Source organism: Strongylocentrotus purpuratus, unplaced genomic scaffold (assembly GCF_000002235.5).
Source record: "Strongylocentrotus purpuratus isolate Spur 01 unplaced genomic scaffold, Spur_5.0 spur5_scaffold_8, whole genome shotgun sequence".
In the NCBI taxonomy this organism is placed as follows: Eukaryota; Metazoa; Echinodermata; class Echinoidea; order Camarodonta; family Strongylocentrotidae; genus Strongylocentrotus; species Strongylocentrotus purpuratus.
The window spans coordinates 16,989,909-17,053,957 of NW_022145614.1; the positions used below are offsets into that span (position 1 = coordinate 16,989,909).

A 64,049-nucleotide genomic window follows, 5' to 3' on the forward strand; every position below is an offset into this window, starting at 1 on the left:
AGACATCTCCCTTCCGTGAGTGGCTTTCTCAGGTTTGTTGGAGCATCTCTCTTTCTCTCTGCCATGGGAGGGGCCCTATGGATGACGAAGGACACACTTCAAAGAATCATCAACTAATAGTAAAGTAATGTTTACGAAAATGGCTCCACTAATTGCAAGAGAAAGTATTTCAACTGTTTTTAGTATCATAACATGCACTTCATACCATGTAAATACATTGTCAGGAAGCCAAGTGGCCAAAAGTGTCGGAAAAAATATTGTTTTTAAATCAAGGCTATTTATCAACAGAGCCGCTTATATACACAGAAACAGACAACTTTATATACCTCACTTAAGTAATCCAGCCATCTGATTGGTCGAATTGCATTCATAAACTTCAACTGTTCCTGTAAAATTCCCGGTAACCATGCATAAAACATTTCAATATTTTTAATAACCATGGTTATTAAAAAAATAGGTCAGTCTCCATGGTTACCCCATAGGTTTACATGTTAAAAAATGGTTTGAGCGATGGAGGATACCGTATGTGTGCGAATAATTGGTCGGTAATTTCAATACAATTGAATCTCGATCGATCTTACCGACAATTTTATCTTGCATTGTTGACATGAAGACGAAAATAAACTTCCAAAAACAAAAAAACAACATCTGCCGATAGATCTTGAGGCGCTAGTGTAGCAAGGTATCCAAAATATAGCCTACTAAAACAGACCCCAAATTTCAGACCCCTAACCCTAACTCTAACCCTAACCCTAACCCTAACCCTAACCCTAACCCTAACCCTAACCCTAACCCTAACCCTAACCCTAACCCTAACCCTAACCCTAGAGATAATGATAAACACGGTTAGGGTTAGGGGTCTGAAATTTGAGGTCTGTTTTAGTAGGCTATATTTTGGATACCTTGCTACACTAGCGCCGATCTTGATCTAAGTTCGTGCCAATATGCATTGCAAAAGTAAAAGAAGAGTCCGTATATGGAGCTTTTGCGAAGCATTCATCACACGCAAAGCCGGTTTCAATCCATTTTAATGTATATATAGTACAAAACTGCCAAGCATGTTAATAACGCGCGATGGCCGAGAGGTCTGAGGCGCTGACTTTAGTTACATCGCCTTTTGTACGCAAGAGTTCGAATCTCATCTTGGACCAAAAAAAGAGTATTTTTTATTTTTTATTTTTTAGTCTATTTTTTTTCGGCATATAAAAGTATTAATGACTGCTTTAATATTCGAGAAATAGTTGTTTTTATACGCTCTCGGGAAGGTTACAATTGGGCTATTCCCCTCGGCACGCCTCGGGTAATAGCACAATTCTAACCTTCCCTTGAGCGTATAAAAACAACTATTTCTCTCAAAGCAGTCATTAATACTATACTATTTAAGTTGCGTGCTAGCCTAAAAAAGAATCATGTGCCGTAGTCCAAGTTGTCCAACTTATTACACAGTTTATGTTATACTACTTTGACGGCTCTGAGCAATAACTTCAGGGGGGCTCAACTCCGCTTCTGCATCCGTCTAGCCATGGGGAGATTTTGGAGGGTCAAAAGTGCACGCTGCTTCCACTTATCGTGTATTAGCATATGAAAACGACAAATGTTTAGTGCACCAGTGAAATGGGGATTTTGGACTGCGCGCAGCGCGTAAAATATGTAAATCAAAATTTGGAATATTCATGAGCTCATGTCCACTTATTAGCATATTATCGTAATGAAAAAAAAAGACAACGCGCATGCGTTACTTTCGACAGAATCCTTGGGCCGATTAAATGTAGAACAAAGGTCAGAGTCGGGGAGGTGGGGGGGGGGGGGGGGGGGGGGGGGAAATAAACTTTCTAATGGTTGCGACTTAGTTAAGGCTACAAACTTCACTGTCACCAGGATGGAAAGTACTTTGACAAAAATTAAGTTCAGTTAAAAAGCAAAATAATGACCCCATTTTACCGTGGTACCTCAATTCATTTTTTACCTCTTTTTTGTGTGTTTTATTTTGTTCGTTTATTTACTTAAGTGATATTTTCATATTTCTAGTGTCCAAATAATGAATCATTCTCGACTCGCCTTCAATGATCTTTCATATTGTGCCCCATCCCCAATGAAATTTCAATTTTGCCTCGTTCTTTTCATTCTTGCATTCGTCGCCACTGATTTTTTTAAAATAATTTGCCCCCCCCCCCCCCGACAGTAACATTTTCAATACAGGACCCCATCCAATATTGACATTTCACTAGGCTCTATTACCCTCCCTCCTCCATCCCCACCACAATTACCTGTGCTGTCATTTTGGCATTGACTTATTCTTTATTTAACCCCCCCCCCACCTCTATTCTAAACCATTTTTTATATTGCATTTATACTTAAGTCTTGCCCACTCTCGTTACATTTCCGCTTTTTCTCTCATTAGGAAAGATGGTTAAATCTATCTCACTGATGCCAGATCTATACAAAAAATCAAAAGGTCGAACACCATACTCAATTCTAAACAAGACTGCATCAGCCCCCATCTCACCTCAGTCATACAGCATTATCATTACAGAGTGCCTACATCATCATAATCACCAGCATCATCACATATATTTCACAAAATACTGACGTTTCCATAGGACCTTCTACCCTCTCTCCTCCATACACCCCCCTCCCCCCCCCCCCCCCCCCCCATCACCACCACCATGATCATACATGGTGTCATTTTGGCACTGAGTTATTATTCATTTAACTTCCCCCTTCACCCTCCCCCCTTCTCTATTGTAAACCATTTTTTAATACTGCATTTATACTTTAACCTTGCCCACTCTGTTATTACATTCCCCCTTCTCTCTCATTAGAAAAGATGATTATAATCACCAGCATCATCACATAACTTCTAAAAAATAAGAAAATGAAAAGAAAAGAATTAAGCAGTATTAACTAATTTTATTAACATTTGTGAACATAAATTTTTCTATAATGATCTTTTAAAATACAACCTGAACTAAAGAAAGGTAACAAATGAATGGGGGAGGGGTGGCTGTCGTCTCTTGAACTTAAAATTGTTCGGATGTATAATTCTACTATAGATTTAGAAAATTAGATATATTAAAATAAAATCCATATGATTTATTCAATTATCAACATGTAAAGCATGGGTATACATAGTCAAACCTGCTTTAGTGACCACCTGTCTACAAAGACCACATTTGTTTTGTTTTCCTTGAAAATGGTTTCTCATTGAAACATGTACTAAAGGAGCCTGTCTACATAGACCACTTTTTGTGTTTCCCTTGGGCGGTTGCTATGAGTACTTTTTCTTTTACATTGGACATTTTTGTTCATTGTCATCATAATTACTATCATTATTGTTATCCTCTAATTATCACTAATACTATTACAGTACTACTATTGTACTATTCCTACATCATTTCATTTTCCCCACCTTGAATTTAGTATCCAGTTCAGCATCCCTAATAAATTGGTCAGAATTTGAATTCAGATTAAATATCAAAAAGCTACCTGTATCTTACATGTACACACATTAAAAGAACAAATACTTTTATGATCCTCGGTATACCTCTTCTTCTTCTTCTTCTGGTAATATTCAAAGGGCTATACAGCTTATCACGAAGTGTTGGATACCGGAGTGTTGGCTCAGTCAATAGAGCGTCCGCCACACAACCGGGAGGTCGTGGGTTCGAACCCCGGCCGCGTCATACCAAAAGACGTTAAAGATGGGAGTTGTTGCTACCTTGTTTGGCGTTCAACAATAAGGGATAGAGCAACGTCGATCTGGCGCTACTCAGTGGCTGCCGGGCTCACGATCAATTGGGCAAAAAGAATTTCCGTTTCGGTTTAATAAAATTTGGAGTGGACTATTAGGCTATTATTATTATTATTATATTATTAGATGAACTAGTGAAGGGGTGTGAGGAAGACAGATGATATTTTTTTAATGGCATGAGGGCATTAGATGCCTCAGGAGTAGTCCATTGCAGTTCGACCTGGCAGGACTGTCGGCATACATTTGCTGGAAGCCAGTTCCATTATTAAACTTTGGGACGGAGCGTTGGGCAAATTCAAACGGATCTATGTCGCTTCTGGCTTGGTTCTCCCATGTTTGTGATATGCGAAGGAAAATAGGGCTTTCAAGGGAAAGGCAGAGAGACCACTGACTAATTGTGCACAATTTCCAGTCTACATGCAGAGTGCCTTGTAGATAAGGTATGCCACTAAAATGTGCTGATCATCTCAGTCACACTGCTGGCTCTCTTGTATTTCCCATTGTGATGTAGCGTGCAGATGTAGAGATCTCAAGAGTTCTCAAGATGAGAGTGGATAGAAAGAAGCCTGGGTATCAAACCTTCTGCATGGGACAACCTGCATAATACAAACAAAAAGAGAGAAAGCAAATGAGATTAAAACTAGCTGCACTACATTAGATTTTTTTTTTTAATAGTACCTTCCCACTTTTAGGTCTTACATTTTGGTTTTATTACAAAATGATAGATTTATGTCTATCTGATAGGGCCTTTTTTGAAGAATAGAGTAAAGGTTTATATTCATTTCCAATTATTGAACAAGGAACTTTAAAATTGTTTTTCTTATATTATTATTTGTGAAACATTTGCTACATACAACAGGCAGTACATGTAGAGGTAGAAGTCTATTGAATAATTTTAAGTTGTTTATAAACATAGGAGTATCTACTGTTCAGTTGTCTGATTTTGTGAGAAAATTTTTGATAGATACGGTATGTAATATTAAAGAAAAAAAAACAACCTTTGAGTACGTATTGTAATATCATGCTGAGGGAATAAAGTGATTTGTTTATTAAGCAACACCGTAGTTTGTCACCTAAATAAAGCTAGAGAATAAATGAGAATTACAAGATATAATGCAACATTATAATTAAGATGGTAATTGGTGATTAGTCCAAGATGAGTGCGATGTTGGCATGGGCTTAGCCTTAGATTATACAGCCTGAATATTTTCGAACTTTATACAAACATACCTTGCCAGAGTTCAACTTACATGTAGGTGTCCTGTTCCTGAGATCTACACCATGACATATGATGATCAGGTACTGGTAGTCTCTGTTGCACATCTGTGGTCATTATCTGCTTTGGTTGCATATAGGATCTACAATTAAAAGAAAACAGAAACTTAGTAAGGTTCGTGCAATAGTATCAAATGCTTGCATTAGTTATCAGTTTATAACTTGGTTCATGTCCTTTAGACTAGAGTTGGAAATACCCATGCCATACCAAATAAAAAGGGGGTAGCAAATAGTCCTGAAACTTTACTGTAAACAAGGTAAATATTCGGACATTACTAATACGTAAATAATATAAACCTATTTTCTCTCTAGACCTAAACATGTAATTTTCCTCTAAATATTTCAAACAAGGCACAGTGCCATAACTTAGAAGTTAGAGCACAATCAAGAAAAAAGAGGGGTGGGGGTAAAATTAGGAAGCTGGGAAGGGACATCCTTTTTGTTTTGTTTTGTTGTTGTTGATATAGTCTATCTAGCCTACATCCGAACTAAGCTGGACCTGGATACATAATGCCACACTAGCAATAGCGTGACTAGATCTAGACTAGACCCTAGCCTAGGCCAGGGCCTATGCCTTGCCCTTAGCCCGAATGTTCTGTCTCTTTCGTTCGTTAGCCTCTGATTTGGGTAGGGTTGGCTAAAGAGAGGAGCCGACTCTACCCAAATCAGAGGCTAGCGAACGAAAGAGACAGAAAATTTAGGCTAGACTATGCTATGAATACTAGCCTAGGCTTTACAGTAACACTAAAGTGTAGCCTGTTAATATAGCCGCGCCAGCTCAGGAAACGCAGTCGCTTATTGGTGGAGTGTTACAGCCGGCTAGCACCGGCGAATTGAAAATCATAAACCGCTCCACGAAATCTCATCGGCTTGGACTAGCAATGAGCCATTTGCGCAGTCTACAATTAAGTCTACATCTACTACCGATTACTATCGGTAATCAAGCTATGAACTGAACTTAAAATTATGAGATGTGCTGTAATGAAATAACCTACGGTAAACTCCTGATTGTTTCTAAAAATATTACCGTCTACGACTTAAATTAGAGTTCATTCAATCAGTTAATATTCTTTGGTCAGAAAAAAGGATGGGGTAGGGGATTAACCGGGTAATACGTTGTGACAATGCGGATAACCCCTCACTGCAATGACGAACACATCACAATCATTTCAGATATCTTCACACAAAATTGATCTTTAGATCTACTTACTTTTTTGGTATCCGTATGGTATCACTTTGATGTCGATGTTCGCCTGAAGATTTTCTGCTCAACTGAGATGTATTTGACAAACTTTTATTATAATAGAAATTCACTTACAAGAAAAATGTTTCATTGTTCCTAATTGAAAAACTTCAAAGTCGCAGTTCATACAACCGCCATTTTTCGTCATTTTCTTGCTCAAATCGTAGGGAATTCTGGGAATGCAAAAAATGTTTTATGCATTACTTAATACATAAAACATTTTGTCGATGGCCAATCAACAAACAGTAGTTGGCGTATTTTTTTACGTCATTGCTCATGAATATTCATTGACCCTCCAAAACCGTCGTTCAAATCGGACAAAACCCCCATAATGCATCCAATGCAAAACCTATGAAATGTCAAAGGTCACGATTTTAGTTGGCCCTCTAGTCCTGTGTATGATCGAATCTCTTTGAATAACTTACTGAAGGACACCCTCTAATAAAAGCATGTAATTTGTGTATAGATTTGTCAACGTGGTGGTCTTTTAAAGGTAATATTATACAAATTTATTTATATTATGATATGATAATATTGCATTTTCACTTTTTTGAGAATATTTATATTATGTACATAGTTTGTAAATTACTTTTTTTATGTTGAAACATGCAGAAATCAAATCAAACAAACAAACAAAATTAATTGGGTGTATTATCATGGAAGTAACAGATTCACTTTTCATCACCTACAATCTCTCTGTTCATAGTACTTTTCGTGTTTCTCTTTTTTTTCTTCTGAATTATTTATGTATATTCGCCATTCGATGATGCCACGCGCTCCCTTAGCTATGCACGTTGTCATAATATGTTGTCATAATTGTCAATAACGATTACTTGCTTACGTTGGAAGTATTCGTTTTAATCATATCTAAAAGCATATAAATTTGTTTTCTGCTTCGTCACCATAATAGAGCCATATACCAGATCCGATTCATATATTAAGGGATTGGAAGATTTCTATCAAGTAGGTATATTATATTGAGATTATTTTAGAATATCATTACATAATTCATGGAAGAAAGATAAGGGTTTAATATAAGGAAACCATGATATAAGTGGATTTACATTGCCGTATTACATCTACATGGTGATTCTTCATCATAATTATTTGCAGGCAAGTCTTTGGTGAACAAAACCAGGTGGCGTACCATTAATCTTTAAAATGATCAGAAAAGAATTGCAATATTGATGATTTTTCTTCCAACTTATAATTAAGAGACCCCAGATTTCATGTTTAAATAGTATTTTTAAAGAGCTTGCCGATTCCTTGGGGTAAAATATGAAACCCCTTTAGTTTTCATGATGGGGCTGTATAGCCAATGCTGTTCTGAGATTTTGCAAAGAGTTAATCGATCCTGCGGATTTCAAGATATCTGATCGAAATTATCTTTAAAAACTGGTTAAGTGGAATGGGTATCAGTTTTTCTAGCACATGCCTAATGAACTATAAAGTCATTGCTAACTGTCACCACGTGTGTACTGAGTGTACAATGTACAGCTTTGAACATATCCAACTGCCGTACATCATTGCAGATGCCATTTAAAGGGATTTTTCAAATGCCACTTAAACTGCTGAATGAGAAAATACAAAGGTTTGAATTCCACCCGATTCTCAAAATCAAAGCATTTTTTTATTTTTTTATTACAGCGTATAATTTTTTTAATTTTTTTTATTGGAACCGTCAAAGGTATATTTGCCGATTAAAGTATTTGAGAAAAGACAAATGCACAATTTAACCAACCGCACAATCTTTTTTTTTTAGTTAAAGTGTTGAAATCATGAATTATGATTACAAAATCTTAAATACTTTAATTATTTACATATATTATGTATCAGTTTGTTCAATGAATGTTTCTCTTTTTTCTTGTGTTTTGTTGTTGTAGGTGTTTAATTGTTTTCTAATGATTTTGCAATTATTTATGTTCGTCATAACTCTTACCGTGACTTAGTATTCGTAACAGCTAAAAAAAAATTGTAAAGCTCAAAGTAAGCTACATTGGAATGCATTTGAAAATTATTTAGAATATTAAGTCTGTTTTTTACAATGTTTGTATACTTTGTGGGTATAATACAAATAAATTCATATATCAAGTTAGATTTGTATTTTATTTTATAGTTGATTGCATGAAAAGCTATTGTAGGATCAAACTATCTAGTGCCAAAGAGTTCATTTGCATGCTTTTAAAACCACTTATGCCTTTCAAAATTATTTAGGGGAAGTCCACCTTAGAGTTTATTTCTAAAATGTATATGATGAAAGGGCTATACTTGTGACAATCCATCCCTTGAAACTTTTTTTTAAATTGCATTGCTCCCATTGTGTGCTCTTTTCAAAGACCACAAAAAGCCCTCATATTGAACATTCCATCTCATGAAGTCGCTTAGAGAGAGAGAGAGAGGTTATTTCTAAAATAAAATAAAAGGGCTATCTGACTTTCAAGAGCCTTTCATTTCAGTTTAGAAATAACCTCTCTTTCTCTCTTCAAGACAATTTTCTCTCTTGGAAGTCAAATAGCCCTTTCATTTCATTTTAGCTTATTGCGTATGCAAAATTACAGGTTATATTGCCACATTAAAATTCATTCATACAGTTAAAATAAAATAAATGAAGTTATACTTTTTAGGAAATGGCAGTAATACGGACATTGTGAATAATGGATAAAAGTATCGCACTAAACCTTTCAATAAACAGACTTTGAACACGTATTATGTGAACTTGAATATTGGTATCTTACTGAAGAAGGTGAAAGATAAATTCAAGCAGACAAGGGAGGAGTCGAAAGTGGGAGAGTAAAGGAAAAGACAAGGGAGAGAACGAGAAAGAGAGGGTGAGGGAGGGAGGGAGGGGGGGGGGGGGGATAAGTAGAGTGACACGGTCGCGCGATTCCCAGGGCAAACGAACGCGTACGTACGTACGTACGTACGGTACGTAATACGCGCGCATGCATGCATCGGCATTCGAATCCATATCAGCTGATTCCTCCTCACCTACGCCCATCGCATCGGACCGAAGACTGGACTGGAGCTTTTATTTAGTAAGTTAATTTAGCTAGATCAATAGAACGTCATTTCTCATGAGTTGTTTTATTTTGTTTTCCATTCATTTCTTTAGATTCTTATGATATTTTTTCGTACGATATGTGTCGTAAACTTTGATAAATTTAGTTGTGAACACCTGTTTACACTTCAATCCAGCGACTCTGCATCTGCGTCGTTGACCGGGAATTTTTGCTGTCTCTCCCCCGAACCGCCTGCCTGCGTTTTAAGACTAAATGTGCTGCGGGCTAACTACATCATGACTAACTACGGGAAGCTCCGACGCCGATGCCTGCGGTGCAGGTGTTGGAGCTTCCCGGGTTACATCATTACATAACACCACACGTGTATCTCGCTTTTGTAAATGTCGTCAAAGTTATCAGCGCCATTGTTTGACGATTAGATATACCGGTAGAGACCATGCAGATAACAGTATCATTACACTTCCCCTGATGCACATACTTCATAGATCTAGATCACCAACAACATTCAACTTTTTTCAATTCAATAAATCAAGGTCAACACAACATTGCATGGCATGTGATGACTGGCATTAGACCGAAAATTTCTGTCTCTTTCGTTCGTTAGCCTCTTATTTGGGTAGGATCTGCTCCTCTCCTTAGTTAGAGACAGAAGCCGACCATAGTCTGCTCTGCAAATGTTGGTGGCATGTCACCAAACTTTGGACGGTCATTTTACTTTTTTAGCAGATTCAAATCCGATGCATTTCTTCTCGAAAATTAGGCCTTGGCTAATCGTCAGTTGTGTGTGAAGTGCGTTTTGCATGAAAAAGAATGCAATAGTTTCCAGTACTATCCAACAATTTCAGTGCATGTACATCATGCGCAGTAGTGTGTGTAGAGGTTAGAGCACTTGTGGGCCTAATCTTGCGCAGCACTATGCATATAGAGGTGTATTAAAGTGCGCTTATCTACAATGTATGTGTGCGCACTAAAAGCCTATTAAACTTGAGAATTATTTGTCAGCCATACTGTCACAAAACAATCTTGAATGAAATCTTTTTACATCAAATACCCTTATAATCTAAGAGTTTCGTAGTACATGTATAAAACAAATGATGCATGTTTTCATCCGTTCATTATACATGTACGATTTATCCGCCCTCGTTGAGGCTGTGTGTATCTATTGCATTCAGCCTAATGGCTTCGTGCAATAGATACCCAAAGCATCAACTTGAGTGCGAATAGATTGTATAATGAACTCATGCGCATGCAACATTTGTATTACACAATATTGCAGTCTTCAGTAGTATTACTACTACTAGGGTGATTATGTGCCACCATTTTGATAAAGGTTATGACAAAGAAAAACGATTTTCACCAAGACCCTTATTTGATTTATACCAGTTCAAGTACATGATACCTCATTTATACTGACTTTACTTTACTGTTCCTATTAAGTACCTTGGTTTCTCTGGTCGCCCTGTTGTTCATTAAGTATACAAATAATGCACTGCAGTGAGGGCATTAGTAAAAATTACCCACATGCAAGGTAGCTTTGGAACAGTCTAACACGCCCGAGGCGATAGCCGAGGAAGTTTGGACTGTTTCAAAGGTACCAAGTGTGGGTAATTTTACTAATGCCCGAACTAAATGTTGTGTATTATTTGTTTTATAAAATTATGATGAAGTGGATCCTTGTTATTTGATAAATCACCCTCATCTCAAAGTCTGTACATTATTAATTCTAGGTCTACATCTATGACTGATCTAGATCTAACTTAGATAACTAATGCATTTTAAATTCCACGGCAGCCATTTTCGCGAGTAAAAGTAAAACGATAAATCTCAATGGTTGTGATCACAAAACATGATCGCCAATGACCGGTCATTACCACAGGATAATGACCGGTAGTTATCCAAATTTCATGTTAGGCTAAATAAATGTATGGTCACGTGTACGCTTTTAACCAATCATTTGATTAAGATCTACATGTACGTCATAATTCTATATATTGTCTTAAAAATAATTACATCCATCATCAGGACAGATTTCTTAAATTATCTTTCAAGAGATAGAATATCAGTTTTCTGCGGTACAAGTTCAGTATGTAGCAAACAATGCAGGCTGTCAAATCAAAGAGAAAATGTGCTCTCATATTCACTTGTAAGACCTTATATCGGACAACTGTCTTGCATAAAGTAAAGTACATTGTAGATGCGCTTGTCAAAGGAAAGAAAGTTTTAGCAGACAATACAGGCTGTCAAATCAAAAAGAAGATGTCCTCTCACTAGATGAGCCTTATTTAATCATTCAACCATGACATGTAGATATACTGTATATATGCACTTTTCAAACAAAAAAATGTTAGATATTTAGCAGGCTGTCAAGCCAAAGAGAAAACTGTGCTTTTAGATTTATAGCCCTCTTTTCTTTAATAGATGTGTACAGTACTTTTGAAACGAAGGAATCAGGAATGCAAGATCTTTTACAAATTGTACAGGTTGTCAAATCTTGAGAATTCATGCAACCTAGCACGTAAGCCCCTTGTTTATTTAGCAAAATTGTATTTACCCTATCTGTCAAGTTCACCAGGTTCAAACCGTCATCGAAATGGGAGTGTCAGTCTGTAGAACTCTATTTAATATATCCCATTGCCTACTGGAACTGGGTGGCTCCTATATTAAGCCTATGTGAATGTGAGAATCCAGTTGTCTACGGGTTAAGGTACTCTTCTGACACACTGTCAAGTTACCAGGGCCCTAGTTATGTACAAGTTTCATTAAAGGTAATACAAAGTTTTGGTATGTGTTCATGAATTTGGTTCAAATGAACATGTTGGAAGCATATGCGATCCAACAATATTCAGTGATCGTTGTCGCGGTTGAAATCGAGTTTAAAGTTATGAAATTGTAAATAATAAACTCTTTATGTTGTATAGCTCCCTCTCAAGGTCAAGATGTTAATTAAGCTATAAAACAATGTTTCTTGACTAAGATCGACCGATTAGCTATTCCCGTTTGGAAATTATATATCACAACTACCGGTACATATTCTGAGATTTTCATGGTCGCAGCTGCCATTGTACGGCCGTATGTGCTTTTTGAAATTTTTCAAAATTTAACGGGAGCACCGGTAAATTCTTATATTCAATTTTTCTTGAAAGCAGAAATGTTTTAGGGGCTACATTTTCTAGTGCTTATAATACATCCACATGGGCATCCAAATATATCAAAATTGTAAAGAATCACTATCTACCCAATTTTCAAAATTTCCTAAAACTTTGTATTACCTTTATTAAAGCAGATATCCTAAGCAAATAAATGTCCCTTAATTTGGTACCTATGGCAAGCATATCTTATTTATAAGTTTTTCAATTACATAAGTATCACAGACAAAATCTGGCTACTCGAAATCCTTGATTGAAATGTCGAAAATATCCGCCTCTCTTTGCATAGAAAATCAGTCACGGCGCTGGTCTACTATATATGACATCACGTCCAGGAAAGAGTATATTCACGTACCCGGATGTTCCATAGAAAGCATGTGCAGAGAGATACGATTTTCTGCATATTTTATTTCAAAGGTTGAAAAGTCTAATAAATCATAATTCTATGTACAATTCTTTACCTTCCCCTAATATTTCATAGTATTAATATCAATTCCCCTTTTAAAAATTATGACATATACTGTACATGCCAATGATGTGCTATTAGTCGATATTTTCACCATGTAATTTTTGTTTTGGTGTTGAAATCGGCCCAGGCACGGAGTGAACAGTAGCTGTCTGGTAAGTGGACCCATGCACAGTTCATTACCATACAGCAATCTCCTGGTGGTTTCTTCTTCCTTTTTCCCATGTCTCGCGGATGAATATTGTTCGATCACTAGACCTTGTCAAAATAATATAGAGGAAGCGCACTTGCATGATCTCGTTCAAGTTTGATATTTTACAACATAAAATGTTTAACTGGGTACTGTATCCTTTTTTGAGGCAGTCACACACATCTATGATAAGTACTGTCATAGTTCTAGGCCTACATGTACCTATTCATTTTACAAAACTGCTCCTGTACCTTATCTGATGACAAGGTAATGCATCCGCCTATTCATACGTGCATGTAAACTTGTCTTAAATCTCTACCAAATAGGTGAATGAGGATATAAAAAGAAATTAGCGACTGGAAATGTTGCTTTGTTATTCTTCATTCAAATGAAAACAGAAAATCCATGAAATATACTCATTTACATGTACAACAACAAATCTAAGCTCTGACAAGATAGCATAAAGGGATATCACTGCCATTCACTCTCACTGAGCTCATGAGTCCTGTTCGTGACGTCACGGATAGAGGCCCGACTCTACATGCACTTCCGGGTTTCAGACTTTGATAGTTTGGTAGAGTTTACCCGCATAAATTCACTATTCTAAACTTGTTTTTGTCAGTTGGACACCATTTAGTGTTATTCTGGGGGTTAAAAGCTTTCTATTGATGTAATTATCTCAATATTTGGGATTGTCTTAGAATATCAACTTTAAGCATCACAAAATGTCTCTTCCTCATGGAAACTCTGAAGGGTTCCATCTTCGTCTAAGTTTGCCGAGCTCAGTGAGGTCATTGTTGCCTGATGTCACATTTGGTGAAAATTTCTTGTCAAATCTTCGTCGAGGATTTCCTTGATATCTTGATGAATAAGATTGTTGAGCAAAATTGGTATTTAAGAACACGAAATACCAAAATTATTACAAATTAGAATGTCATCACTTAATAATAGAGACATACATGTACACGTAGAACCATATCTCAAGGCTATTGAGCTGCTTGACAATGGGGCTTTGTAAATTTATGACCTAACTGTTACTTTTATAGGTATAATTCATGAATCATATAACTTTTATGAGAAGCTGCCACATGTACCTCTTTTGAACAAGTCATTTTGATCAATACCAAAATGAATGGGGGGGGGGGGGGGGGGGGGGGGGGGGGACTTGTAAAATGTATGAACTTATGAAGGAACATGTTTATGAGGGAAGTGCACCATTGTGTGTACATGCATGTGTAATTACTCAGATTTGTTTGTTATTCATTCCTCTCACATGATACGCCCCTTATACTCCTCTAATACTCCCCTTATACTCCTCTAATACTCCAGGGCCGGTATTCAATTCAATACTTAAGTACAAAATTTACGCTTTTTACTTACATGTACATGTACATGTAGTACTTGGTTTAATACTTAGCCTATTTTTGTATTCAATTCAGTCTTTTGGCCAAGTATAATTTTACCCTAAATTTAAGTCAGCTCCCTACCAGACTTGGAGGCCTTGATTGGCAGGTATATGGTTTTCTTACGCAGTATTATAACCTGCACACAATTATATCAGCGCGCATTTATTGCAACGCTTTGATTGCGCATTACTTTTGATTGACCGTGTAATGTCACAATGCTTATTAGCTAGTATTATACTTAGATTTTGTCTTACATAATTGTAAGTCTTAAATGCGATTTGAATACGAGATAAGTCAATTACTTGACTTTGCCAATTTACTTAGTAAATTTCTTACTTATGCTAAGTATTGAATTGAATACCAGCCCAGACTCTCATTCGTTCCCAAAGTATGGGCTGTATTGGCTCATACAGTATGTATGTGAAGGTTAATGAATTAATATTCAAACCTTGGGTTTGCTATGAGTTTATACTTGTACAGTATGATTGATCAAAAACCAAACCAAACGAACTGCTGATCTGCCATATAGTTAAAGTGCAGTAAACATGAATGATAAATCAATCACAATCATTTCAGGATGCCAGTTTTCAGGCATTAGCCTGAATTCAGGCCCTGGGGAGTTATTTTCAGACCATAATTTAGGCTGTTTTGTGTACAAAATAACTCATTCTAGGTGATTGTCAGGCCCTCTGATCAATTCTAACTGGCATCCCTGTCGTTTGTAAATGCAGAGTACATACCTTATGCGTGTACATGTATGGAATGTCTAGATATTCCTGTCTGAACAGTTGGTAGGGGTTAGAATGTAATGCTGATTTCACACGGCTGAGATTGTGTTTTTTCTTCTCATATCTTCCCTTTCTAGCTAGCAGCACCTGATATTTTTCGCGGTGAGAGATTGATGAGAACTCCAGATGGGTTCTGAGAGAGTCAGGGATGTCATTATTGTAGGAGCTGGGATCAGCGGTAAGACATTGCCTTCTATCTTAAACCCGTTGCCTACCGGAACTGAGTGGATCCTGTGTTGATCCTATGAGGAATATAAGAACTGAGTAGTCCATGGGTTATTACCCCTTTTCAAACTTTTGAAAGCCTTCAAGAAGTAATTAGTTTGAATCATTTTTTTTCCTCCATTTTTGTAGTTAAGGTGATATACATTTGTAAATAATGATAGATGTACACGTACATATGGAGCAGTCGCTTTGGGGATATGACATAACCTTTAAAAACAATATTTTTCCACACCTGAGATTATCACCCTGGGTGAATGGTCCTGCAAGTAGTATAGAGTGTGACAAGGAATGTGTCCTGCCAGTACTCCATTTACTACTCCAGGGGGTTGTTTCACAAAGATCCTAGGTCAAACTTCACTCCAAGTTGGACTTAAATATTATGGAGAGCCATTTTGTAGCTTTAAAATGAAATATATTCAAAAGCAAAAAATCAAGTATTTTAGACTTTTTATAAATTCCACATCAATAACATGAAATCTCCTTTAAAATAGAAAATATGAATGATTTGAATCAACATTTTATGCTTTTTTAAATAACTTTTACAAATTATTTCCAAAGATGCCAACAGCTTTCCATAACTTTTAAGTCCAACTTAAAGATAAGTTCAACTTAGGATCTTTGTGAAACACCCCCCTGGGGTGAGAGAGACAAGTGTAGAATAAATGCAGTTTAAATGCAATGAGCCATGATTTAACTTTCAGTGACATGCAGTCAAGTAAATACCTAAACTGCATGTGGTGTCAAGGTGTCTTTACTCTTTAGTTTTAGTTGATTGGTTTAAACACTTGACTCGTAAGGCAATGGTCGTGGATTCAATCCCTGACACGGCACTAATGTCCTTTTGCAAGGCATTGATCTACATTTGCCACTTCATATCCAGGAGAGAAATGGGGACCTGGAAGTATGAAGAAAGCACTTGTGTTCAAGTTCAAGTTTTATTTCTATTTTCAACAAGAAAAACACAAATTATGTACAATAAATACATGTACATAAATTACAAACACCATTTTACAAAGTATACAAAAGCATTATACAAGTGTACTGTACATGTTATTTTTATTTGCATAACAAAAGGTATTATTTATATAATTCATAATTTAGTTACAAGGAATTATACGATTATCATATTATACAATCTAAATCAATTAGTAATTGCCATATGCCCTCACTGTAACCAGGTGGTAGGAGAACTCCCCACTAATGGTACACAAATGTGCTTAATAAAGATGAAGTTGAGTTCTGGTCATGCGATTGCATTGTGAAAGAAACGGTGTGGAATCGATCAGAAAAGATTGATCATCAAGCATATAAGAATTTGTGTGTATTACAAAGTTCTGGAATGATCAAAATGATCAGAAGTTTGGCCAAGTCTTGGAAAAGTTACAAACACTGTACACAGAAAGATGTATATGGGACTACACAAACACGTGGCGTAAAAATCCTACCCCCCCCCCCCGAGTTTTACGATGTTATTTACATATTTGGAATACAGTATGAAGGCATTTGAAGAGCCATGCTTTTCAGGGAACATGTCTTATCTGATGTTCTTCCACACTTCCACACTTGCATACATGATAACGCTCACAAATTATTTTTCACCTCTTCCCAGAACTCAACCTTCTCTTTATTAAGTGATTCTAACGACCAGGGTAATAATTTCTATAAAGCACTTAGAAACAGCATTTTGTATTAAGAGCCACATGTATATCAATGCTGTTATTTATTATTATGAGATAATGAAGCGGATCCTATTAAATGATATATTTTGCCTAGCACATCATTTTAGTAATGACAATTCATTGGTAAATACTAATGAAAATTCATTAACACATCATGTTATAAAGCATCATTTTATAAAACAAATAATACACATCATTTTGTTCGGGCATTAGTAAAATTACCCAAACTCTGTACCTTCAAAACAGTCCAAACACCTGAGGCGATATGTATATCGTATTATGAGACTTGAACAGCATACTGGTAGCAATATATATGTAACATTTCTGAGTCAAAGGTGTTTATTTTCTCACAAGCTAGAACAAAACGAGACATAAATCTTAGAAACGTATTCTAATTATCATGTACATGTACATGTAGGCACGCTTTTAAAGATTTTTTTGCAGTGAATTTGTACATTGTACAGTGTAACAAAACAAAAATTTGGTATCAAAGAGAGGAATGTAACTAAATTTTTCTCCATTTCATTTAATTTCATTTCATTCTTACCCAAACTGTCTTGTGCAGAAGTCATTTTTTATTTATTGAAAAAATGATTTATCAGTCTAATGGCTCAAAGAAATCAATTGTTGTCTTGTTTCTTCAGAAATAATCAGATTTCTGTTGATATCCCAGAAAAATTTTCAAAGTGAAAGGTAAAATGACAAATTTGTTGAAATTTTAATTGTCAACTCTCTGAAGGGGATCAAATACCAAGGCATTCCCAAAATAGAATATGCCATGCTATTAAAGTACATAGATCCTGTAATATATACATGTACTCTATATTAAAAGTACATTGTTTCTGTAATCCATACCCCCACTGTAACCTGAACCATACATCATCTTTTTAAAGGTCTATCAGCTGCCAAGCTCTTACATGAATCTGGCCAAGATGTACTGGTACTGGAGGCCAATGATCGAGTCGGAGGGCGTACATGCAATTTCTATGTAAGTGGAGAGTACCAATGTTAAGAATCTGAGGAATCGCGAGGTATAAAATGTGATTTTCGATGTGAGACTCATCTTCTATGATAGACACTGTAACATGAATTCTCATGCACCACTGTCAGGAGGGTTATTAGATAACATGAAATACATGTACATTTAAACAGCATGCGCCTCAGTTGAATTATTGTATTATTGAATTGTTACAACTCTCTTCGCCTTTAATATGAGCTAACATTCACAACATAACAGTAATATGAGTGACTCGGTGAAGAAAAGAAAGAGGAAAGGAAGGGATCGATGGTACCAGACAAATCATAAACCAAATAATAACCTGCAAATTGCAAAAACCTCCTCTTTTTTTTTCTTCATTTAGATGTTTTTTTTTGAGTGACGAACTATAAGAACTAAACATGTGATAATTTGTTTCCCTCACCTTATTGCCCCTCGCCCCAACCGGCCCCACCGGCCCCACTGGCCCCACCTTGTTTTAAATACTTCAGAACAAAATCCTGGATATCCCCAATCATTTGCAACCAACTGATAAATTAATACACTGTATGTAGACACCCTGTCTGCTCATTGGACAACACCTGTGAATTGTTCAAATAATACAAAGCGGGATCATGGAGATGAAAAAGATGATGAGCTGGCAACTTGCCAGCTTTTTGGGTTGTTTCTCAAACCAGTATGCCACGTATGTGAATGAAATGCGCGCAGCGCTCACCTAATGTATCTTGTATTGACCGAGAGAGGGCTCACTCATCTTTAAAATTTAAATACCCACGCCAAGGTCGATCTTGTTGCTACCGGTTGCTACCGACGCTATGAATAATATGACTCACACATCTAGGTCATTGGGGAAACCCCAGAGAGGTAGCCAACCTCATCTTGCAATGAAAATCAAATATATGATACACATACTTTCTTACAAAACAATGGTGACATTCAAAACAAGAAATCAAAACACCGGCAATCAATTTTGAATTCGCCGGCGGCAAAAGGGGTGTGTCGGTCCCATATACACGTAGATATCACAGTAAATATTTTCAGTATTTTTGAGGTTTCTTAAAAAAATATATCTACCTATCCACAATTTTGCTTGCCTTTGTGTTGCTTTTATATCAAAATTGACTAGTATTGTTTAAACTTTCTTTCATTTCTAGCCATCCTACCTTTTTTTGGGCAATCATCTTGTGTTGTTGGTTTTGACCTTGTGTGGGGGTTTTATAGATAGATAGATGATAGATAAATGGTTTATTCAAATCAAATCAAACATGTAAACAATAAATGTTCATTAATTCCATGCTTCGTAGCTAAAAACTAAATTGCGCAATGGATTACAGAATTAATTATTACAAGGTAAAATTGCACTTACTAATAATAAACTACTATAGATAATAATGCAACTCTTGGCACCGGCGTCGAACCGCTGCGCCACCCCAGTCACCAGTGGGGCACGAAACAGTAAGATCATATACCCCCCTGATGAATAGCACGACGCAACGGATCAACACCCATGCATACAATATACAGCACAATTCACAGTGAAATAATGAATACAAAAGGACAGGTATGGAGGAGGAGAGAAAGAAAGGGGGAGGGAGTATAAGAAAATGATATATACGTTCATACTGTACTGTACACACATCTATATGCATGGAACAGCATATTAATTGTTTGTCATTGTTGTGTAGATTTTGTGGAAGGAGGGTTGAGACTGAATTGGGAAAGAAGGGGCATGCATATATGGTTTCAGACTACCATCAATTAATTCTACAGAAATTTAACATTGACATTTCTGAGGACACATCAGATATACACCCCAATAAATTTTGTTGCACATGCTATTGCCAACTCACAATCAAGAAACCATCTAATTTGACACCGAAAAACTGGGACTCGCACAAGAGAACATCAGACTGTCAAACATGTACACACTTTAAGCAAACACAAGCACCAGGCAGACCAAAGAAAAGAAAAGTTGGTGGCCGCCCCCCTGCAACAACAACACCTCAGTCTCACTTTTCTAAATTGGGAGTATCAGCCACAAAAGGCAATCAGAAATACAATATCGATCAGGACACATTTCACATTGACGATTCACTACAGTTCCTTTTGTGTAGTGTTTGTAGGTCTGTTGTGTCGTGTCCTGTAGAGTCACCTTGTAACCACCTGTTTTGTCTAGACTGTATATCGTCTCTCTTTGCCAAAGTGTCCGTTAGCTGTCCTCTTTGCGACCTTCAGTTTCATTATTCTCAAACACACACACCAGCCACATACATCATCACATTACTACACAATCTTCATGTTCAGTGTTCACTTTGTAAAACATCCATGCACTACACCAAAACATCAGGCCATTCATGTCAAACCTCAAATTGTGACCATACATACGCTAAATCTAACTTTGTGGACCTCAACACCCAACAACGCCAGCAGATAGCCTCTGACTACCTTAAAAGTCAGATGGCCAAGTCCCATGACGGTTTGTCAGCCAGCATAGGATTAGCAGGTCGTGGAAAGGTAAATGCAACAGTCTTGTTTACTTTTATATCTTTTATTATATTATACATGTATATATAATTTCAGTTTCATACATTTAAATTTCATACTGTAAAGAATTAGCCATTTATTTTTTTAGTTCACAGTATAACAAACGAATAAAATAATCACGATGGTGCATATATCATGTACGTATATAAACAAAACCTTTTACCCCCACCCCCCCCCCCCCCAAAAAAAAAAAAAAAATTAGAAATAACAAGACAAAACATGGATTTCTAGAAAGCTACAGATATCATTTGATTTATATAATTTAACTATTATCTAGATATACACCCCTGCAATATGTTGATTCCTCATTAGATATACATGTAAATGTGTTCTAAAAGATTTTTTACACTATTTCCTTGAATAATATTTTGTAACTTTAAAATGAACCTTCAGCTGTAACTTGTCATCAACATATTCTTACAGCCTATGAGAACTTTGAAGATTCCTGGAAACATAGTATCCAGTGAAACCTGCTCACCATCCACCCTCCGAAAAAGATCGTCCATCATTGATAATGTCAGGCAAGAGGTTTCGGGAGGGAGAGAGGCAGCTGATGCCCAGCAGCAACACGAGATAGCTGGGAATATCTTGGGCCCACAACCACTCCACATACCTTCAAGGGACATAATGGAGCTGAAAAGCTTTTTCAGCTTGAGTTGGAGAAAGCTTAGGCGATTGAAGAGGTGCGTTGAACAATCTTTGTTATGGACATTCATGTAAGAGGGTACTCAGATTTGGTTTAGACGGAGATCTGCAGACTTCATACCCATACCTAAGTTGATGGGGCATTTTGGCAGGAAAGGGTAATAATAACAACAATAATAACAATAACAATCTGCTCTACATTTGCATCACATGATACGTCTCTATAGACTTTGAAAGTACTTATGTTATTACCCCTGCTTTAGCTCCAGGAGCCTTTATACAGATCTCATCATTCAAGGAATGAATCCTACAAGGTTTGAACCCCAGACCTTGTGGTTCAAAGTCCCTTGACTTATCCACTTATCCACAACACCTCTACAGGTTACCCATTAAAGGGGTTTCATTTTTCTGTAAAGACCACTTTTGCATCTCGAATGATATTTTCAAGCAAGAATATCATTCTTAACAATGACGTTACACATGTTTTGGGGGCTTTCTGGCACAAAACATTACCCCATACTTAGGTTTTTCTTACAAAAAAGTGACCCTTTAGAGTTACACCTCATAAGATGAGTACCCCAACCCCAGGAATTACACCTCATTTCTAGCTCAAGTAATTAGATACAATAAAAATACATTACAATACCTAATATATTTCTTAACAGCTGGCTAAAGGATCGTAGAATCTCAACAGGTAATGAGAAGGAGGTGAGGAAACTGCAAGACCATGCCATCAAGGATAACATCACCGGGGAGTGGTTGCCTCTTCAACAGGGTTCAAGCGACACCGCAATAGAAATCAAGGAGACCCCAGTAGTCGCAGTTAACAGCCTCAGTGCCCTTGTCCAAGACTTGCTAGAGGAGTATGATCAGTGAGTTCATGTCTCTACCTGTGATAATGTAAAGAAAACCATTAAAGCAAAACATTAACATGACAAAAGAAAAAAGATATTTTAAATATCATTAACAACTGATTACTACATGCACCAATTTAAAAATTAAATGATAGGCCTGATTTCACAAGAGAGGTACCATAGAGGGGGTTTAAACCCTCTCCTAGGTTTTTTTAAGCACACTAAAATAAGAGCGCATGGTCCATCAGCATACTTAAAGAAATATATGATTTGTTCAGAAGAAACCCAGGAGGTGGTTTAAACCAGGAGGGGGTTTAAACCTCCTTTGTGAATTTGGGCCATAGTGTTTCTGATATTGATATCTATTCCCTATCCTCAGAAGCATTTTGATTTTATTCTGGTAAGATAATTTTATTAATTTAACCCATTTAAATCAAATTAAATATCCCTTTGAATAATGCAATAATGTCCTTTTTCTACATATCTACAGACTTGGAGAGCTCACCTGGCATGAGGACCACATCCCTGAAGGCGAAATCTGGCTGAAAGTGGGAGGAGACAAAGGGGGAGGAACATTCAAAATGATGATACAGGTGGCCAACGTTAACAGACCCAATAGCCTCCACAACACCCGAGTCATCATGTTGTTCCCTGGCTCCGACTCTACCTTCAACCTCGATGTCTCTCTGGAGACTATCAGATGTCAGATTGCTGACTTGGAGTCCATGTCATGGAGGTGTGATTTCTAATTCTGTTGAATAAAATGTTAATATTTATACAAAATAAAAAGATAACCTATAAAATTTCAATAATAATAATACATGAGATTTATATAGCGATTTATATAATGAGTAAGATTTCTAATGGGGATGTAGTTACTTTGTATGTGAATTTTTATTGTGTCTATCTCATATTTTGTCTTTACAGAGGGAAAACCATGAAAGTCTTCGCCTTCGGTGACTACGAATATTTGACCCGCATGTATGGACTCACTGGCCCCAATGGTAAGCCTTGCTTTAATAAACATTATATATACATAACTTTGATTAAAAATAGTAATTAAAAAAAAAAAATCATATCTCTGACTTAATTGTTTCCCCATTTTTTTTCTTCACCAGGCCGTCATTGCTGTCTCTACTGTGAGATGCCTAAGAAAGACTTCGCTGACCCACCAATGACTGTCCCCCGTCAGCGAAGCCTGCAGACCCTCAAAGAATCCCTCAGCCATTTCAAAACCTGTGGCATCCCAAAGGAGTCTGTTAACGTGATCAGAGACCCATTCTTTGATATTCCAATAAATAGGGTAAGATATTTAAGAAAAAAATTGATTTCAATAGCCAAATTCTTAATCAGTAGCCAAGATATACCCCTACCAGGGGTGGGGTGGGTACTTAATTGGATCTGTATCTTACCACAGACATTCATGCTTACCAGGTTTTAGCTACTTTAAACCGTTCAGGAAGACAAACATTTAGAATATTTAGAAGTTTCATGTGCAATGATGGCAATGAAAATTGTTGTTAATACCTCTGATATTATAAGCCCTTTTCTCCTATTTATCAGGTCTGTCCTCCTGGGCTCCACATCTCCCTAGGGGTCTTCCTGAAGCACTTCAATTCACTCTGCCAAGCATGTCACACCCTGGACCTAAAGATTGGCCACTCCTTGGCAAGAACTCCTACAGACCAACTAGAAGCAAAGGAGGCCTTCAAACAGCAGCTGAAGAAGCTGAATCTCCAGACCAGAGTGAAGCTAGCTGAGGAAGAAGTTCACGACCTCATGGAACAGCACATGATGGTTGCACTACTTTACCCGGAAGCTGAACCACCCACCCTCATCCTGGAAATGGCTGAAGAGAAGAAGAGAGAGAAAGCTAAACTGGTTAGTATCTTGATGTCACACCAGCAGTATTGTAAATATGAGTTGCATACGTTTTAATCCTAAATCATGCATAGATGTACCAAATGCATTTTGAACTAAAATTGATATAAAATTAAACATATTAAATCTCTTTTTTTTTGTAGGAGAAGGAAATAGGCAAAATACCCGAAATGCTAGCTCACTCTGGACCAACTAATGTTGGTCTAGAAGAAGCACTACAGCAGTTGAGAGTGAGCAGACAGGCGTACCATGGTCGTTCATTTGTGGGGAACCATGTACATAAATGTTTACAGGTGAGTAGAGTTTATCATAAAAAGTAAGAAAATTCCTGAAATACACAACTATATTTTCACAAGTCATAGTAATTCAAATTGTCTTTCTTTTGATTAATACAAGAAAATATAAATTCTTTACGCTGCACCTTGCCTAATGTCCACTATATTCTAATAGTAAATGTCACTATCCTTTAACTTAGAATCTTTCTTTGTGTACCTTGCTCCAACAGCCCGAGAACACTGATGTTATCACTGCTACAATAGCAAAGACGGTACAGTCACTCTGCCCCAACGACCAGGACCTCATCCAGGAGGCAGAACAGATAGCCACCAAATACAACACGTTGCTGAAGCTGTTTGGGGCATGCCACCGAGGTATCAACACCGGTACATTCCTGGACGACTCAGTCATCGACAAGCTGGGTAAGAGTCCAAGAAATCATGATCATATAGGTCAGCTGCAAAACATAAAAATGATATGCAAGTAATTTTCATTTGAAATAAATAAAGAGTGACAGGGCAAGAAAGTATCAAATGAAACTGAAATGCAAAAATAATTTACTAGAAAATAACATTTACAGATCTCTATTTTTATTTTTTTCTATTGTTTATTTACCAACAGACAGAGACATCAAAGAGTACATGTCGTTCTACCGTCAGAACTTCCCCACAGAGAGTGTGACCCCCAAACAGCATCTGTTGCAGTTTCATGTCATCCCCTGGTTCAGAGACTGGGGAGCAAGCCTTGGGATGATGGGTGAGCAAGGAGGTGAATCGGTTCACTGCCAGCTCAACAACATTTCAAGAGATCTAAGGGGATACAATGATGATCTCAAACTCAACATACAATGTGTAAAAAATCAGTGGATCCTAAGCAGCCCTTCAAACTACAATAAATTCAGTTAAATGCACTCCAAATACCCCTTAATTTCAGAGTAGAGCAATGCACACTGGATTCTATGTATACATAGTTTGTGGGGTCTTTTTTTATTTTTATTCATTTTATTTTATTTTATTTTTTATTTGCAATCTAAGAATAATTAAACTTAGAATTAAATGAAAGTGTTTGTAGCATTTTTCTTAAAATTTTGATTCAAATGGCTTTACTGAAGTAGGTCACCTTTTTAATTTCTGTAATAAACATGCAGTAGAGAATTATGTTGAGGCTTTTATCAAACATAGTCTGATAAAGTCATGATTGGAGTCTGCAATATCAGATACCAGATACCAGTATCCATTACAGTAGAGATTCATGTACTACTGCCAGTGTGTAGGATTTAGGATCAGTAGACAAATCCCCAAACTTATCATTATCATTAGTATCATTATTATTATCATTATAATAATCATTAACTGTCATTATTATTATTTGTATCAATACAATTTAATCAGGCTATAGACATTTGTTTATGAAAAAGATCAGAAACATTTACGTCTGGTCACAAAGAATGTACCAATATTCATGTCTGGATAACTTGTGCACATTATTTGCATTACCGGGTAGACTTCAGCAAGTTTGGTTGATATTGAGAAGTGTGAGAGAATACAAGAATAAATACATCAACCATGACAGAAAACAATGGCTGGAATAAGATCTGTGATGTTAATTGTCTTTGTTAATGCAGATTTCTATATATGATGTGTGATCATAGGGAGGTAATAACTGACAAGCTATTAGGAATCACTTCTTGGGAGAAAATAAATATAAAATAACAACATACCTGTACCGTACATGCATTTCCATTGGAGATCCTTGCTCAAGTCCTGTAGCTCTAATCCCGTCAAGGCTTTACTGTAGCAGATGTCTTGGCACTTGGACCTCTACTCAGTATCTGTAATATACCAGGCGCGTAGCCAGGGGGGGGGGGGGGCAGTTGGGGAGAGAGAGAGAGAGAGAGAGAGAGGAGAGAAAAAAAGTAAGAGGACATCCGTAGGAAGAAAAAGCAGACAAAGAAACAATTTTGAAATTCAGTCAAGGATTAAGGGTTGAAAACGGTACAATGAATCATCATCTTTCTCTAATAATTTACAAGGAGGGGGAACCCCCCCCCCCTCTGATGCCCCCGCCCCCCAAGATGAAATCCTATGCTGGTGAATAGACCTTATATATAATACAACGTAATAATCATAGGTCCAACGCTAGTAGGGTCTACTTACTAGCAGTAATAAATTAAATACTTATTATTAATAGGCCTATATTATAACGATAACAATGAATAACATTTCTAGTTAAATAGTCTACAGACTTTGGTTATAGAGCCTTTAGAGGCCCTAGATTAGGCTAGAATGTCATGAAAATACTACAATAGATCTAAGTCTAGGTTAATTCTATTCGACTAATTATTTTATGTTAACAAAATAATTGAAGTGCCTTGTTCAAAATATACCACGATCAAGTCAAAAGTGTGATTCAGCAACACTAGTTTCGTGTACGTGACTGTGTATATACGCGTACCCCCGACCACGTTGTCTCAGTCATCGAAGTGGGACTGGGAGTCTGCGCCTACGCAAACGGCGGTGGAGCGTACACCGCACCGCTGTGATTGCAACATGTGCGGCTTTTGGCAAACAGCACATTGTATTTTACAGTAAGTTCGAAAGGCAAACATACTTTGATCAAGATCACATTAAAATCAGACACTCTCAAACATTCATTTCCATTCAAATTACGACCTTTACCGACTGCAATGCTTGAATGGTGACGTCATGATCAGGCGAAGGCAATTTTCCAACCAAAAATGTTTAATATTTACCTAAAAGTAGCACCAAATCAAGGAGAAGTCCAGTTGTTCAAAAAAAGGTAGGATGATAAAAATTGAAATCGACGACAAGTTTAGGTCCTCGTTCCCCACTATGCAAAAGCTCAAAGTGGTAAAAATTATGTTTTTTTTTTAAAACACATATTTTTGGAAGGTTCAAAAATTTAAATATTATTCAACAATTTTTATGCAAAATAAGGTATCTAATCAAAGAGGTACTATTAAAAAAATAGGTGCGATTGGTAATGATTGTTACTATATAAATGGAAACATGAATATGCATTTCAGGATTATGTTTTTGGTTAACGTCTGGTTTAGTCATTTTTGATTGGGTATGTTGACAAACATGTGACAACTTTTGTTTACATTTTTCCTCGGTTCGCGCTGATTTGACCTACTTTGGGGATGACGTCATAAGACGCAATGGACGCGCACATTACGCGAGCGTACAGTAACATACGTGATGCATGCATGTCAAATTTAATTTAAAGGTTCTATGTCCCATTTGCAGGCCAAAAAAATGAAAAAGTTAAATTCCAACTGCATTTGAAAGATAATACTAATTTAGAACTTCCCTAAAAAAGGTGGGGCTTGAAAATGTCTTCAAGTGGGAAAATAACGACTATTAGTTGTCAAATCGACTTTAGGGCTATAGAGCCCAAAAGTAATAGTCTTGATTTTCAGACAATTGTACCGAATGGTCATACGTTTTATGCTGCGCAAAGATTCAATCAGTTTAATCTTGGCCATCACAAGAAGTGGGTTATTGTTGTAGACAAATGCTCATGTACCCTTTACAACTCTGTTCATGTATGTTATTACCAAAGAAGAAAAAAAGCCAGTCAGTCACTCAATAGTGTCTGACAGTGAAGTCTAGCAAGTAAACGGGTTTCCTTGCATAATTTAAATATTCATAATTCCTGCAAAGTTCTACAGCATTTGAGGTTGGCTGCAAAAGGGACATAGTACCTTTAATGCTGTTACATGTGATTCATCCTTGTACCCTGTAACCATCAATCTTTATTGATTTGTGAATTGTGCTTGTTCATCTGGAATCGATGAAATTACTGTGAGATTCACAGCTCAAGGTCATGGTGAATGTCAAAAGATGCTGGCTGTAATAACACCAATGTCCCGGGGAGATGCACACTTGTGTAAACAGCTAGAAGTCATTACATGCATCTTGAAAATTGAATAGGAATATATATATTTTTGTCACAGGAACTGCTATAGGAATGGATGATTGTCATTTGAGATTCATTGGGTGTGTGGTATATTTTCACTGTCTCTGATTGTCTGTTTTTTTTCTCTTTCTCTGATTGTCTGTTTTTTTTCTCTTTCTCTCTCTCTCTCTTTCTCTCTCTTATGCATGTACAATTGTTTATACAGTGCGTCCCAGAAAGAAAAAAAAAGAGAATTATTGATCAATGTTTTATCATAACTTAATCACAATTATGATAAATAAATGATAAATAATTATTTGTAAAGCTTAGATCCTCCTCTTTCATTTGATGCATATTTCATGCATGAGTGATTAAAGAGAAGATTGAGTTCTGGGAAGAGGTGAAAAATAATTTGTGAACTTTATCATTCTTATTATGCAAGTGTGGAAGAACATCAGATAAGACATGTTCCCTGAAAAGCATGGCTCTTCAAATGCCTTCATATTCTAAATATGTCATGTAACATCGTAAAATTCGGGGGTAGGTTTTTTACGCCACGTGTTCGTGTAGTCCCATATACATCTTTCTGTGTACAGTGTTTGTAACTTTACCAAGACTTGGCCAAATTTATTATCATTTTGATGATTCCAGAACCTTGCAATACACGCAAATTCTTATATGCTAGATGATCAACCTTTTCTGGTCGATTCCACACCGTTTCTTTCACAGTGCAATCGCATGACCAGAACTCAACTTCATCTTTAAAAACAATCAGAAGAAAGGGTACCAAAAAGTCATTTGGCGAACAGTATCTGAATTTCAAAGAGAAAATCACATTTCTAGAAAGTTCATCTTCTGCCCTTTCATATGACATCTCAATCAGGAAAAATGAGCCAGGAATAATAAGGTTCTGTTTATTTGAGTATGCTTGCATTTCCATAATTTTCACAAATTCCTTTTCACTGGCTGCCTGCCGTAACAAAAAACAGAGTTGACAAAAGACTTAACTCTGGTTCGTTGACGATAGTCATTCATGAAGTCTTTTGTGTTCTCTGTTTTTTTTTTATCTGATTTTTTTAGTACAGAGTACATGGGAGGGAGCTCGCAAGCTACATCATAGAGTTGCCAATTTTTTGTTTAATTAATCTCAACTTCAAGTTTTTTTAAAAACCACACAGTACTACTTGTGGCTATATATACTTGCTCCCTCTATATAGAAAACTTCCCAATCGGTGCCTGTTGGTCCCCCATAATCCTCTTTTTTTAATGTTAATTGAGAGCTAAGTTAATGAGATATCCACCTGTCAGTGACCTCGCTGGGTTGTCTAATCCCTTCTGCTAGTTCAGCCGGTCTTAAATGTTCCTCTCATTTTGCTATTAAATCTTCGTATTAGGGTGGACTTCCCCTTTAAGCAAGAAAAAACATCATGCCAGTTTTCAAAAACAACAGCGTAAAAGCATCCACCAACAAGCTGTTGATGGACTGGTTCACCATTTTGTTCACTTTTTTACATTTTCCATCTTTGATTGGCCATAATATTCCTTCCTACATGGATCTTCTTCAGCTAAAAAAAACATCCCTGGAACTTGCTGGAAGTGATTGCACATGTATACATTTAATGTACACTGTGGGTGACCCAGTTCGGAAAATTGATTTTCTCTGTCTCTCATTGTGTTAAATTTTTAGCCAACAGTCTTTTAACGACAATAATGTTATCCCTTTTTCTTGTTATTAAAAAGAGTTAAATATTGTCATAAAAATACACCAACACCGACTAGGGCCATCCGATATAAAGCTTACATGAAAAGTAATTAAATGCATGAACAGTAGATTTGAATAACACATGAATGCAGCAGAATATTTACTACCACATTGATAAGGCATAAACAAAAAGTCACTGTTCAAATCAAATATTGAATCAGTCTCGTGATGTCCATGGTGCTATGATTTCTGCCAGGAATAATCATTAGGATAAATTTACAGGTCAAAGTACAAGTACAATGTACTTGAATGTGTCTTTTCCTTGTGTGTTTCCAGCTCATTAGCTATATATCCAGAACTTTGGATTGGATTGGAACCAAGCAAATATCTGTAATCTTTAAAGGGGACTGACTAGAAGGAGGGGGGGGGGGACCAATCCCTTCAAAAGATAATTTGTGTACAGCTTCATGTAGTACAAGGCTGTATTTCACAAACAAATGTAGCTTTATTCATACAACTAATAAATTTATATCCATCCATTTTTAATCCAACCCATTAACAAAAATCATTTTCATCTTCATGAACAATTTTGAATTTTCAGGGTAGATCTACGGCATAAAATCAACCCAAAATTTATGAAGGTCAAGATAATATCCAACAAAAACAAATCTCCAAGTGAAATACTAAAAAGAAGTTCTTTCTTGATAACTGCCAACTGTACACATTTTCCTTCAGATTTATTAAGAGAAAAAATGTGCACAAATTAGACACATTCAATGCAACTTGAAATATATCTTTATCTTTTACAAAAACCTACCAATAATCAAATAGTTTGATACTGCCAGTATGAACTGCTTCCTGACCTGCATGTACAGTACATGTACGTCTATGTACGTTTGCTTTACACAATAGAAAAGTCAGGCCTGATAATTACCCGATTTAAATCGGTTTCTCGATTTTTACAGATTTTTCCCTGATTTTTTTCTTCTACCCTATTTTTTATTATTTTTGTTTTTTTAATTTTTTTTATTAGATTTTTTTTTCTTTCCAATTTTATCCCAATTTTTCCAGATTTTTCCAGATTTTCCCCTTATTTTCTCTATTCTTCCCTATTTTTCCCAATTTTTTTACTAAAAAGGGGGGAATGTTGTTCGATGGCATTTTTTCCTGCATATTCTCTTCTTCTTCTTTTTTTTACTCAAGGGGGCGTGGTAGAGGGGAAAAAAAAACCTATTTTTATTTAGTGCTCACTATCACCCCTGAAAAGTGTGCACTAAATATTGGGTAAGGGAAATATATTAGTTACATGTTGTAGTTGCCTATTAGGTTGTTCTCATCAGGAGTACATAATTATGATGCCCTGCATTTTATATAAAGTGCACCTGTCCATGAAGCTATTATCTGTGGAGTGTGACATGCACAAAAAGTACCAGTATAAGAATTAGGTGGTTATTAAAGTGCTCTTGACTATGACACTACAGTAGGCCTGTCTTCATCAGCTCAAGTTTGCCAAATAACCCGCTATTTTCGGATTCGGGATATTATCCCTAAACTCGAAATCGTCTTCACCAGACCGATACGCTCATCACAAACTAGATTGGACGGTGCGCAAATTAGCCTGCTATTTCCCAAATAGCCGGATATTTTGGAAACAATTAAGACCAAGATTTCTCAGGATATTTTCTTGACCAAATATTCCCCTAATTGCAACTGCGGGCTGATGGAGGCGCAAATTAACTGGCTAATTTGCAAATGGGACTGTTAAAATAGCAGGATTTTGGCAAACTCGAGCTAATGAGGACAGGCCTACTGTGAAGGTCAATAACCACAGATGATTGATTGGTCAGACTTGGCACTCTGCACTAATCTTAGATTTTGGTGGAGAGGAAGAATGAATGGATTACCCCGATGGGTCTCTCTGTGTTAACAATGTCCACCGTACCTCCCTGCAAATTTCCAATCCCAGTTAAAATGTTACGAATCTGGCCGGTTCTTCATATTATATTCCCTAAAATTGATTCAAGCCGCCGAAGATAGCGTTATTGAAAACAATCTCATATAACGTTCACCAGCCCAGTATGGCGTCCTAATTTAATGATCACAGTCAATTTTTAATACTCTCCCAAATTCCTGTCTTCAACCCTGGACAAAACAATGTATCTGTCCCTTGCTCTATTTAAACACTGCCATTTCTAAATGGTCTGGCTACATGTAAGGCACTTGCTCTGAGGAGATTTTTGTTTGTTTGAGGATTGTTTTACTTTGACCCGACTGCAAAGAAATCCTGTATATGCTTGTTTGTATTAAAGCAACCATATATACATGTATATATATATCAAAGATAACACTTTTTCTAACATTATTCTTTGGCAATATACAAACCCGAGCAAATGTCGCTGGAGTAAAGGTTTTTTCACCCTCGGTACTGAAATACTTTTGAATATTTGTTTGCAGTAATTGTCTAAAATTCAAATATATTTGTTGTCATTCTAAGGTGAATGTGGATGAAATACAATGTATATCTGTTTATATTTTTCTTCTTGACATTATTAGGACAAGGCCATAGACTACACGGATATAGGCGGGGCTTACATGGGACCAACTCAGGATCGCGTCTACAGACTATCTCAAGAATTGGGTGTGGACAACTTCCGTTGCTTTGATGAAGGCACAGCCATTGCATACAACCGGGTAAAGAGGAGATCATATGCATTACTACATGTATCATTGTTAGAGCCATCAAGTTTGAAGAACGTATTTAAATAAACAGTTTAGCAAATGATTTTTAGCATAAAGAATTACATGATATACATGTATTTCTAGACAAAATATGATTTCTGGTTGATTTCTGCAAAATGTTTTCACAGAGATGAGCCATTTATACCCATAACGATATCAATTACTGTATATCAGTCATAAAGGGATATCCCTGATAGGTACATCAATAGCCTTTTATCACGATGGTCCTTGCTACTTCACTTTAAATTATGGTTGTGAATACATCTGTACCCCTGTGATTGGCCAATAGCAAGATAAAACTAGAAGTCTGTAGATTTCCATAGTCCTTAATAAAAATCCAAACATGAATTAACATATCTCACTTATTTTAACGAATTGAGTTGGTAGACAGTCATACACTGTATATTCATGATTATGTTTGCTGTTGGGAAACCACAAGCAAACCCGCCCAAATGTGCAGTAGTAGCAGTTTGCCTTTTCTGCATGAAGTGACAATCCTGATCAGTTCTACTGGGAACTGAATACACGGGTTTTATTACAGTTTTTTTCACAGAAAATTGAAGAAAGGCAGTATTTTGAGTCAGAAAGCTTCAATTCCAGTTCACATTTGGCTTTAGGCGGTCCGCAGTAAATTTAAAACAATGAGTGGCAATCATTATTCAGCGCATATTCAACATTCTCATAGTCACAGTGAAGGCATGGGTCCACATGATGAAAAGCTAATAAAGTGGTGGCTCTGCAAAGAACACATGTATGATACTAATCCAATCGATGAGAGTAGAAATCAGAGTATGGGAAATCTTTCCCTAGCATGCTCTTAAACTGAAGTTTTCCTTTTTTTTTAACAGTATCTCTGTATGTTGACATGTATTTGTCATTTTTTAATGAAAAAACAGGGTAGATGGCGCACGTTGACAGGTCTATATCCTGACACATGGAACCCCTTCGTTAACATGGACCTCAACCATTTCTGGCACTTAGTTGATGAGATGGGGAATAAGGTAAGAATTGGTTCTCACATTACAACCTTCTCAGTCCCACCAACCCATCTACAAGTTGGTAGTGATGGGTATGAGGTCTTTATACATGGAATTGGTTTATACACGTAGAATGAAACATGTTCAGAATGATCAAACATATCCCCTGGAGTTTTAAACTTGAATGAGTACAGCAAAGGACAATACCACTGAGGACACATTTCCCCAAAGGCAATTTTCTTCAAGGACAACTACATGTAACTGTTAACAACTATCGTTGATATAAGTCGAATCTATGATAATAGTGAATCCCAGATGATCGAATCTTTAATTAGCTTTTTACTCTATACTTGTAATCTGTTCAGATTCCAATGGATCATCCTTGGGACTTTCCTGAAGCGGAGGAATGGGATAGTATGACGGTCAAGGAATGGGCCGAGAAGACATTCTGGTTTCAACTGACCAGAGACTTCATCGCTGTCCAGAGTGCTCTTGGGTTCTGTGCTGAGGATAAGGACATGTCTCTCCTGTACTTCCTCTGGTATATCAAAGGAGGCTGTGGTAAGTTTGCTTGGGTGAGCTGGATTGAACTAGATTGATCTAGATTGAACCGGATTGAACTGGATTGAACTGGATTGGGCTAGAGTGAATCTTACTTTATTCTTGTAGGTAATAGCATACAGGTACATGTAATAGCTTGATAAAATAGATATGAAGTAGAATAGTTCAAGCTGGATTGAATCTGATCTATTTTGGGGGCATTAGCTTAGTGAACCGGATTGAACTAGATTATACTGATTTAAAGGTAAAGACCAGTTCTGGTCATGCAATTGCATTGTGAAAGAAACGTTGTGGAATCGATCAGAAAAAATTGATCATCTAGCATATATATATCAATCAGTAGGCAGTTTCCCAGCAAAATTTGTATCATCACGTATTAGTCAAAACATATTCTTTCATATGATTGCTAATAAGAGCTTCCATTTCATTTTTTGAGAGGGGGGCATTTCCAAAACTGGTCTTTACCTTTAAAGAGAAGGTTGAGTGCTGGGAAGAGGTGAAAAATAATTTGTGAGCATTATCATTCTTATACATGTAATGCAAGTGTGGAAGAACATCAGATAAGACATGTTCCCTGAAAAGCATGGCTCTTCAAATGCCTTCATATTCTAAATATGTCATGTAACATCGTAAAAATCCTACCCGGATTTTTATGCCACGTGTTCATGTAGTCCCATATACATCTTTCTGTGTACAGTGTTTGTAACTTTACCAAGACTTGGCCAAATTTCTTATCATTTTGATGATTCCAGAACCTTGCAATACACACACATTCTTATATGCTAGATGATCAACCTTTTCTGGTCAATTCCACACCGTTTCTTTCACAATGCAATCGCATTACCAGAACTCGACTTCTTCTTTAAGCTTTAAGCTTGCTTAGGTAATTTAACTGATTTATTCTCCTAGATGTGTTAGCTTGTTTAACAAGGCTATAATCACTGCCTTGTGCTGAACTGTACAATACTAATTAGTTTACATTCGATTGAATGAAAGTCTATTGCCTTGGATCTAGTTGGTTTAGGGCTGAACATTCTGAATGATGCTGAATGAAATTTGCTGAAAATGCTTTTGGAATATCTTCCTTTGGGCTTCTGCATACATTATTTGTTACTTTGTCATTGACGAACTATTACTCCTTCCCCTTTTTATTTACTTTTATCCATTTCAATTGTCAACAGGTTATTTGAGATTTTCAGCAACAGAGAATGGTGCTCAGGTATGTGTACCGGTATATCTATAAAAAGTAAAACTGATGAGACAAGTAGAGAGTTAGTTCCTTCTTCACAATCAGTATTAAAACAATTGTTAAATAAATAATTTTCAATGTTGCATCACTCTTCGGTAACTTCATAAGTGTTTACACATTGTGTGTTAATCTATATACCTCTATCCGTTTAACTCTCTGAACTAGGCTTGTAGCTATAGAAAAAACTGATTAGATATGTTTTCTTTTTCATTCTTTTAATATAGTGTCATATGTTAGTGCTGTAAAATAACGTAGGAGATTTCAAACATTGCCAAGCAGGAATTAAATTTACAATCATTTAAAAGTTTTGATTTGATGACCTATTCGACCTATTGATGCTATGCCATTTTAGCAGTGTCACAAGCAAAATCCTGAATATTTGCTCTACCATCTCTAAAGTATTCGAGCCACTCAGAAATAGTAACAAAGATTTTGTATGTTTATTTCTTTCCAGGAGAGGAAGTTTGTTGGAGGCAGTCACAGAATCAGTCTCACAATGGCAGAACGGCTCGGTGAAGGTAAGGATGAGAGAGTTCTCATTAGGCCTGTCCTCATCAGCTCGAGTTTGCCACATAACCCGCTATTTTCAGACTCGGGATATTATCCGAAGCTCAACATTGCGTCTTCACCAGACCGATACGCTCATCACGAACTAGCTCGGACGGGCGCAAATTAGCCCGCTATTTCCCAAATAGCGGGATATTTTGGAAAGAAGACCAAGACTTCTCAGAATATTTTCTCGACCAAATATCCTGCTAATTTCAACCGCGGGCTGATGAAGAATAATTTGTGATCGGGATAGTTAAAATAGCAGGTTATTTGGCAAACTCGAGCTGGTGAAGACAGGTCTATAGTTGAGTGGTTTACCGTACTCATTACTGCAGATGCAAAGGTCGCGGATCCAAGACCGATGAGGCACTAGCGTCCTTTTGCAAGATTATTAATCTACACTTGCCACTCTCCACCCAGATGTAAAACTGGTACCTGGTAGGAAAGAATTGAGTGAATACTTTGAGCTACACATGTAAATGATCCAGTTCTAGATGTATTGAACAATATGCTTTAATGTTATATAAGTTATCGGCTACAACTTACATTTTCAGATTACTTCTCAGTTGCTTACCATCCCTTTCAAACCGGCAGGGAAAATGATGTAGAATCCAATAATAACAGAGTATGAACTCAAGAAGAGCACTATTAAGTATATACAGAACAATCATTCTCCACCATTGAATTTCCACTCAGATGATTTATTCAAATATTACATTTTTTTCCTTTTTCTTAAATATTGTATTTATTATAAATTGTAAAATGTTAATACTATGGCAAGTAATTGCATATATGTTATGTTACAAATCCTAGATTACTGTAGCATTATGATATTTTGTTCATTGATTTTCCCAAAATCTGTCTGTATTGTTTTATGAACTTATACTGCATGGCATGAGTTTTATGAATAAATGATTAAAAAAAATCAACTTAGCGTAAACAAAAGACACAGATTGAAATAACTTAATGTTACTGTACATGTATATTTGACTTTGTTGATATGACTTTATTCAATCAGTGATTTTTTTATTTTTGTAGAACGAGTCTTGTTGAGTAAACCAGTGGCTCATATAGCCCAGGACGCAGAGTGTGTAACAGTTACTACGGCAACAGGCGATATCTACAAGGTGATTATCATTTATACATGTGATGTATATATGGTATAAATAATTGACTTGACTTGTTTCTGCAGTAAGCCAGCTCATAGATACAATCTGCGCTTGGATGGATAAATGTTATCTGTACCAAAATTGTGAAATCCATCGAGAGGAGTAATGGATTCATGCTCATGAAAGTTGTGTAATCGTTATTCATATGTTCACTAAGTGATGGTACATTCTTTGATACACAGGTGAAAGTATTATTCTCAAGAGGGCAAACAATAGGTATTCATGAAGCACCTCTAGTCACTTTGGCATTAATTATTTTAAAATGTGCAAAGTGGGATGTCTCCATGTGCAAAAGATCTATGGAAATTTGGGGACATTTTTACCATATCCTATCTATGAACTGGTGTATTTAGGCAGTTTTTTAAAGTAATATTCATCATATACAATATGAAAGTCAGCAAAATGTAGACTGTATGATTATGTATCAAGTCTTTGTAATTTCACAAATATTCCAGAGTTGTAATAAATGATGAAATTTTCAGAACCTTTCATTTCCTGAGTAATGTTAATTTTTAAGAATTTAAAGAACATTAAACTTGAAGATAATCATCAAAAGTAGAAGAAATGGTTTGACTAGTCATCAAATGCTCATTTATTAATATACATTTTTATTTTCTTGAAAATGTTTTTGCTTTATCTAGAATTCCTAATAATCATCAGCTCATAAGTACATCCAAAATGTTGAGATGCAATGAATTTCTTTTACTTTGGAACTTAGCTTTTGAAATTGCAGGCAATGTAATTTCATATTTCATTAATAATGATAATAATAATATTCAGTTCTTGTATAGCGCATAATACGTTATGAAATAACATCTCTATGCGCTTCCAAAGACCTTTGGAAATTATTACCCTAGCTTTAACTCCGACAGCTGTTATCAGCGCACAGTGCATTTTCATTATTAATATACATTTTATTTTCTTCAAAATGTTTTCGCTTTATCTAGAATTCCTCATAATCCTCAGCTTATATAAGTACATGAATTTCTTTCATTTTGGAACTTAGCTTTTGAATTTGCTGGTAATCCCATTATATATTTCATTCTGTTTGGGGACCTTGCTCTAACAAGCCCAGCTTCTATAGGTCTCCTCTTTCTTTCATGTTCAGAACATGATCTTACAGAAGTGACTTTTTATAGAATTTCTTTAGTTAATAACAAGAGTTGTATGTTGAATATTACTATTGCACTTCAAATTATGTTAGTTATTCCTGTTACTACTTTTTTTGAAATCCTATAAACAGATGTTTGTGAAAGAAAAAATAAAATGAACTAAATGAACTGAATTGAGCGTAATATAGTGTTTGATGCAGGGCATGGGATGGTATTAATTATATTTTTCTTATCCTTTTATTTCAGGCCAAGTATATAATAGCAGCTCTTCCTCCTGCCATGCACAATAAGATTGCATTCACTCCTAATCTACCATCACTCAGACATCAGGTAAGCTTCAAACATCCTGTATCTTTAGTAATGACACATCCATGGATGAGTTTGACACCAGGGGAGTGTTTCGCAAAGACTCAGATCGACTTTAAAGATAAAGACCAGTTATGGTCATATGATTGCATTGTGAAATAAAGGTTGTGGAATCGATCAGAAAAGGTTGATCATCTAGCATATAAGAATTGGTGTGAACTGCAAGGTTCTGGAATCATCAAAATGATAAGAAATTTGGCCCCTATACAACTAATGGCAAAATATTGGTCATATTGGATTGGTCTTGAGTTGTTTTGGCAGAGTGACTGATGTAACAGTTGAATACTTTACTTTCTTAGTTTTTGTCTCGCCTGCGTAGCAAAAAGCGAGACATAGGCGCCGCTTTTCCGGTGACGGCGGCGACGGCGACGGCGGCGTCAACATCAAAAACTTAACCTAAGGTTAAGTTTTTGAAATTTTGAATTTTAAAAGTATAAGTTCTTAGTCAATGAAACTTTGACTATAGGGTAATCAAGTATCCCCAATCATGTGAGTAGAATTTCAGATCACAAAGTCAAGGTCAAAGGTCATTTCAGGTCAACAGACTTGGACTATGTTGTAGCATCATCATCGAAAACTTAACCTTATGTTAAGTTTTTGAATTTTCGATATAATTTTGAAAGTATAAGTTCTTAGTCAATGAAACTTGGACTATAGGGTTATCAAGTCGCCCCAATTATGTGAGTAGAATTTCAGGTCACTAAGTTAAGTTTAAAGGTCATTTAAGGTCAACAAACTTAGACTTTGTTGTGGCATCAACATCAAGATTTTCAAAATGCTTCTTCTTCGTTATTTTTCAACCGATTTTGATTCTGATTGTTTCATATGATAGAGCCAGGAAAGGGATTTATAATTTCTACACAGAATCGTGAAATTCATTATCTATGCTAATTTATGCAAATTTATTCGAAATCACAAAAAAGTCTTCTTCTCCTTCATTTCTCGACCGATTTTGATTTGGTTTGCTTTATATCGTACAGCTAACTTTGGTACACTAAATTTCTACACAGAATTTTGAAATTGTTCTCCATTAATTAATTATGGTAATTTATGCAAATTTATTCCAAAAATAACTAAAATTGCTTCTTTTCCCTCATTTCTTGACCAATTTTGATTTGGTTTGCCTTATCTGGTAGAGCTAAATTTGGCACACTAAATTTCTACACAGATTTGTGAGATTTTGCTCCATTGATTATTTATGGTACTTTATGCAAATAAAATGGAATTACTTCCCTTCCAGGGCATCAAATTTTTTAATTTTTTGACCAGTTCAAAAGTGTACTACATAAAATTTACGATATTTGTTGTTGCGAGATGCGGATGAGCGCTACGTCATTGACGTTCTGGTTTATCATATTGAATTGCGTTATGCAGGCGAGACCGCCGAGAGCGTTTCCCTTGTTTAATATATATATATATATATATATATATTTACATGTATACAAAGCGAGAGAACATTAAACCCTGTGAAGAGTTGGAGTTAGCTATGGACCCTGAATTTTTAAGAAGCCATACTCAGAATGGTGCTTATGAAGTATCGGCTTGCATGGTGATGTAGATAGTGGATATGCAGTAGGCTTACGGATGCACCATGTTGCACACACACAAGAAAGATTACCAACAGTCCTTTTTCAGGACTCCCCAATCCTCCCCCCCCCCCCCCCTCTTACATGGTGCAACTGTAAGCCTACTGTACATACTCAGAATGTTGAATTTTTAGCAATTATTAGTCGCCAATAATTTGGGTTATGGCAGAATGGCACAAGTGTGAATGTTACAAATGGAATTTTTCCATGAAATCAAATTTGTGTACATAAATCTCAAAAAAGACAAACTGGGAAAACCTTGAAGGATATGTTACCGGTACATGTAGTCTCTTTTCTTTGTTGTCAATGTTTTTGTTTCTTTGTTTTTTTATTTTTCAAATTTCCAGTCCATCTCATCTAAATGATTTATTTTGCAATAGATACATATCTAATGGACTTTATGTCACACCTTTCTCCTTTTTTCCCCTGCAGCTGAACCAAAGGTATCCGATGGGGTCTGTGATTAAGACTATGATGTACTATGAGCGGCCTTTCTGGAGAGATTCTAGTGAGTTTTGTTTTCCTGCGTGCAATTTTTTTCTGCTTAGGAGATTAATCAAACCTATCTTAGTAGCCACTTCTCTACAGTTTGAGTCAAATAAAGGTTTACATCTAGAAAATTGCTAATTTGAAGAAAAAAAATCATCAATGAACATCAAATCATTATATATCTTATGAAAGAGTGTTTTATCCCGAATCATCATATATCATTTTGTGTGGTATGTGTTCACACTTGGATGAACAGGAGGCATTGTTTGCGAGAGTGCAAAAAACGACTTGCGCCAATGTTGCTTATGTGATGTTTGAATAAAACAATTTGGATTTGGTATTAATTCGATCTTTGCAGATCCAAATAACATCCCTAACAAAATAATCATGCCACACATATCAAAGAACATTCGTGTGCGTGTGTTTGTGTGTGTGACTTTGCTTCTGCAAATCTCATATATAATGCATTTCATTTGATACATTCATTCTCTCACTCCGCTAATCCCAACATAATACATACTGTAGGCCTCACTTTGGCGCAAGTCGATTTTTGCACTCTCGCTAACAATGCCTTCTGTTTATTTACTGTTCGTAGATGATTTTTAAAATAATTAGCAATTTTCAAGGTGTAAACTTTTTTTTGACTCACACGGTATTAAGGCAAACTATATTGCCTCCTCCTAGAAAGTGTGTTGCAGAACCTGTCTAGAAAGGTCATCTGTCGATAGTGGCCAGAATGCCTGGGGCTTTTGTGTGGCCTTTATGAACAGGTTTCACTGTATACTGAAACAATACACTGAGACATCCACAATACAGCACTTAAACAAGTCAAGCAATTTCTGACAGATCAGAAGCGAATCCTCAATTCATAAAATCTGATTTGGTGATGTTTGTTTATGTACAGAAAATGTCAGAAGTTTCCATTTTCTTAGTTGTTGATGAAGGAATAGATATGTTTCTTACAGAGGTTGTGTAAACACATATTTACATATGACTATACGTAAGGTGCATATATGATTTTATATCTTTAGAGAAAATAGAAATATTTAAATTTTTCTGTACAGAGCGAATGGGACTGGACTTTGAAAGATGCATCACAGAGTTACGAGTTGTGTGTGATTGCTTTCAACTTTAAAAATTCATAACTTTCTTATTATTTTTATCAAATTTTGCTCCAACATTCATATATCTGTTTCTCTGATATATTTCTGATTTTATTAAAGATAAAGACCAGTAATGGTCATGCGATTGCATTGTGAAAGAAACGTTGTGGAATCGATCAGAAAAGGTTGATCATCTAACATATAAGTATTGGTTTGTACTGCAAGGTTCTGGAATCATCAAAATGATAAGAAATTTGGCCCAGTCTTCGTAAAGTTACACGCAATGTACACAGAAAGATGTATATGGGACTACGCACTTATGCGCAACACGTGCGTTTATCTCTCACAGTCCAATAGATAAACTAATTTACCAAATATATCAATTAGTAGGCGGTTTCCAAGCAAAATTTGTATCATCATGTATTAGTCAAAACATATTCTTTCACATGATTGGTAATAAAGAGCTTCCATTTCAATTTTTAGACTTGGGGCGTTTCCAATACTGGTCTTTACCCTTAAATCTAACGTCGAGGTGGACTTTCCCTTTACAGGGTACCTCATGCCCTCATACAAAAAGAAAAAAAGTTATGATAATAAATAATAATTTGAGTATAGTTAATGATTGTTTTACAAGTCACTCCTAGATCCTAATGAAATGATTGGTCAACAGCAGGCATGTGCAATTCTTTTACTAAGACTATCCTACATTTTTTAAATAAAAATCATGCAATACTTTCCAGTACATGGTTTATTTTTCAGCGATAATGACAAGAAACAATCTTAATTTGTTTTGTTTACATCAAATAACAAGGATCCAGGAGTTTCGTTGTGTAATGCATATTTTCATTCATTCAATACAGGATCTATCCACTCTAGTTGAGGCTGTATTTGTTTTCTGTCCTCAGCCTGACGGCTTTGTACGATAGGTGCGTACAGCCTCAACTCGAGTGCGGATAGAGCGTATAGTGGACTCCGACTCGCATGCATCATTTGTGTAGTAATCTGTAATTTGTGTTTTTGTTGTAGATTATTCCGGCCTGATTTTGGCTGATGGTATTATATGTGGGACACAGGATGATTGCAAGCCAGGCAGCAAGTATCCTGCTATCATTGGGTAACTAGGATGAACTTAACCTTTCAGATGTTACCAAGGTTTTTGATGTTGCGAAGGTTACAAATAATAGAGTACTGAAGTGCTTACGTCATATATATACTCGTTGTCCAGGGGGGTGTTTCACAAAGATCCTAAGTTGGACTTCAAAATTATGGACAGCTGTTGTCATCCTTCAAAATATTTTGCAAAAGTTATTTTTGAAAGGCATAAAATGTTGATTCATATCTTTCATATTTTCTATTATCATGGGATATTTCATTTCCTTGCTGTGGAATATATGAAACGTCTTAAATACTTGAATTTTTCTTTTGAATATATTTCATTGTAAGGCTTCAAATGGCTCTCCATCATATTTAAGTCCAACTTAGAGTTTAGTTCGACTCAGAATCTTTGTGAAACACCCCCTGATTACTGGTTCCAACCAACAGAGCCTGCGCATGAGTTTCACCACTAAATCATTCTAGCTAAGGGCCGGAGCAGGGCGAATGTTTGACGCTGGTGTCATCACCACGCCTTTGTTTAGCATAAAATTGTTTGGAACCAGCAACCTTGACAACTTGGCCAGTATGACGTCACACTCCGATATTTTATAAAGTGAACTCTGAGTTGTTGAAATTGTAACTCATCATGCTTATTTCATTATCAGATTGTTGAATCTGTTAAAAATGTCTTCACTGTGAATGTAATTCACAATGAGTGCAACCGTTTCCGGAAGGGGCATTAAACTGTCAGGTATAATGACCTTTCCAGTTTTGATAATACAATTCATTTTGCCTCTGTCAAGAAGATTTGATCTACAAAGGAAATGATAGGATCTGATTATACTATAATTGCTTTCAAATCCAAGGTGTGCGATGACTTTTTAGAAACTGTTAATAAATGAAACTATATGTAAATGTATACCATGCCTTTACTGTAAAGAAAATTTATAAATTAAAACAGATTTTACTAAAAATCTGTATGCCTATATTGCAAATTTGATCAAATGGACACAACAGGGGTTGAAGCTGAAAGTTGTAGGTACTCTGGGATGTTCATTGTAGCCTGGTTAACACCTCCAAAAAAAATCCTGTACATAGGAAAGCTTTTTCATTAGGATGGCGACAAAGCACAAAACTTCTGAAAAAGAATAGAACGATTAGCATGTCTGCATATCGCAATAAAATAAACCTCTACAGATGGCAGAGGCGTGTAGGTCACCTTCCAGGTATATGAGAGAGTCATATTATTGTTATTATTTATCTTTGTATTAATTTATTTATTTATGCATTTGTTAATTAATTAATTAATTAGATTAATCTTATGGGGGTTCCCTGCACCATTGGCTTCATAAAATACACACTCTACAGTCATACATGCATGTGTGCATGTATTTGAATTGTTTATTTATATCCTTCCCTTTCTTATTCAATCCCCCCCCCCCCCCTGATTTCATAGATTTGTGGCAGGAGATGCAGCCAGAGAGAACTGTCATCTAACCAAAGAAGAAAGGTGAGTGAGTTATGTACATGTAAATTGCTCTTTGTATCTTTGCCCTGTTTTTGATAGAAGAATAAAATGTATAATAGCTTATAAATCCTGACGACTCTGGCGGTGGGACAATATGTCATTGCAGAGATGGTCTCGGGAATCTTCCAAAGCTGAAGACAAGAAGATCACCAAGGAGGTGATTAATTGCTTTATATCCCACATTGTAATACTTTTTTAATAAGAAGCTGAATGATGAACAGAGAATTCAACACTAGCAAGCTCTTCCTTCTTGGGCATGGTCGCACATACGACTGCGCGTTGACCTACATGTATATCACAATAACCTACAGGTGTATGCATCTTTTGCAAAACCATGGCCAATCAGCTCCTAGCGAGTTTGTGTATGCGACATCAGCAAAAAAAGACTATCACATATGTGATAGTTTTTATTATACAACTCACTCCTAGATCCTAATCATGTGCGGTCACGTGTGATTCATTTACTGAGACTATCCCACGTTTTTTATGAAATAGTTTCCAGTACTATCCAACGATTTGTAAGTAAATGTACATGATGCGCAGTAGTGCACGCAGTGCGCGTATATAGAGGTTAGAGCACTTATATTGTGTGTGGGCCTATTCTTGCGCAGCACTATGAGTAAATGTCTATAGAGGTAAAGTGCGCTTATCACTGTTTGCGCACTAAACTACGACTATTTGACTTGAGATATATTAGGGGTAAGAGGACCCTTTTTTTGGGGGGGTCTCGAAATTTGCAAATTTGACATTTTGTCGCGTTGGGGGGGGGGGTAAGGTCACCTTTTTAAGGTCAGCCATTGTCAATTTTTTTTTTTTTTTTTTTAAATTTATTTATTTATTTAAAAAAAAAAAAGGGGGGTGGGGGATTTCTATAATAAACTACATAAAACATACACATAAAAAAAGCTTGAGGGGGGGGGGGGGGTTAACCCCAAAACCACCCCCCTGCGTACGCGCCTGATCACTACGACCGTCAGGATATGCAATCTATAATGTGCAGATGACCTTATTTACACCAATTGTGTTGCAATACTGGGCATGATGCTGCTTGTAAGTGTCGGCTCGCATGGTCATGTAGATATACAGTAGGCTTTTGGTTGCACCATGTGTGAGAGAGAGAGGGTTGAGGAGTCCTGAAAAGGTCTCTGACTCAGTAATCTTTCTTGGGGGTGTGTAGTCCAGAAAAGCGCTATAGTTTTCCTTAGAACTATAAGCTAAGAAAGATATTAACAAACAGTCCTATTACCGAGTCAGAGTCCTTTTCAGGACTCCTCAACCCTCTCTCTCTCTCTCACGCATGGTGCACCCGCAAGCCTACTGTATAAATACTGGGTATGTGGGATATAATAATCAATAACTAACATCTGCAACTATTATTGCAGGGGTCGTTACGGCAGCATTGTTTATGTTAGTGATGATTAACCTGATGTGCATGAGTTTTCCCAAATAGTCTTTTCTTTAATTATTCTATTATAGAATAGAAAAGTATATACATGTATATAAATGTTTTAACCTGTCTGATACAATTTGATTTTGATAGGACAGTCTTAATCCTACATTTTCTCTCAAAATTTAGGATTCAATGGATTCTAAATTAGAATTCCTTTCTTCTCCATTGAACTTACTCTCATTTCTTTTGTTCTTTCCTTCAGGAGAGATATGATTGCCAGTCGGTATGCAACACTATTTAAGAACGATGCTGCACTGCAGGTAAGAAGTCAAAACAGAGGTTCTACATTTCCTCCAAGCTTTTATTTTATCCTAATTATAGAGTTAAGATAAGGCTGGATAAAGGCTGTTATAGGTTACATGTTCACTGCCCTCCAAGTGATTAGGTACAGATGTCGTCAGAATGGAACTTTCTCAGATTTTCTCACCCAGATGTTATGGATCATCAGATTGTTGGCACTGCAACAATTTGATATCAAACTGAAGAGTAGACATCAGCCTTCAAGTGAACTCCAGTACAGGGAATACTTTTCCTGGTATCGCATCGCAATTTGCTATGCATTTTTGCATGACTGCTATACAAAATATCTTTTGTGTAGCAGTTTCCTTCCATAGAAATGTACAGAATTTCATTTGAAATATTTATCCATCGCCTGAAATTGCTAATCAAAAAATTTGAGGAAAATTATTCCCTGCAGTATAACAAATGTAATGCATTTCAGGAGGCAGTCATTTGTTCAAAAGGCAACCCACCCCCAACAAATTAGGTGTAGTGTTGAGTCCAGGTTTGAAGTTAAGAATGTGGTTAGTGCATGACATTACCACAGAGCATTTGTTGCAGGAGCACATGTCGTACAACCCAAACTTTAAACTAAGTAATCGATTGACTTTGCATATGTCACGTTTCATATATATTTTGTAAGTGTATGCATTAATCTTACACCAAGTATTGCCATATACAGTCAAACCTGCATTAGTGACCATCTGTATAGAAAGACCACCTGTCTACAAAGACCACAATTTTAGTTTCCCTTGAAAATGGTTTTTCATTGAAACATATACTGAAGGAACCTGTAGATGAAGACCACCTTCCTATAAAGACCACTTTTCTTGTCTCCTTTGGGTGGTCTTTATAGACAGGTTTTGCTGTATTAGGCTTATTATTGTATTTTGTTTTTCAACAGCCTGTTTTCTACGTTGAGAAGAACTGGATGGAAGAGCCCTACATTGGAGGAGGCTATGTAGGCTTCACTCCTCCTGGGGTTATCACCAAGTACTGCAAGTAAGGACATTTTTGTTTCTCTCTTTCTTTAAAAAAAAATGTATTACTAAAATTGTTTCCCCTCAATGGTTTCATTTTTAAATGCTCAAAGAAATAAAGTGGGATAAGTTAACTAATTAATAATGTAATCTGTTAAAATAATACGTAGACAAAAATCTCAAAGAGTTATATATTGACAACTTTGAATGTAACTGTTTCATTTTTAAGATTGAGGCGATTTGTTTTTCTTGCTTTTCACAGTGTGAGTATTCACAGTAAAGGCATATATTTCAGGATTAATTAATACTTTTAGGTTTTTGTCTCGCCTGCGTAGCAAAAAGCGAGACATAGGCGCCGCTTTTCCGGTGACGGCGGTGACGGCGGCGGCGGCGGCGACGGCGGCGGCGGCGGCGGCGTCAACATCAAAAACTTAACCTAACTAAGGTTAAGTTTTTGAATTTTTGATATAATTTTTAAAGTATAAGTTCTTAGTCAATGAAACTTTGACTATAGGGTTATCAAGTATCCCCAATAATGTGAGTAGAATTTCAGATCACAAAGTCAAGGTCAAAGGTCATTTCAGGTCAACAGACTTGGACTATGTTGTAGCATCATCATCGAAAACTTAACCTAAGGTTAAGTTTTTGAATTTTGATATAATTTTGAAAGTATATGTTCTTAGTCAATATAACTTGACTATAGGGTTATCAAGTCTCCTCAATCATGGGAGTAGAATTTCAGGTCACTAAGTTTAGGTCAAAGGTCATTTAAGGTCAACAAACTTAGACTTTGTTGTGGCATCAACATCAAGATTTTCAAAATGCTTCTTCGTTATTTTAACCGATTTTGATTCTGATTGTTTCATATGATAGGGCTAGGAAGGGGATTTAAAATTTCTACACAGAATCGTGAAATTCATTATCTATGCTAATTTGTGCAAATTTATTCGAAATCACAAAAAAGGCTTCTTCTCCTTCATTTCTCGACCGATTTTGATTTGGTTTGCTTTATATCGTAGAGCTAACTTTGGTACACTAAACTTGTACACAGAATTTTGAAATTGTTCTCCATTAATCAATTATGGTACTTTATGCAAATGAAATGAAATTATTTCCCTTCCAGGGCATCAAATTTTTATTTTTTGACCACTTCAAAAGTGTACCACATAAAATTTGCGATATTTGTTGTTGCGAGATGCAGATGAGCGCTACGTCATTAACGTTCTGGTTTATCATATTGAATTGCGTTATGCAGGCGAGACCGCCGAGAGATTCCCTTGTTTTGAATTAATATTGTGCCTGTAGGAAAATGTTCATCCATGTTTTGATTGATGTGTGAGATATAACTATGATTCCTATAGAGATTATACTAAATTTACCCATGTATTTCACTTGAAGGGTTCTACGAGAGCCGATAGGTCGTCTTTACTTTGCTGGTACGGAGACGGCTACCAAGTGGTCAGGATACATGGATGGAGCAATCCAGGCAGGAGAGAGGGCTGCAAGAGAGGTAAGCCCAAGCATTGTGTGGTTTGTTCTGCTCGGAATGGTGTTGATGACGGTGATGGTTGTGGTGATAGTGATGGTGTTGATGGATGTGATAACGCTGATAGAGATTGTGCTGGTTAGGATAAAGGTGGTGAATCATAGTAGTAATTATGTTGATGATGATCGTGGTGGAGATGATGGTGTTGATGAGGGTGACGATGATGATGGTGGTGACAATGATGGAGGTGACGACAGTGATCGTTGTGATGGTGTTGGATGTGATAATGCTGATAGAGATAGTGCTGGTTAGAATGAAGGGTGGTGGTAATGATGTTGCAGGTGGTGATGTTGGTGAGGATAATAGTGACGGTGGTATTGATGTTGATACATGTAGTTGTGACAGTAATAGTGGTGGTGATGGAGATGATCAGGGTGGTGATAATAGTGATGGCGGTGTTGATGGTGGTACATGTAGTTGTGACAGTAATGGTGGTTGTGATTGAGATGAGGATTATAATGTAATCTTTCTTATGACTTCATTATGAGGTACTGCTTTTGGAATGGTTAGCAAATACTATATCAAGACCATCCAAATTTGCAGATGTTTAACAGTAGACTGGGAAAGTACTAATTGTAGGGGTGGAAATCTGGATAACTGATGACACTTTCCTTCACATTTCTCTCTCTCTCTCTCTCTCTCTCTCTCTCTCTCTTTCTCTCTCCCTCATTGTCTCTCTTTCTCTTTTCTTCAATATCTCTATATCATTGCTCTTTATATTTTCTATATCTGTCCCTCTCCCTGTTCCTTCCTCTCTCCCTTCCTCTTGCCTTTCCTCTATCATTCCATTCCCCTCTTTCTCTCTCATTCTCTCTTTCCTCTCCCCTCTCTCTCTCTCTCGCTCCCCCCCCCTCTCTCTCTCTCTCTCCCCCCCCCCTCTCTCTCTCTCTCTCCCCCCCCCCCCTCTCTCTCTCTCTCTCTCTACCATTTTCTCATTAGATACTGCATGCCATGGGCAGGATTCCAAAGGATGATATATGGCAGGAAGAGCCAGAATCCAAGGTAAGAATTTTTTCACATTGGACTATTATTCTCCCATGCAATCATACAAGTATTTCATTACCAATCTCATCTTCACCCTTGTTTAAAGGTATAGACCAGTTTTGGAAACGCCCCCTCTCAAAAAGGAAATGGAAGCTCTTATTACCAATCATGTGAAAGAATATGTTTTGACTAATACGTGATGATACAAATTTTGCCTGGAAACCCCATACTATATTGATATATTGATATATTTGGTAAATTATTTATCTATATTATCCATCCAGACTGGATAGATATAGCATAGTCCCATATATATCTTTCTGTGACAGTGCTTGTAACTTAACCAAGACTGGGCCAAATTTCTTATCATTTTGATGATTCCAGAACCTTGCAGTACACACCAATGCTTATATGCTAGATGATCAACCTTTTCTGATCCATTTCACAATGTTTCTTTGACAATGCAATCGCATGAACAGAACTGGTCTATACCTTTAAAAATATAAAAAATTAGAGTTTTTTTTTTTGAGCGATAGAAGATAACACATACCGTAACCAGGCAGACTCGGGTAGCACTCTCCCAATCACGTTCTCTTGAAACTGGTCCACATTCTGGACAATCAGTCACCTACCGATCAGTCCCTGAGTTGCTCACAAAATTGTATGGAGTTATATGAATACCACAAATTGCTCAGGAGTTCAATAAATGGCACCTACATTAAATCTATAGGTAATAAGAAATCTTTTATTCACATTGTTCTAAAGCTAAACTTCCCTTCATAGCAGCTCATCATGGACTGCCATTCAAAATGCATTGATACAGAACCATCACAGTAAACAAAAACATCACCCTCTTAAGTTCCAGGGCTAAACTCAAAAGTCAAAACTCAATTTCACTCCTGAACCACTATTTGACAATACATGTAAATTTAAAGCTAATGCGTGTGAAAAAAAGATTGTCACCTTGTGTAGAGCTTGGTAAAGAATTAATAATGACTTTTTCTGAAGTAGCATCTCTTGATCACTTTAATAACAATGAATTGCATGTTGTTGTTTTTTTCTTTCTCAGGACATGCCAGCTCTGCCATTTGAGGAAACCTTCTTAGAGAGAAACCTTCCTTCTGTGAGTGGCTTTCTCAGGTTTGTTGGAAGGTCTCTTGTTTTCTCTGCAGTGGGTGGGGCTCTTTGGCTCAAGAAGGATATGATTCAGAGCTTCATCAACAAGTAGGATGGCAGTCTGACAGCTATTTCAGACAGCCTTAGGATGCAGACTCATCAATTCTCTACCTGGGGAAGAATATGACATGGCATCGTCATGAACAGAAGCATATTAAGACCCATTCCAAGTAATGTTTGAACACTTGATTTGTTTATTTGGGACTATTTTGAACCAATGATAATGTGCATTTAGATTATAATAAGTCTCAAAATAAGTCATCTACTCAATTAACAAAATTTGTGTGGATGTTTTATCAGGATACACATTCCCACTAACAGTTAATTTAGTTTGTTTGCCTCCGTTACGAAGTAGCCAGAGGCATTATGTTTTCGGGTTGTCCGTCCGTACATCTGTACGTCTCGTTCTCGTGATCGCGTTATCTCAAGAACCAATTAATGGATTCCTACCAAACTTTAGTCATGTATGTATTTTGCAGAGCCAATGAATTGATTAGATATCGGGGTCATGAGGTCAAAGGTCACAGGGCTCATTATGTATGCAAACATAGCTTATGATCGCATTATCATTAGAAGAGATGGACGGATTACCATCAAACTCAAAACCTGTATTTATCTTGCAGAACCAATGAACTGAGTAGATTTCGGGTTCATGAGGTCAAAGGTCGAAGGTCATGGGGCTCATTATGTATGCAAAAATAGCTTGTGAACGCATTCTCATTAGAACTGACAGATGGATTACTATCAAACTCAGGACATGTATGTATCTTGCAGAGCCAATTAACTGATTAGATTTTAGGGTCATGAAGTCAAAGATCAAAGGGTCATACATGTCTTTGAAAAAAAGCTTGTAATCACAATATTCTGAGAACCTGTTAATGGTTTACAATCAAAGTTCAATTTTAAAATTGCTTCTTTTTTGGTTTGTAAAATCACTCGGGTGGTGGCATCAGTTTTGATTGCGCGCACTCGAAGGTCCATCTAGTTATACATGGTTTAAGGACTTTGAATTTGATCTAAATTCACAAGATCATCTAAATGTACAGTCTTTCAATCAAATTTTGAACATTTTTATACATCTACACTTTCTTTGCATGTGGCTTTAATGTGCTCTTATGTGCCTCTTCTATTACATGTAGGTGATGATGGCAAAGACAAATTATTTACAGCCAGCTCTATATTTACTTTATGCAAATTTAATTGTAAAAGAACAAATCTAGCTCGCTTATACACTAATTTCAGGTTTATAATTAAAAGACATAAACTTATACAAACAAAAGTTGAATTTGGTCAGATGAAAAGGCCAATTTATATGTACCGGTATGTATCAGGAAATACCAGTTGTTGGTACGGTTCCTGCATTTCAAAGTACTAGTGAAAGGCAAGTGACCTATCACATTTTTGTTTCTCTTTAAATTTTTGCTCTGATCTGTTGCCTTTAATTGTATTAAACAGCCTTGATATGTAACCTTTTGATCATATGCTGTAATAATCTGGCAGGTAATTTAAAGTCAGAAATGAGTGTTTTATATGAATTTTTATATTGATGTTATCTCTTATAATTGTTGACATTGATCATGATGTACATTTATAGCAATGTAACAAAGTATTTTGATTATTAATATATTAGTTGTTATTGAGGGTATAATCTCTAGATTCATATGGAGCTATTTTCTGTTAACTAATATTTTCAGAAAATATATATATATATATGTATATATCAGGGATAGATTGTGATAGATATAATGATTTAGATTAATACAGGGTTTATCTACATGTATGTGGATGCATCAATATTGTTTAATGGAAGGTAGACAGAGGAATAGTCTGGTGGGCTTAATGCTCATTTACATATCACGTGGTAAACCACCACGAGAAAAAAATACAGCGTTTCCTTTCGAGTGTGAATGAATAACGAATACGTACAACACAGGACCTGCACGTGTTCACTGAGCTCTGTCTTATAAGATACAGAAATGTGGGGCGCATTACGCTTAAAGGTAATACAAAGTTTTGGTATGGGGTCATGAATTTAGATCAATTCAACCAATTGGAAGCATATACGATCCTACAATATTCAGTGATCATTGTCGCGGTTGAAATTGAGTCTAAAGTTATGAAATTGTAAATAATAAACTCTTTACGTTGTATAGTTACCTCTCAAGGTCAAGATATTAATTAAGCTATGAAACAAGGTTTCTTGACTAAAATTGACCGATTAGCTAATCCTGTTTGGAAATTATATATCACAACTAAATATTCTGAGATTTTCATGGTCGCAGCTACCATTGTACAGCTGTAGATTTAGATAATCTTGAAAGAGACCAAATACCAAGGAGAATTATACTTCTTTACTTTTGGGACACAAAACTATCAAATACAGTACCTTGAACTTGTCTGTCTGTCTTCATCTTTCTAGAGCTTAGATACAAAAAGACAGAATATAAAATCTCATCTGTGTTATTCCTTTTGCTTGCATCTATCAGTATTCCATTTGATTCCATGATACAAAATAGAATATACAGATCAAACTCAAACGAATGCTGATGTTTTTTAATTGCATTATATATTTTTTAAATCAACCATATTTTGCTTTTATATTTTTGCATGATCTTCTTTTATTTCTTTTGGCATTGGATCTATCAATCTTGTTTTGGGAGAATTTTTGTTATAATTTATGTAATTATCATTTGGTGCATTAAGTTTTTTAAACATTCAATCACACTTGGTTTTGATTGGGTGCAGTTATAACCGGAATGATTTTTTCTACAGAGATGGAATTAAGATGTTAATTTGTTGAGACACCTCATAAACCTTGACCCATTATAAAAGTTGGAATTTTACTTGAAATGATGTTGAAATTCTGTAATTTCATCAAGCACTCTGACTCACAAAGTATTGTGCAGAGTGACGAAAGAAGGATTGAAATTCTATAGCAATTTTGTGAAGGGATTCTCAGATCGCCCCAAATTTTGGCAGGCATATCCAGTTTTTTACTTTGCGTACCGTAAGTATCAACGCAGCAGCTTTCTCTATTTTAAAGTTATATGAACAATAGACATGGTGGTTAAGAAATTAAAAAAACTACAAACTCAAGATATCAAGGTGTGTGAAACACTACTAAAGGTACTTTTTTAGATTGTTTGGTGCTTCCACATTTGATATTGCCTAGAATAAAGTATACTTTTACCCAAAATCTCAACTTTGACCATCTTGACCGAATCTGCCTTTATTGAGCTCTAACTGAAAATCACACCAAGCAACTTTTGGGTGGTTTTGTGGTGCCTTGTCACATTATACAAACAGTTGTGTGGCATACATGGATATCATCCAATATTTCTTTATCAAGGCCTTGTATAGATATAAAATCAATATGTGAAGATTGTAGGCATGATTGGCATATGCTTTATTGTTGCAGTTATGATACGCCGAATTTGAATTCCATTCAGTATGTACATGCACAGTGTATGCAATAGTTGGATTTTTTTTACACAGTCTTACTATAAGAGGCCCAAATTCACAAAGGAGGTTTCTCGACAAACCTAGGCTTATGTGTGTCATATGCGTCAAACGCGTCATATGACGCACATAAACCTAGGTTTGTCAGCAAACCTCCTTTGTGAATTCCGTCCATAGTGTTCCTTGGTGTGAATAGAATTAGTATTTGAACTGGCATGTAACCAAAGAGATAGAAGTTGTGTTATCACTAAAGATTGTTATTATTGATGTTGCAATTTTGTCGGTAAAGGCTTCTTCAGATATAGCGAGGTGAGCAGCTGCAAAAAGAAGAAAAAAGATGCCATTGTTTAAATTTAAGTGCAAATTGATGAATAGCAACTGCTTGCATCAAAGGACTTGTATACACTCACCATACTGAGATACAGAAAGGTATTGCATTTTAGTCATCATTAAAAAGAACTGGCTCACTTTTGCTGAGTCATATTTGAACGAGTCATATTTGAACGAGCCTTTAGACCAATATTTAGTATGGAACAGCTTTGTAGCCAGACGGTATGTCATTTAAATCCTCTGGGGAAAGGCCAGGGGGGTGTTTCACCTAGATCCTAAGTTGAACTTATCTCTAAGTTGGACTTAACAATTATGGAAAGACGTTAGCATCTTTGAAAATATTTTGTAAAAGTTATTTTAAAAGGCACAAAATGTTGATTCAAATCATTCATATTTGCTATGATCATGGGAGATTTTGTGTTCTTGATGTGGAATTTCTGAAAAGTCTAAAATACTTAAATTTTTGCTTTTGAATATATTTCATTAGAAGGCTACAAATGGCTCTCCATAATTTCTATGTCCAACTTAGAGTTAAGTTCGACATATAATCTTTGTGAAACACTATCCTGGTGTGATAACATTAGTTGCACTGAAACTGTAGAGAAAATTGGTTTATGCACTCTTGCACGATTACAGACCTTAAGACCATGTGCTACCAGTCACACATGCGATATAACATTGACAGAATAAAGTAATATAATTGTATATGAATTTATAATGAGCACGTATCTAAAAACTCTCGATCAAGGTGCAACAACGATGCAAAACTATTAGACAAACGGCTTTATATTATGTGGTACTTTTCATTGTCAATAAGTTTGGATGGTTGTCCATATTAATTTGCCATATTTTCATTCTACACGTGAGGGCTGTACAAGTATCAGTCTCTACATATTCATCTCTGTGAGTTAGACGTCAGTGCATGAACATAATAAGTTAAAATCACTATAAAATCATGTAGCTTTAATTCTTGCCATAATCCATATCTTTACAAAAATCGAATGCAGATCTTATATTCTTTATCACTTTTGTGTGCATGAATTTTCTATATTTCTTGAATGTAGTATTGGATATCAGAGACAATTATATATTTTAATAACATTCAGTTTTTATCAACGCATGTGCTCAAATGGTGTTTAAGATATTCAAAATGCTTTTATTTGCAGCTATGTTTCACTGTCAGGACTATAAAGTGCAGAAACCATATTCTTTAGATATTTTACATGAACTTGAAGCGTGCCTTTACATTGTGACAAAAATGAGATCAATTATGGTATTTTATATGCACTTATCAAAGAAATCACGCAAAAGAACAATATGACACTGAAAATGAATAAATTTGTTAAACTTTCATATTCGTATTTCTATGTTGTCTTTTATCAATATTTGATACTGGAACACTGTGATGGTTCGAAGGGAATTAAAATAATAGAACAAATTACTTCACATTTTGGGCAGCTCAGTGAATCAGTGACTCTCGAGACTCGGACGGAAGGCTCACAAGCTGGAAAGGTCATACTGAGTGCTTGCAGTGGTTGGTATATCTGGGGAGTGTTTCACATAGAATAAGAGCGACTGTAAGTTGGACTTAACTATCGCAGGCTGTTCATGCCACTATTTGCTATCACCATTTACTGGCATTGGTCTCTCAAGGGACGTACAAATTATCAAGGGACGTACAAATTATAGTCACATATCTACAGAATTTACATTTTTGGATAAATCATTATTGAAGTAAAAAATATCAAAGATCATATAATGGTGAGAGCAACCAGTGGCGAGTGCGAATCCAAAATGGGGGCCCGAAAGCCCGGCCCCCCTAGCAAAAAGAATAGGTAAAAATTAAAATGGTAACGTAAATTGTACCTATTTTAAAACTAAAAGTAAAGCCCCCCCCCCCCGACCCCCCCCCCCCAAAATTGTTTTATTTAAAATATTTTAAAAAAATAAAAAAAGGATTTTCTTTTTTTTTTCGCCGAAATGTTTATTTGTCCCCCACCCCCTGCTTATTCGCCGGCTGGCTGATTCGTTGCTAAAGTTTTTCTCGCATATTGGGCAAAGAAAAGTGCTGTATGTCATTTTGCGTGAATGCTAAAGCATGTGTGTGCTAGTATGCTTATCAACTAGGGGACCTACGTCATTAAGTCATAACTGACAGTAAGGTATTAATGCCTCACAAAAGGGCATTAATATAGCTGAGTGATCGACACGGTTTTGATCCTGGGACCCAAAGTTACGACGCCATTGCTTTGCCACTGAATCATGATTTTACGCATCGGGGGCTAGGGTAGGGGGCAGCCCCCACAAATAAAAAAACAAATAAAGAAAATGCAATAATTGTTCAATAATGCATTGCATTTGCCCCCGGTCCCCAACAGAAAAAAAATCCTCTGTATACAGCCATGCATTATGGTTCAAGATATGGCCACAAGGATAAATGTACCCTTATCCGAAATACAAAGGGCAGTTTGGACTTTAGATAGTGGCATTGAAAAGGCAGGTCCTTCCCCCCCCCCCCAAAAAAAAAAAAAAAATAAATAAATAAATAAATAAATAAAAATAATAATAAATAAATAAATGAATTAAAAAAAAAAAAAAAAAAAAAAAGCAGTAGATAAAAGTTCTCGAATCGGGTTTATTGCCTGAGATTTTGGATGTATTTTGGACAAGCGAAGGCAACACATTATTTCGTTTATCCGACAAAGGTCAATAAGTAGATACTCATAATGCGACAACAAAAGGTTATTTTTTACTTCAAACAATGGAATGGATAGTGTTGCCCAGAATCAGTTGTTTTTCCGAATTTTTCCGAACCTCCCAAACGCCACTCGAGGGGACAAACGGGTGTCAATCATTATTATGACATGCGGGGACATTCATTCTGAGCAATTAAACACAGATGATTTTTTTTTCATTGCAAAAACGATAAACTAACTCCTTGCAGGGGCGTCGCTAAAGGGGGTGTGGAAGTGCGACACCCCCCTCCCCCAGATAGCAAAATGTTGTGGGGCCCATCTGGGATTTATCTGGTTACAACTGGGCTGGCCCACTTGGCCCATTTCAGCAATCTGAACCCGGGTTATAGAAGGGCTCAAGATGGGCGGCCCAGATGGGCCCCACAATTGGCCCAGCAATATACACAAGGGTTACCTATTGGGCACCAGATGGGCCATGTTGGTATGATATGGTCCCATATGGCCAATGCGGTTCTAAATTGGCTTCATATTGTTTAAATGGGTTCTATTTTTACCCAGTTGAATTCATTTATCCCATTTCAATTTCCAGGGTTACCAGTTGGGTTTAACTGGACCAGTCGTACCATTTGGCACAACTTTCAACCAATTGAAAGCTCCAATTAGCAGACTTAATTAGTAACTTATGTAGCACTTGTACTAATTAATTTTGCCAATGGCAACAACACATCGTCTAACATTTCCAATGAAAAGGCATTGGTATTTAGAAGACTTGGTTAATTTGCTGCGATGAGACATTTCCATATGCTTGTATTAGTTATCGAATCTGTTTTAGTTCATACTCATAGTTAGTGTTTTTCCTAAATCATGTTTAATTAAATGTAATTTATACAAAGTTGTGAAATGTCCTAATAATTAGCAATTTACATTTTGTAGTATTTTCGAAATGAATTGCATATAACTAAATCATCAGTAATTAGGAAATGTCCTATAAATTCAGATAAATTGTTAAAAAAAACATAGATGTGCACGCACCCCATATTCATTATGCAAATTAGGGGGTTATTTGTGGGTTTTGGGTGGGAAGGCCCATCTGGTATACATCTGGTTTTTAGCTGGGCCACGTGGGATCCGTATACCTGTGGGTTCTTTGTGGGAAGGCCCATCTGGTATACATCTGGTTTTCAGCTGGGCGAAGACAATGTTCGACGTGCGATTTTCACCACAAAACCCACATGGAGCCCATATGGGGCCCATATGTGTCGGTAGTTGTGGGTTCTGGGTGGGAAGGCCCATCTGGTATACATCTGGTTTTTAGCTGGGCCACGTGGGATCCGTATACTTGTGGGTTCTTTGTGGGAAGGCCCATCTGGTATACATCTGGTTTTCAGCTGGGCGAAGACAATGTTCGACCTGCGATTTTTACCACCAAAAACCCACATGGGGCCCATATGGGGCCCATATGTGTCGGTAGTTGTGGGTTCTGGGTGGAAGGCCCATCTGGTATACACCTGGATTTTAGCTGGGCCCAGCCAATGCTCGACGTGCGATTTTCACCACCAAAAACCTACATGGGGCCAACATGGGGCCCATATGCGTGGGTTCTGGGTGGGAAGGCCCATCTGGTATACATCTGGTTTCACGTGGGCTTTAGTCAGCCCATACAAAATCCAGATGTGCCCCAGATATTTTGCTATCTGCCCCCCCCCTCACCCACCACCACCACCTGTCAGGATATTGTCGGTAAAATTGCGCTGCCCTCGGGAAAAATGAGAAAAGGGGAGGGGGAAATGCGAGGGAAGGGAAAGAAAAGAAAAAAAGATAGGAAAGATAGAAAAAGAAAGGAAAGAGAAGAGAAGAAAGAAAGAGAAAAAAGAAAGGAAAGAAAAGGGAAAAAGAAGTAAAGAAAAGGGAAAAAAAGAAGAAAAAACGGGAAAAACGGGGGTTAAAGAGAGGAGAGTGAGGGAGTAAGAGCTTTAAAGATGAGGGGTGGGAGTAAAAGAGAGAAAGGGGTTGTTGGGTGGAGTCGTCTCGTCTCGAGAGCATTAAAGATACTCAGTCATAGATACGTTGCTGTGTCGGGTCAGCCGAGTCGGCGTTCTTGCTCGATCCTCGTGTACTTTCAATGCAGAAGTCGGTGAGATGCGGTCGGCCGGCAATTTTTTCCCCTACGAACTGTGCCTTTTTATCCGATGTAACGACTTCGAGAGAGACTACTACTACAGGGGGAGCAGAGAAAAAAGTTAAAGGATGTAGGAAGAAAAAGGAGCAGACAAAGAAACATTTTTGAAAAGTCAGACAAGGTTTACTAGTTGAGAATTGTACAACAAATCATCTTCTTTCTCTAATAATTTAATGAAACGTCAAAGCTTCCGCGCTTCGCGCGGGAGGGGGGGGGGGGGGGGGGTGGGGACTGAATTCTGCATTCATGTACGCATACAATTTTTTGATAACAATAAAAATTAAAGTACAATAAGTATTCTTCTGACAATGAATCATAAGTAAGCAAATACATATATAAATCGTTATTTTCAAAAAAACAAACAAAGTGATACACTGTCATAAATACTTAATTTCCCCAAACATTATACAACATTATAAAATTATTTGCGGAAGAAAGGTTGTCATTGTAAGCAGATTGTTTGATAATACGACAGCCCTAGAAAAACTCATGAAATAGAAACGGATAGGTAATTGAAAATACAAAGTATGATATTGACATTGTAGATGAGGATGATGATGATGATGATGATGATGATGATGATGATGATCATGACGATGATGATAATGATTCGAATGAAAGAAGGGATGACATTATGATAAAGACTGATGAGTTGACACAGAAATTGTACCTTGAATAATCTGATAATAACATCGTTTTACTTTGGCCTTAAACGAGTAGAGGGAACAACATGATTTAATAGATTTCGGGAGAGAGTTCCAAAGGTCAGGACCATGGTGTCTTATGGATTTATGAGCAATAAGTAATTTCGGGTTTACTAGATGAAAAATTGAGGAATTACGGGTAGGGTAAGAGTGAATGGCTTTATTCATAGTGTAAAAGTTCTAAATGTAAGAGGGAGCATATATTTAAATACTTAAACATGATCGTAAACTTTATAGCGAATTTATATCGAATACTGTTTTCAGTTTGTAAAATATTGGACTTGTGTAAGACAAATATGGTGAGCTAGTACATATACGAAGGGCTTTCTTTTGCAATAAATAAATAGATTTATTTTGGTTTTGGCGCTTGTGGCCCATACTAAATTGCAATATGTAATATACGGTAACATCAATGAATTATAAAGCATTCAGACAAGGATTAAGAATCGAGAACGGTACGACGAATCGTCTTCTTAATTTTCTCTATAGGCGGTGTCAGACAGAAGCCAATTATCTGGAAAATAGTTATCCAGATTATAGATATCCCCTAATTGGCTGTCTGTCATCAATTATCCCTTAGAAAATCCCTTAAATAATCCTCTAACGAAACAAGAAAATTCTCCCCTTGATAGGATTTATCACGGGATTTTAGGCGGGATTGTACTGTCTATCACCATGTTAAAATAATCTCTTTACCGGATAAATCCTTCACTGAATAGGGATTCTTGCTATAATTATGTTACCTTTTTTCGCTCCAATGATCTCGAGGCAGCAGACAGCAAGAACTTGTGTAAATAATTTGCTGTTGCCGGGAGTCTAGCATGGGGCGGAGCCCCAGGAAGTTCTTGAACTTTAAGAAAATTAGGAAATTCTAAATAGTCGTCATGAGCGATAGAAATTGTAATTTCCTCCTTGAGAGTCACATAACCCTTTCATTTCATTTTAGAATTTAACCTCTCTTTCTCTCTCAAAGACAATTTTATATAACTTCTGTTTTCGTATTGCTGTACTTCACATGTCGAGCCAACTCAGTCGGAAATGTATATGTAGGCCTAAGTGTAAAGTAACCCTTTGACTTCTGAATTATATCATTCTCATAGACTTAACACAGGGACCACCAGGTTCCAGTAAGCAATGGGTTAAGTTTCATGTTCTTCCTTTTTTCTTTCTTTCTTTCTTTCTCTCCCTCTCTCTGTCTCTCTCCTTTTCCTCTATCTTCTTTTTTAAAAACATTATTCGTTCTTTTCTTCTCATTTTTATGTGTGTGACATGCGTTACGTGTACGTCTATCAATGTCTTAATATGGTAGATTTACATTTTGATGTTTCCCTTTGTAGGTGCACCTTATAATCCAGAAAGTGCCCTATTTTGATGGTGCCCCCCCCCCCCCCATGTATTGATCTCGATAAAAAATAACTTTCTCATTAAATCTATTTCCAATATATCTAATACTTGCACTAATCTCCAATTTAAAAAAAATCGTCTACTTTCTCTCAAGACAACATTATATAAAGGATTCATTAATGCAAGGCTATCTCGCGAGTAAGCTCTCAATTTCTAACTTCCTGCTTTCCTCATCTCCCAGTCGCCCTTGCTTTAATATTCCTCGTTACTTCCTTCCAATTGAACTCCAACTTAATTGATGTTATACACTGTATATATTCTTCAACTACAGGTAGATGCAAATGTTACTCAAAATCCATTATATAAATCACACTCAGGATACAGCCAATTGACGAGAATTGCTTCAATCTATATTTTACATGTATCATTCATATATGGTTTTACAATGGCTATGGTGATGAGTTGTCTAGGTAACATGTTGATGTGTTTGTTAAAATGTATTACCATGGTGCACCTTCTTGGTTACAAAAAAAAATATGTGTATGTATTAACGTAAGTTCGTGCCTTTACATATCACAGTAGAAATCAGTGTTTTATATTTGATAATATTAATGATTATTATTATTATTATTATTATTATTATTATAATATTAATATTTGGAGATTAGAAACACAAACAGTTTCCATAAACGTTCAAGTGTTTCAAGAAAAATTAAGCAAACTTTCTCCTGGATGTAAATTCACACTAGCGTATAGCCGACTAGCGAGCTCTCCGATCCAGGCTAGACTCTTCGCGAGCGGTTTCATTTGAATTTTAAGCGGTTTCATTGGAATTAATCGAGAAATTCCCCTCGCTAGCGTGTAAATAAAAAATACGCCGGTGTCATAGGCGATTTGTTCCGTGCAGGCGATCGGTTCCTCCGGAACCGATCGCCTGGATATGTACCCGCCGATTTGTTCCGGATTCGTAGATTCGTTCCGCTAGTCACAGGCGATCGGTTCCGGCCAGGCGATTCATTCCATGGAACCAATCGGCGGGATATTTAGCCGCCGATCCGTTCCGAATCTCATCGGAGAGCGTGCGTGCTCACGTATTATTGAATACACGCCATGGTACACCCCTAAAGCAAAATGAACTATTCTGGTCGGCCTTTGCAACCAATCAAACTTCTCCAAATTAGCTACACCAACGATTGCCAATTTGAGAACTTTGTATAGAAATGCAGATTCCCGTTGTTCAAATATGTTGATAATTGCGGCCAATGATTGACCACAAACAGTAACTATAGACAGCGCCGTCGCGAAGCGACGGGGACTGGGTGGTCTAGCAAAAAGGGCAGTTGTTGCCATAGGCTTAGTTTGCCTGTAAAAGCAGATGTCGGGGTGTTTTCTAATCAGGCCTTCTAATTTGGTTTGAATGCTGCTTTATATGATATCGTGTTACGTCAACCACCTATTACCGGGCTTCATCACAGAATCTAATTATGCATGTGGGCTGCATGCATGATGTACATGTAGTTTAAATGAAAGAGATGCGGGGTGGGGTGGGGGGGGGGGGGGGCCGGGGTCAACACAAAAAGAAATGAGTGGTCGAGCTGATAATTAAGAAGGACCAATTAAAAAAAAAAAAGAAGAAGAAAAGAAGAGAAAGAAAATTCCTCTAAGTAAAAGACGTACGTGTCCGGCAGAATAAAAAAAAAGAAATAAAAGAAAACCCGACATATTTTGTTGAATTTTCAACCCTTGGTACTAGCCGACAAAAGTTGGTGTTAAACAGAGCCATAGCATAGTGTGTCTATACCCCCCCCCCCCCAATTCCGATACATACAGTGGCAGATCTGTTGCGCCCCCTTGTTTGGAAACCACTAATTTCACGTACATTTTCACTGCAACAATAAAGACAAAAGTATCAAGATAAAGCTAAAATTTATTTTTACCATGTTTATTCGACACAAGTAATAAAAATATACGCGATTATATAAGCAGAAACGTTCGGCCAATGTCGGATAAGAACGGCGGTTTTCGAACGTATCTGCGAACGAGTCGATCCAGTAGATTCGTTCCGCGGAACAAATCGGCGCGCCGATTTGTTCCGCGGAACCCGGAACAAATCGCCTACCACACCGGCCGGTGTCATAGGCGATTTGTTCCGTGCAGGCGATCGGTTTCCTCCGGAACCGATCGCCTGGATATGTACCCGCCGATTTGTTCCGGATTCGTAGATTCGTTCCGCTAGTCACAGGCGATCGGTTCCGGCCAGGCGATTCATTCTGGAACCAATCGGCGGGATATTTAGCCGCCGATCCATTCCGAATCTCATCGGAGAGCGTGCGTGCTCACGTATTATTGAATACGCCATGGTACACCCCTAAAGCAAAATGAACTATTCT

General features: G+C 36.7%; 3 protein-coding genes and 1 long non-coding RNA gene across 6 annotated transcripts in view; 3 read left to right on the forward strand and 1 right to left on the reverse strand.

Moving 5' to 3' along the window:
- The window catches only part of LOC115920263 (amine oxidase [flavin-containing] B-like), a 3,494-nt gene extending 3,287 nt beyond the window's left edge, over positions 1 to 207 (forward strand). The window contains exon 3 of the mRNA XM_030975688.1: positions 1 to 207. This exon is cut by the window's left edge and continues 39 nt beyond it. Coding sequence (XP_030831548.1) covers positions 1 to 117 — 117 coding nt within the window. The 3' untranslated portion in view covers positions 118 to 207.
- A 9,024-nt stretch (positions 208 to 9,231) lies between these two features.
- On the forward strand, positions 9,232 to 51,343 carry LOC100891493 (amine oxidase [flavin-containing] B). Its single transcript, XM_030975202.1, has 18 exons — positions 9,232 to 9,304; positions 15,363 to 15,463; positions 18,083 to 18,177; positions 32,563 to 32,700; positions 33,645 to 33,749; positions 34,091 to 34,286; positions 35,468 to 35,505; positions 35,990 to 36,053; positions 37,123 to 37,211; positions 38,612 to 38,695; positions 40,750 to 40,825; positions 42,936 to 43,023; positions 44,461 to 44,514; positions 46,185 to 46,242; positions 47,166 to 47,263; positions 48,640 to 48,751; positions 49,727 to 49,789; positions 50,841 to 51,343. Exons 2-18 carry the CDS (start codon positions 15,412 to 15,414, stop codon positions 50,997 to 50,999), a joined length of 1,569 nt encoding a protein of 522 aa, XP_030831062.1. The 5' UTR covers positions 9,232 to 9,304; positions 15,363 to 15,411; the 3' UTR covers positions 51,000 to 51,343.
- On the forward strand, positions 18,870 to 20,928 carry LOC115920171 (V(D)J recombination-activating protein 1-like). Its single transcript, XM_030975203.1, has 2 exons — positions 18,870 to 19,403; positions 19,798 to 20,928. Exon 2 carries the CDS (start codon positions 19,834 to 19,836, stop codon positions 20,758 to 20,760), a length of 927 nt encoding a protein of 308 aa, XP_030831063.1. The 5' UTR covers positions 18,870 to 19,403; positions 19,798 to 19,833; the 3' UTR covers positions 20,761 to 20,928.
- On the reverse strand, positions 21,914 to 27,600 carry LOC105441593. 3 transcript variants are annotated; one of them, XR_972088.2, is made up of 7 exons: positions 27,139 to 27,600; positions 26,107 to 26,217; positions 25,002 to 25,195; positions 24,603 to 24,843; positions 23,757 to 24,078; positions 22,735 to 22,980; positions 21,914 to 22,265 (listed from the first exon to the last, which is right to left on the reverse strand). It is a non-coding gene; the product is annotated as an uncharacterized LOC105441593 (long non-coding RNA). The 3 variants fall into 3 exon arrangements; XR_004062222.1 differs by having other exon boundaries at positions 27,065 to 27,600; XR_004062221.1 differs by lacking the exon at positions 25,002 to 25,195.
- Positions 51,344 to 64,049: the final 12,706 nt, after the last annotated feature.

Bases quoted from the DNA above. Each gene is read 5' to 3' on its own strand.
- LOC100891493 (XM_030975202.1), top strand. From the start codon at position 15,412: ATGGGTTCTGAGAGAGTCAGGGATGTCATTATTGTAGGAGCTGGGATC. The intron at 40,826-42,935 runs GTGAGTTTTGTT...TTTTTGTTGTAG, and splicing joins GCCTTTCTGGAGAGATTCTA to ATTATTCCGGCCTGATTTTG. The intron at 44,515-46,184 runs GTGAGTGAGTTA...TCTTTCCTTCAG, and splicing joins CATCTAACCAAAGAAGAAAG to GAGAGATATGATTGCCAGTC.
- LOC115920171 (XM_030975203.1), top strand. From the start codon at position 19,834: ATGGAACAGCATATTAATTGTTTGTCATTGTTGTGTAGATTTTGTGGA.